The sequence below is a fragment of the Paramacrobiotus metropolitanus genome, unplaced genomic scaffold (genome assembly GCF_019649055.1).
Source record: "Paramacrobiotus metropolitanus isolate TYO unplaced genomic scaffold, Prichtersi_v1.0 Parri_scaffold0000110, whole genome shotgun sequence".
NCBI lineage: Eukaryota > Metazoa > Tardigrada > Eutardigrada > Parachela > Macrobiotidae > Paramacrobiotus > Paramacrobiotus metropolitanus.
In genome coordinates, this window is record NW_026570330.1 from 36,147 (window position 1) to 108,235 (window position 72,089).

Sequence of the window (72,089 nt, forward strand, 5' to 3'; positions counted from 1 at the left end):
GATAACGTGTTCTGGTTGCCTCATTCTCCACTCCAGCTGTGAAAGCTGCACACAGCTGATCATCCAGCTGCGCATCTGCATACTTGCACTTGCTGATTTGAACCCGCAGCTTATTCGCGAACTCACCAGTGTCTTGCTCGGCTGCTGCCTGAGAGCCATGAAACTCGCCCGTTCCGCCCGTACGTTCACCAGTTTGCTGTAAGCAGTCTCAAGTTTCTTAAACAGCTCCGTCACCGTGTACCTACTCGGTTCTTGCGGAAAACACATCGAAACTATCATCTCCCGCGCTGGTCCCGCTGCTGTGAGCTACTACCACTTTTGGTGGGCATCCTCACGCCACTTTGTCGTGTTTATACACTTCAATAAATAATATTACCTTTTCAGCTGCTCACAAACTCAACTGACGACCTTTCGCTCACAAGTCACAACTGCATACAAGACTAATATCGGTTGCTAAACACAATACAGTGATACAGTAAGACTTCACAGTATCTGTTCTGAAGACCGCACGCAGTTATACTGAAAACCCACAAACCATTGCGGGTCATCGAACTGATTTTTAAAGTAGATGGAATATTACCGTATACGTGCGCTTGGTGTTCAAATTTACACATGTTTATCATATCAGCTGAGGTTTTCCCTTTTTTTGTTGATTGGCTTGGTAACTCTGCAACAAGCGGACGTTTACTGGTATGATCAGTCATTTCAGCAGGCTGCACTTCTTCTTGTGGATCGTCAGGGTCGATGACGCCAATATCTAATTCACAATTTTTTATGGTCATTGCAGACGAACTTACATATGCCTGTAGAAATATGACTTGTTATATCCGGATTCGAAGGCCACCATGGTTGTACTCGATGGGGATGAGATCATGAATATCGACAGCATAACAAAACCAACTGAATATCGAGAGCATAACAACAATGCCATGCTGGACACAAAGGTCACAGAGGTCAGACAATCTCGTGGCATCGTCGCCACTGCACTACGCCACAGTAAGTAACAGCAGCAGCAGGCGAGACTACTAACCATGTGCGAGAACATGAAGGACATCTGTACAATACACCACACTCGCCCTTCACTTTTTCAGTTGGCAAAGTATAACAACAAACAATCAACAATCCAATAAAATAGTACTTTTCCTCTTGTTTGTTGTTTGTTTGTTTGTTTAATCAGCTTAACGTCTACAACAATCAGGTAAACGCCTGCACGAGGTTGCAGACAAACGTTCAAGATCAGCTGCCACAAAAAATGACAGCCCCTTTCAAAAATTCTTCCAGCTATCGTAATCACAATGCACAGTAAACAAAGTTATTTCAGTATGTAACATAAAACGAAGGATATCACAATAGTCAACAAGATCAATCAGTACACCCATTCTCGCACGAAAACGTTGGAGGGCCAAAGTTCAGGTCGTAGGATTTTATCAGCATCGTCTTTGAATATTCCAATCCGCGCAAACGTCGCAGTGCGCTTGTCTCCACGTGGGGAACAAAAACACTTACGAATCTGGTAGAAATTCCTTCGCTGTTCAGCTGATTGGCGATGAAATTGTTGTATGCTTTCACACTGGTGAAATTTGAATTTTCAAGGCGAGGAATACCTTTCACGCAAAAATCAGCATGTGGTTTTCGCTTACACTGCAGGGTCTTGCTCAATTCATTGCGAGGTTCCACGTCAGCACCGTTGTAGATCTGACATCCACGAATAGATTTTGGCAACCGCTTAGTAGCAACGACATGTGCATACGAAGCATGGGTTGGCGGAGATGACATAGGCGAAGGGTTCGATCGGGTTTCAATGCCAGCTGGCATAAACTCAGGACATTTCATCGCACCAAGCCGCGGCACTTCAACTTTTCGAGGTTTCCACAGTGCCCCTTTTTTCTCCATCGTCTTCCTCTTCTCATCCAGAAGTTCCCAATTTCCCGGAGCGTATCCGAAGTTTTCATCAACAACACGCGCAACAAGAGGGTCCGAGATCACATCATCACTGTCGTATCCCCGCGCAGGGGTCTCACCGCCAGTGGCGAGTCCACATTCTATCACGAAAACTCGTTCACATAGCTCTTGCACTCCGTTCTTTAATTCAGCGATATCATTAGACGACAAAAGGTTCTCCTTAGGAGGCTCCACGGCAAGACTTGGCAAGGTTGTGAAGGGAGTGAATTTCAGCTGGTTCTTGATGGCCACATTTTCGACAGTCAATTCTTCGATTTTCGATTCCAGGCACTTTACATGGTTAACAAATTTCTTAAGTTCGGGTATAAATTTTTCCCAATTAACTTTTGAGCCAGAAAAGTCAAAAGAAAAGTCGCAATCAGTCATGTTTCCAAAATATTCCAAAAAGTGCGAATTTCTGATAAGTTGGCAATGATATCTTGACATAGCGTCCGCTCTCTCAGTTCTTGACGGCACGCCCTTTAGTTTCGTTTCACTTTGGCGTTACAAAACGTCGTACGGTTCTTTTTCTACCGTAACGTATTTGTTCCTAGAGCTGTGTCACGTATTGCGAAATACGTATATTTATTTAACCAGCGCGAGAGAACTAACTGATCTGTCTGTCAGGAAGGTAAACATTCATATACTCGTTGCTAAGGGCTCCCTGACACTTCGTTGCTGGTTGCTAAGCACATGAAAGGTCATATACTAAAGCACTTGCCGTCACAAGTTGGAAAACTTCAGTTGGCTGTATGTAGGTGCTGATAGCACACTCCTGCAATGCGACAATATGCCCGCCACTTATCGCTCATAATCATTGTCCCTTCCAAAAGAGGAGCTTGTATAACTGACAGCAATGTTTCAGCACTCCTGTCATTAGCAAAAACAATAAACTCTTACTTGATTTCCCTGCATATAACTCCAACTGCCAACTGTTCGTTCTTTCGTTTGACAAAAGCATGATTGTATTTTTTTTAAATGAAAGACTCGTCAATCTCCACTGTTACTCCAATACCACCGACTTTTGCGACCCACAAATCCGTAACTATTTTAGCTTCGCATGCCCTTCGCGCCATAAATGGCCTTTTGGAAGACGGTATAGTATGTTCGCTGAAATTAATATGAAAACATAATTTCCTTTGATTAAAGATTTCATGAGCCCAGAAGCATATTAACCGAACAGCCTTGTGAAGTGGAAGATGTGAATCTTCGGAAAAAGTGCCCATCTTCATGGAATATCGGCTGTACCAGCTTGTCCGGTAATTCCATACGTAAAGATACAGAATGCATAATATGTTCAACGCGAAATTTGCCCTATGCCAGTTGCCCTATGCCAGTTGCAACAACACTACAGATACGTCGTGAATTTGTACTTATGTTTCACTGTATTGATTCGTAGGAATATACCGGACAAGCTTAATTGTACGCTGGCTAATTACGCCAAAATGTCCATGGGAACATAGCACGGTATTTTCTCCATGCAGTTCGCAATATTTCATTACTATGGCCAGGATATACTTTATTTAGGATATACTTTATTTTCGAAGCCAGTCCCGTTTTGGACCGCACTGAAGGTGATCAGGGTGTCTCCTTAGTAACGGTCTAGCACGGGAAGGATGCCACATATCGGCTAGTGTTAGAAAATGCCTTTATTCGAAAACGGCCTAAGATACACTAGGAAGAAAGACGTGGGTTATGTACTTTGATAGATTGGAAGAGATCACGGGTGATGGCAACAGCTCAGCCAATATGACTTCCATACGTTAGAAGAAAGTTACAAGTTTCAAGTTATAAAACTACGAGTACGTACTGTAAATAAAATCCCGTTAGTGAATAAAAACAATAAAGATAAACGCGATTTTGCCAGAAGTACATACCTTTATAAGATACCAAACATAATTTTACGTGGTCAACCATGTGACAAAAGCATTTAACGCGTAAAGTGTGTTGCGTAGCGGGCCGTGGTATGGAGCGTAGCGAAACCCAGAAATCCTGTATTTCTCGCTGTACCTTTACGCAAAAAATAAATCACCGGGACTGTACACTGTGAAAGACCCACCGGCATACCACATGTTACTGAAAGACACTACAGCGTAACAGGAAATAAAAAGTTTCTTTTACGGCGCTAACATCTGTGCCTCATTTTAAGAAACCGATTTCGGGTTGATGTATTAGCAATACATCCAACAACTGGAAAATATTCCACAGGATTGTCGCGTCCGGCGTCCTCAAAGGCAGAAACCGGGATAACCAGAAATCGGAGCAAGACATGAACCGCTGCAACAGTGACGCTTGAAAAGACAGCGGCTCCCAGCGCGCCGGCACTCCGTGCCGCTGGCGACCGTGCCGGGTGTAAACGTATGAACCATGCCGTTACTGTCGACGTAGACGCTCGTACCGGGCCCTCCGTATCCACTGCCGCCCTGCGCAATGTTGATCACGCTCCCGTCAGCGGAAACGAACGTTCCGGCTTGGCCTCCGGCAGCAGCGGCGCCTCCCGTTCGTCCAGCGGCCACGTGCGTCCACGATAGAGCACACACAAGAGCGCATACGTACGCCAGAGCAAGAATGTGTTTTCCTGTAGTGTACATGGTGGGTGAGTCCAGTCGATCTAGCTTTTGGTGACATCCGGTGCAATAACAATAATGGACAATTCCACAGACATATAAACGCAAATATGGTTCAGTTTTAATACTACATTGCTTATATTATACCGTGAGTGTTTAACACTGATATCCGGTCGTCATGATGTAAACTAAGAGATAACTGCTATCCGCGCAAGATCTTTAAACTGGTCATAGGCAAGCGACAGTCATTACGCTAATGTATACCTCTATCCGCCATAATCATGGATGTTTTCGGTTTAATCTTGATGTCGCACACATGCACAATTCTGACTGTACGGAGACGGATTTGACGGTAGCACCCTAAGCGGTAAGGGGCTTCCGTTATAGGAGGAAGAAAATTAAGTTGGTGTGTTGATGGAATCTTCCGATTAATACAGCATTTCAGACAAGTTTAACTAGGCAGTTCGCCGAAGCGTTGTAATCACAATGTACTGTGCATCGGCAGAAGCTTTACTGATTGTACCAGAAATCTCTTGTATGCGCACAAATGCAGCGGCAATCATAATCTTTAACACATTTGCTAGCTGGTCGAGCAAAAAATATTGGCTGAAAAGAAATCTCGACCACTACGTTGGACCGCTGATATCGCATATGTATTTTGTAAAGGACAACCATAACCTTCATTGCGAGGCCCAGTCCGTAAACCCGCAAATATCTCGTCGTGAAAGAACCCATGTTTTCTGAAAACAGACAACTATGTTTAGTATGTTACGTTATCGTAGTGTGCCGGCGGTGGTTCTCGGGCACCGTGCACTATGGGCAGCGTTTTCGTCCGCATGCAACGCGTCAATGTGAATGGATCAAATACGTAGATTTTCGGTAATTCTATCATTTGGAATCTAGCGACCGGAGTTTCTTAGTCATTCGACTACGCGCAAGATTCCAGTTGATAAGATGCAATCAGTATCTTGCTTGTCGATGCTTTTGACTATGGGTCCAGTGCAACACTACACAGCTGATCGCTGCTGGAAGTAAGATGGATATTTAATAATGTTGCACGTGTTTTAGCGAGTATCTTGAATCTCCACGCGCGTCGGCTGAGTAGCATATCTGCGTGACACACTTCATACTTCGTGGAACGATCGGTGAATTTTTCGTCATTTCCTTCACTGTTACGCTAAGGCAAATGACGACATCAAATTTACTGACTAACTAGACTGCTTTGTTCCTGATCTATAAAAGGCTGGCTTGAGTGATTGCTACTTCACTCAGTTATTTTTTTTTTGAAGCGTTTTTTGCTAAACTCAGCAGCCGTTTGCAAGTTACCCAGAAACTTGAGCATTTTCATCAGTATCCGCGGGAAGCAATAGCCCTTACCACGCTTTCACAGCTCCTGTATCCAAACTTTCGCAATGCATTTCTCGATATCTGTGGCAAGCACAATTTCCGTGGTGTATCTGTTGGTTTGCGGACATTTTCTAGTTTGTGATGCGTGGGGAACGGTTGCCGGTGGAGTGGGACTGGGCATCCTGACTGCGTTATCCGGGAGTGGCAGTGGAAACGGAGGCGGCGGAGGAGGATCCAACACCAACATCGCACATGGCGGCATCGGATTGGGCGGTCAAGGAGGCAGCGTCTACATCGACATGAGCGGTCGTTCTGCAGGTGGCAGCAGCGGCTTCGAGCGGCGCAGTCACGGCCGGAGGAAGCGTGCCGTTTTCGGCGTATGCCGGGCCTTGTACAGACCCTGTGCTATCAACTTTCAGTGCTGCAGTCGTCTCTGTACACGCGGGTTTTGCCGAATCTCTTAGCGGCGTTGTGGGATAAGAGGCTGATTTAAATTTATTCATTTAGCGCCGTTTGTTACCCACCGCGTTACTTGAAGGAGAAATTCTTGTGCGCCTCTGATATGCAGCTTTGTGTAAAAAATGTTTTGAGAAATGATAATAAACCGAGACAGAAATAAAAGACCTCGATATTACTGCATCGATCGTATGCTGCTGTAAAATATATGGATAACAGCACTATAAAGCAATGGTTAGGCGATCCCGCGTACGTCATTAATCTTCTGATTACATAGTAATAGTCTTCAGCGGATATAAATGTCAGAGCGTTGCGACAAGTCAGCCGTCCAATGGGGCAACGTCGTAAAAGCTTTCAACCAGAAGGACTGACGCTACGCCGTATTATCGCTAAAATTGTCTGTACGAAAGTAGCCGACAAAGTAACTGCAACCCTCTGCCCGCTGCAGTTAGGATTCAACGCACGTGGTGGTGCTGAGGCCATAGTCCATGGTACCAGAAGATACATCGAGTCAGATCCCGAGACCGTAAAAGCCGTATTGAAAGTCGACTTCAAGAACGCATTCAACACCGTGTCCAGAGAAGCTGTGTTGGACGCTGCGCGTACATACTTTCCGGAATACAGTGCGTTCCTGCAATCGGTTTACGGATATCATTCGTCTCTGTTTTTGGACGACCATATTTTAACATCGGAGTCTGGCGTACAGCAGGGAGATCCTTTGGGGCCACTGTTATTCTGTCTCGTTCTCCACATTCTGGTCATTACCTTAACCACCGAACTGAACGCCTGGTTTTTGGACGACGGGACATTAGGCGGTTCCCCTGCGAGCGTCCTCGACAATTTTGCTCGAATTGTTAAAGACGCGCATTCTATTGGGCTGGACATAAACATTGCGAAGTGCGAACTATTTGTTTGCGGAGGGACGGAGGACGCTCGACAAGACGTAATTGCTGACTTTATTGCCCGGTACCCTCAGCTCCGCGTCATGACCAGCTCTACCCTTACGCTGCTTGGAGCTCCTGTGTTAGACGATGCGATTGGCCCATCACTCACGGAGAAAGCTACAACACTGACTAAGGTTTGCGAGAGACTCCAGCTGCTGCCACGTCATCATGCGCTGTACCTTCTCAGACATTGCCTCGGCGCGCCGAAAGTTGTTTACATGCTGAGATGCCCTAACGCTTGGAGGTACCCACAGCAGCTCTACGAAATAGATGAGATGGTGCGTTCCTGTTTTCAGGTTCTGTGTAATGTCAGAACAACTCACGACGACTACCCATGCTGGCGACAGGCCAGTTTGCCCGTCAGCAGGGGCGGTATTGGCATACGCCGGTCGGAGGAATTAGCGCTTCCAGCCTTTCTGGCTTCGATTCACTCCGTATCGGATATGGTGTCTGCACTGCTCCCTGGCTTTGCGACTGTTGATCTGACAAATGCTTTCGAATTATGGAAGAAGAACGCCTGCCAACCCGATCTGCCTGAGCCGAATTTCCGAAAACAACAGAAAACCTGGGATATACCACTATGCAACGTATCTTTGTCCACCCTGCTGGAGGTTTACCGCGATGATGATGTTAACAAAGCGCGCCTTCTAGCACAGTCAAGACCGGAAGCCGGGATCTGGTTAAATGCGTTGCCTTCCGCCCACATTGGCAATCTCCATGATGATGACACTCTAAAAATCTCCGTTGGCCTCAGACTGGGTGTGGCCATATGCGAACCCCATGAATGCATGAAGTGCCAGAAGCACGTCGACAAATACGGACACCACGGTCTTTCCTGTGCATTCTCTGCCGGTAGACACCCACGACACGGAGCACTGAACAGCATTATGTGTCGATCTTGTGTTTCGGCTGGAATTCCGGCAAAACTGGAGCCTCGTGGCACTTCACATACTTCCGAGAGACGCCCAGACGGTTGCACAACCTTTGCCTGGCAGAGAAGAATGTGCCTAGCTTGGGACGTCACTTGTGTTGACACTGTTGCACCATCTCACATAAAGTCTACGGCAGCTAACGCAGGTGCAGCTGCTTCGGAAGCGGAAGAAAAGAAGTCGCGGCTCTATTTTTACCTAAATGGCCGGTACATTTTTGCACCGATAGCTTTCGAAACAATGGGCCCATGGGGACCGTCAGCTATAGCCATTGTTAAAGAGCTGGGCAAACGACTGAAACAACATACTGGCGAAAGCCGTTCCCATGAATTTTTGCGTCAGAGATTATCACTGGAGATACAACGGGGTAACGCAGCATCGGTTTTGGGAACAATGGAAGGAGCAGAAAAGTTTAATGAACTTTTGATGTTATAAAAAATCGTGCTGTTCTTTATTAATGTATATTACGTTATACCCAAGGTTAATAAAAAACATCCGCATCCGCGGCAACATAAAAAAAAAACCAGAAGGTGGTGATCTGTTCATTTGTCCGACTACTGGGGTGTGGTGAGAATTAATTTCAGCTGGATTGGTCTGTTTTCTCGGTTGTGTCCCCGTGTTACAACTGTTCCAGTTGTTTTTATGCTTCTTCAGTTAAACCGGGTTCAAAATCCACGCAGAAATGATAACCGAATCATAACCGAATCTGTACTAACTGTTCCGTTGAGAATTGAAAAGAGCAAATGAAAAAGACAACGACAACCTTTGCGAGACACGCCTATGTCACCGACTAAAGCGTTCGGACGACCATGACGTCACGGCGTCGGCTGGCGTCGCCTTGGGGAATTCGTGTACTTCGCGGAATTCGTGTACAGGCTTGTACATACGTACATACAACTGTCAATCAGCCCATTCAATGAATGAAGTACTCTGTACGTACAGTACATGTATAGAAATACCGCTCCTGCTATTGCGCTAGATCACTGGCACGCTGCGCCTCCGCCCTCTTCCGGTTCAATCGTACTTGTTACTGTTCTTAAAATGGTTTTCGATGTTCTTTTCTCAAAAACAGGAAATTTCCTGCAAGGTTAAAACTGAAATTTGCTTGGTATTCTCATTGTGACAGTTCTGACTGGAATTTGGAAAAATGTTAAAGTAATGGTCATTTGCGCACCCTGCCATGATTGTAAGCAGTCAGGTAAACTATGACACTGCTCCTTCGCCGTAAACATAAATAAATTTTTTGACGTAACGTACCAATGATTAATTATTCCTTATTTAAACATTTAATTTTCACCCAACTGTATACAAGATGTGTAGTTTTAAGCTGTAGGTAACCCTTGTGCAATGCTTTATTATGCCGAGTGTGCCTGGTTGTTATTGGACCCTCCCCCGCCTCCACTTCCGACGCCCTTGTTCCCCATTGTCGTCAAGGCCGAACCAATGCCCACCAATTTGCAAAATCGAAGGCACTGCTCATTTGCAAGCAAACGCATAAACACACTGCTAACATAGCCAGATGACTGAACCGCTGAAAATTCATTGTGGTCGGACAGTGACTCTTCTTAACTACAGAATTCGGTAAATACTGTGACAGAACAACATAAACCCCCAGTTGCTTGAAGTAGGAAAGAAAATATTCTGCGTCGTTGAATGGTAGGCTTGCTGCTTTTTCTGGGTTGGTTCCGGTTAAGCCATAGGTCCTTAATCAGTGTAACACGTTTGAGATTCAGCGCCTCATCCTGCCAGTGTCGCAAAGTCCCGGGAGGAAAACCGGGATGTAAAGGTGAAAGATGCAATTTCGGTTACGCCTGTGGATGGAAAAAATCATCTGAGAATTACTGTCAGTCACGAGGCTGTGGAGAAGGATGCGGAAGATGGGGAGATGTTGTACCCGGAAGCGTTCTCCACGTTCCGTCCGCCGGCACGCGACCAGCTACGGCAGCGGCTGAAGGGCGGACCGGCTTAGTAGTTCTGATTAATGGCGACTGCGCAGTTTACGAATGTGCAACGATTTACTGGGAATACAATAAATACATACGTTAGCGTAGTGTGCACACTGTATTGGCGTAGAATTACTAATACTGTAATGACACAGGTTTAAGGAACGCTCCAGGGGCCGGGCAGCGCACGCGAGTCGTCGGCCCGTTTCAGGATCAAAGAGACCGACGGTCCGGGTGCGCTGACCACGCCTCCCCTACGTTCCTTAAACCTGTGTCATTACAGTACCAGCAAAGGTAATGCGAACGAACGTCGCCGGTGTACAAACGGTTGCATAGGCGTTTGATCGGATTACCATCGCATTACGGCTGCGAAAACACTACCGCTTTGAGTAAGGTATTACGCAGTTCGCTTAAAGTTCCAGCAAAATTTGCACCCCCAAAGAATCTTAGCGTTTTCTACCGGGATGCAAGCACTTTATTTTAGTGAAAGGCTTTTCATTCTTTTTATAGCCTTATATCAAAAATAATTCGCAAAAAAGTGTTGAAGTTCAGCGCGGAAATGCCGCTTCTGTTTGGGGAACTGTTCGTTGTTCAAAAGATCTAGAAGAGCTTTTTCATTTATTCTAGCTGCTGGATATTTGAGTTTTAAGTTTAAATGGAATTTGCTTGTACAAGTTGTGAAATAAAGGTTCTATTATTTGTAGGAAAAAAATTCGCAAAAAATGGTTTGCTCTTGCTAGTTGACCTTTCCGGTTGATTATTTCCGGTATTGCAACTTCTCGACAAACCGACAAGGATAGGAGATCGAATGACCACCGAACTTCTGCTAGCGCATTTAACTAAACTGTTGCAAAATCTCTTGAAAGGATGGGTGTTGTTTACTAGTTATTAGTAGTAGGTAGACGTCGCTTCCGGTTGAAAAAATTTGTTGGCATAGCAATCTCCATGACAACGCCGTTGCGACCACGTGGTGCAAAAGTCGAATATCGCGAATTGCGATTACCCTGTTCAGTACGTATAACGTATTCACTGTAGCACTACATACTATGACACATTTCTTACCAGCGGTCATTATACTGCATCGAGCGCGATCAGCAGTCTGCATTTTCAATATTCGAAGTACCTCAGGAAAATATTGAGTCACTGAGCAGCAAAACGCGTTTTATTATTATTATGTATACAATCCCTACTCCACCGTTTGTTTTTTTTGTTTCTTAGCAGATTTCACAAAAAGAAAATAAAATTTTTTCGAAATAAGGGATCACTGGTATTTTTTTGGAATAAGGGATCACTGGTGTTAAGGTTGTTTGCTATACGCGACGAAGTAAGTGATTTCAGGGAAACTGTTTAGATAGTATTCGCACTGCAATAATGGTAGTAGATCATCCTGTTACGAGTCTGACAATACTTAATATTAGCAGATCAGTAATTCCATAATATTGATAATAATTAAAATATTTAAATTATAATATTGAAACCATAATCAAAAATCAATCTCGTTTTACCTAACCGAGGCCGGAGGCCTTGATTGGGCTTGTAAGAAGAATTTTAATTACGTTGTCATGGGCGGTGTGCCCTCGCGTCTGGATAATTTCGTCGTTATCCACGTTTGTAGCCATCTCACAAAATCCCAATCATTCATAGTAATCTCGAAAACATTCTTTACAATAAACACAAACGTGCTTTCGGTAAACTGGTTCATGGACCAGAGATAAATACGAATGGTAAGAAAGGGAATATTTTCCAGGAATAAATTCAGCATCTGATGAATCATTTTCCAAATTTTCCGCGGTCGATCATGCGCGAAATTCGTGCCGCTCAGCTGGAATAAACCAATTGTCGGCAGAAAGATCTGGATGGACACAAACAGCAGAATGGCATACTTGACCGCCGGCTGCATCTTTGGCTGTTCGGCGTGACCATCATCATACAGGAAATTCAGTAATTCCACGGAATCAATGATGTCCATCAGTACTCTGCCGGTCAGATAACTGATGACGGCTCGTTGCTGTTCCTGTCCGCGGGGAATCTGCTTGTGTCCCAACACCACGAAGGCAAATACACACGCTGTGCTGACGAACGCCAGCTCCAGCATGTTGGACTTGAAGAGCAGTTTCACGTCCAGCTGTTGGCCGTGCCGCAGCAGTATAACCAGCATTTTGCCGATCAGTATCGAGGAATAAATTGCCCAGCTGATGTAGGCCAGCGGCAGTGCTCCCAGATGGTATTTCGTCCGCAGTCTGCCCGCTTTGAGATGCTGCATCTTTTTATCATCGCGCGCTTTATTAAGCCGGTCCGATAAATCGATATTTTCGGCAACATTTCGATTATTGTGGGCATTACTGTCTTCTCCGATAACACGGCAAATATCTTCATGCTGCTCTTGGTGATATCCATCGTCCGCATCGTCAACGTTGTCGTTTGCCGTCAAATTCCGGTTATCTTCCTCTTGTTCATTGGCAACGGTTTTGTTGGTATCATCCGCGCTGATGGCTACTGCACGTAGAGGAACGGACACTGCATCTTTTTCGCATGATTGGCTTTTGAAGTATAGATCTGCATAAACATAAGATACCACAAACGTTGCGGCCACGATACAATCCGCCGCAATCCAGCCGTACGAAGCCTGGCTGCCGTAGTAAATTAAGTACCAATCCAGGATAACCGCTTGCAAGATAATGGTAACGAGACTAGCCGCGCGATGAAAACATTCCCCAATGGTCGGTAGCGGCAGACAAAAAATATGGTGCCGACTCATCACTACGAGTACCGTACATCAGACAGTGCAAATAGAGAAGTTCCATAATCCTGTAACAGTTCGATCTGAGGAGATATTTCCAAATTAATGGCATGGGTTAAATCTGGAATAACTGAACTGCAATAAACATTAAAATCGAACAATTACAATGTGAAATTTGACACGCTACGTACTGTTAGCACAATTTCAGCTGCATTACTCCATGTTTCAACTGCCTACAGCAGTTTTCCGCATGGAGTACCGTGATTCTCGATCTGGCGTAGCTTCACAAGGTGCTTCCAGCCTTCCATATAGATACATTAGCATGCCGAGATGCGTATGTCGATCGATAACTCCAAAGTTAACCATGTGGAAAAACTGGTTGTGCTTACCTTGGCAGGAATGTATTCTAAGTTATACTGATTGTGAGATACTCGTATGATCCTGCATATCGACCAAGAAGCCGGCTGGTCAAATGAACAGACAAGCACATGATACGATCATACGAGTATATAGACTTCTTTTCATGCATAGAACTACCTACGTACAAGCTTGTTCGGCAGTTTCTGTCCTAAAGGTACAACTAGCGCGAAATTTGCGCTTAAAAATATGATGGCGGCCACGTCACAACGCTTATCGGATTGCCTAAAGGCGCTCCGCAGATAGATTGTCTATTACTACACGGACCGTTTTCTAGCCACCTTCGGCCAGGCAGTTACTATTACTCCTTAAATAATTATCTGGCGTACACCCAGCCACCAGCCAGCCAGATGCATGTTAGTGTTCTTAGGTTTCCTTAGGTTTCTTAGGTTTTTAACCGGGTTCATGTGGGATACATATTGGAGATACGGAGGGATACTGCAACAATCGAACGGACGTCAAAAAATTGTAAGGATACATGAGGGATACGTAGAGGGTACCGTGGAATACGGCAGGATACTGTGGGTATAACCGTATAAGCAAAAAAACATGCCTCGAAAAATTTAGCGTGTACGAAGTCGTCCATATGACCATAATATCTAATTTAAATGCATCGAAAATCTAAAAGCCTCCTCCACAATATCAGCCTCCTCTGCTGTATAAGCCTCCCCCTAGGCACCTTTGAAAATTTAGACGCCCATGCACGCCTTCTAATTCGAAAAACACGGTAATCATTAACACGTATAGTGGCAGTCGTTAAATGCCGCATTTATGTAGGGGGAATTCAGTGCCGCACTCTACCTCTCCCCTGTACTGCTCCGGTCATCCGTATGGACGGCCACGTTATGGCTAAACAGGGGTTTCCAAAGCGCTGCATTTATCCCTGCACATTGATGCAAGTACTGTACATACGGCGCAATGATAATCAACCAAGTGCTGCAATCACTGCAGTGATACTGCAGAATATGCATTTTGTTGTGCGTCGCACAGGCAGAATCCTTACAGTGTGCTCGAATCTGGTTCAAAACGGCACATTTATCACTTAAAATGATTCCCGTAACTTATTCTTCATTTTGCAACCAAAGTTGCAAAGAAGAAACCACTTTTTCGCCCGAAAGTCGAAAATCAAAAGATTGGAAGATTGTGAAGGCCGATAGCTCCGCCTTCACGATTGGCCATTCGCCGTTGTGTTTCGCTGTTTCTGGGGATTTCCATCCCACACATTTCTGTGGTGTTTGACGGACCTACAGCACAGCTGCGCTGGCTGTAGGATCCGATCTCATTAGTCGGTGTTTGCTGCGCCACGGTGCGCACCTTAGATTTCGGCATTAAAGCCTCAATCCGGGTTCTCCGCTGTTTCGCCGTCGAAGGTACGTGGGCGCCCATAAGGCCCCACGTTACAAGATTTCGAAAACTCTCAAAACGTGAGCCAAATCACGGTACCATACCGGGCGGTGCCACCTGCGTCACGCGCCGGATATCCACAGAATTCGTTTTTCCAACAATAATGTTAATAATTGTTAAGAACTCAGTACAATTCGGATTTTGATTGATAACCTCAACTCAACAGTTTTGTTCGTTATTAATATTTCGATGGATATGCAATCCGCATTAATAAAACGAATAAATTAATAAAGTTTGCACGGTATATGTACCTGCATCAATGTGCAAGTATAAATGTGGCGCGTTTTAAAAGCCCTGTTCAGCCATGACGTAAAGTGCGTACGGAATGACTGGGGCAGTACAGGGAAGATGTAGAGTGCGACACTGTTTTCCCCCTATATGCTATAGGGAAACTCGCCAGTCCACTTCTGATTCCCTAGTATCAGCAGGCGGAGCGTTCGCTCTTATTGGACCATCAGTAATTCAACCGCAATCGACTTCGCTAAAATACTGGCCTGCTTGCACCCAAACGACTGCCAGACCTTCCACAGTGCCGAAACGACTTTGCCACTGTCATAGTGGGCGAATATGTGTACCTTGTTTGAATGATCTTGTATATCTGAAGTAGCAGGTACGCCCAAGGAACCGGTTCGTATGACTGCTAGCTGTGTGCGGCTGGACAGGCGACGTAGGATTTGAGAAATCGTGCCACCTTTATCTGAGCCGAGACTGGGGCATTGTGGATTCGCGTATGATAACAAAATTTTTGTCTATGGTGGCAGCCACGAAGGAGTATTCAACCTAACTATAGAGATGCACGAAGTTGACGGCAATAAACCATGGCAGATAGTCAAACTGAAACGAAGCGAGTGAAATGAGTATCACAGGAAACTGTCCATGTCAGCAGAGATAAACCGATACGAGCGTACTGAGGTTACGGGTATAGTTCCGGTATGCACGTGCTGATGTTTCTGCAACTGTTGAATCGGCGCAAAAGACTGTAAAGATCGGCTTTGCATGACAAGGTTAGGCAGTATTAAATGTGCTTTTGACAGAAAAATCTGAGAAGCAATCAAATGCGAAGCTGTACTTACCTCCACATCCGATTTATTAGTCTTCTGTAGCCGCCAAAACCATTATACGTGTAGTTTGTACTTTATGGCACTTACGTATGCCATCACTGACAATGTAATATCACCCACTAAAAATATTCTACCAGGTGCGGAATCTGTCGAATGGGAAGCAACTGCTGAATATCTCGGTGGTGGTAGCTGTTTGTTAGTTAAGCTTTGCTACAAGCCTACAGTTAAAATCCGGTTGACCGGTTTTGTCTTCCATGGACTTCTTCTCGGCTTCCCATTTCATTTCAAGCATTGGGCTCTTGTTTGAATGATCTTGCTCTTGTTTCTGTAATCAATCAAAACAATAAGACTGTACTGATATACTTCACTACTGCTTTGCAATTAGAAAGGCAGCAGTTTTCTGAAAAATAACGTAATAAAACTGTAGTTTATTCCTTTCCTACCCGTGGCGTCGACGAAAAAGGGTGAATGAGAAAGCAATTAAGTATTTAAGCACGTGATTGGTATTTCAAAAAATCAAACAAACGGTGGCATTATCACCTATTTTTGGTACGAGGAGAGAGCAAGCATCTTCGGTAGCGCGTTCGAAAAGTCAAGACCCTTTGAACACTGCGCCAATTGTGCGACAGCATGATTCACTTAACAGCCAACCGTGGAATGTTGCCCATCTGCGTACACCTCACCGTCAACCGTGGATGGGTGCCCTGATTGACAGTGGCCATAAAACGTGGACTGCCAGCCTTCCGCGGTTGACCGTTACGCCAGATTTGCAGCCACACGACTGACACGAGTGTGTTCAAAGTGTCTTGACTCTTGACTATTCGAACGCGCTTTTTTAAGAAGTGTTAAGGTGTAAAAGCGTGTAAGTTACAACATAGAGAGGTAATAACGCAAATTGCTTTGGCAGCTGCTCTTTTTCACACGAAATGAGACAAATTAATTTACAAGTGTTGGATTTTCATTAGTTTCGGATGTCTTATGTACGTAAGTAGGTGCGGGTCAAGTTCTGCCGATAAAATATAATAAATGTGTAATTATGTGTTTAATAACTCTGAACTAGCTTATAGGCATACTTACTCGTAATACCGTATTACCGAAACACGAATTTATGAACGCAATACCGAAATAACAATGTATCTTTGGCGCGTTAGTGGATAAATAATACAGATTAACGCGAATTTACCAAAAGCACCTATGTTTATACGATACCAACAAAAATTTTGACGTGTGTCAACTATGCCAAATGCATGTAACGCGCAAAGTGAGTGGCATGGCGGGCCGTGGTGTGGAGCGCAGCGCAGCCCAGAAATCTGTATTTCTCGCTGTACCTTTACGCAGAAACTACTGTAAATCACCGAGTTGTACACTGTGAAAGACCCACAGGCATGACACATGTTAATGAAAGACACTTCAGCGTAATAGGAAATAAACAGTTTCCTTTCCGGCGCTAGAATCTCTGCGTCATTTTAAAAATCTGGTGACGCAATTTTTGTCAGTGTATTAGTAACACATCAAACAGTTTGGAAAATATTCCACAGGACTGTCGCGTCCGGCGTCCTTAAAGGCAGAAACCGGGATAACCAGAAATCGGAGCAAGACATGAACCGCTGCAACAGTGACGCTTGAAAAGACAGCGGCGCCCAGCGCGCCGGCACTCCGCGCCGCTGGCGACCGTGTCGGGTGTAAACGTATGAACCAGTCCGTTGCTGTCGACGTAGACGCTCGTACCAGGCGCTCCGAATCCACTTCCTCCTTGTGCAATGTTGATCACGCTCCCGTCAGCGGAAATGAACGTTCCGGCTTGGCCCCCGGCAGCAGCAGCGCCGCCTGTCCGTCCAGCGGCCACGTGCGTCCAGGAATGAGCATACACAAGAGCGCATGTGTACGCCAGAGCAAGAATGTGCTTACGCGCAGTGTACATGGTGGGTAAGTCCACTCGATCTGGCTGTTGTTGATATCCGGTGCAATAACAGTACTGGACAATCCACAGACAAACGCGAATAAATATCGTTCCAGTTAGGATACTGTAATGCACTGCTTATATACCGTGCCTGTTCAACATGTATACCGTGCCTGTTCAACATGGTATCCGGTCACACTGATGTAAACTAAGAGATTACTGCTATCCGCGCAAAATCTTTGAACTGTTCATAGGCAAGTGACAGTCATTACGCTAATGTGTACCACTATCCTCCATAACCATGGATGTTTTCGGTTTAATCTTGATGTCGCACACATTCACACATTAGATTCTTATCGCCCCACAGAAGCGATATACGGTCCGGTGTACGATACGGTGGGACACCGTATCGTGCCATACCGTTGATAAGCTAGAGTGATCGCAGCGCGCAGACGGTAAACGATACGGTCCAATCCTGCCTCTGACGTGAAAACGCTGTGGTTCAAATAAGTTTTAAGGCTTTGGCAGATGGTAACAATCGTTCAGCTGAAATCTCGATGAAAACTAAAATTCTGAACTATTTTTTGATACCAAAACATCCGGATTTAACAGCCCATGAACCTTTCTACGAGCATTTGAATTTTAACACAGGCGCCTATGGAGTTTAAATGGCAGCTCGCGCAGAGTACTTCAACGGCTCCGTAAGCTTGGTATGCTAAATTCAGATGGCTGCAGAATCGTTCGTTTTCAGATAAACCTCCCTCGCTTGGTATCAAAAAACTCCTTAGAATTTTATCTTTCTTCTAATATCCTTTTCTAATGAATCAAGAAGAATTAAAATCTACCAGAACAATTTTAAAGTTGCATGATTTGGCAGCTGCACACGTTGTGCTTCATGCCACTGCCACTACGGGAGGTTGCTATATCGCAAATGTCAACGGTAGGCATTACGATATCTCAGCCTTCTACCGTCAATCCTACCGTCGAACGGTCCGGTAAGGGTACGCCGTGATGACGTAGAAGAGCCTACCGTATATCGTACCGTCTATCGTAGGTCCATTTTGTGTTGCGATAAGAATCTATTCATAAATTCTGACAGTACGGAGACGGAAGTGACGGTAGCAGAATGCGTGGTACGTGGCTTTCCTGCTAGGCGGAAGCAAAAGTCACCAAGTTGTTGTGTTGATGGGACCTTCCGATTAATACAGCATTTCAGAAAAGTAGGCGATCACAATCTGAAATACATCTACGCGCTGGTCGGCAAATACATCTACGCGCAAAAGTCGGCTGAAAAGAAATTTCGACCAGAAGTCCAGATACTCCAGATAAATGCTGTCGTATATTATGTATTTTCCATAGGACAACCACAACCTTCGTACGAAGGATAATTTATTGCGAAAGGAAATCAAGGGCGTGAAGAAACCCATGTCTTCTGAAAACAGACATGTTACACGTACTAGTACGTTAGTGCAGTGTGCGGGCGGTGGCTCTCGGGCGCTGCACCCTACGGGTAGCGTTCATATTCGCACAAAACTCATCAAATGTCAATGGAGCAAATAACTAGATTTTCGGTAATTCCATCACTTCGAACCTCGCGACCGGCGTTTCTTAGTCATTTGACTACGCGCGAGATTCTAGTTGATAAGATGCGATCAGTATCTATTTTCTTGATGCTTTGGACTACGACTCCTATGCAAGTTCCAACACTACACAGCCGATCGCTGCCGGAAGCATGATGGACATCTAATAATGCTGCACGTGTTTTAGCGACTATCTTTAATCTCCACATGCGTCGGCCGGGTAGCATATCTGCGTGAGACACTTCACACTTCATGGAACGATCGGTAACTTTTTTGTCATTTCCTGCACATCAAATTTGCTGACTAACCAGACTGCTACGTTTCTGATGCATAAAAGGCTGACTTGAGCGATTGCTACTTCACACAGTTAATTTTCTTTTACGTAGCGTTTTTGCCATAACTTAGCAGCAATTTGCAAGTCAGCCAGAAACTCGAGCATACCAAACAGTATCCGCGGCAAGCAATAGCTCCAGTATCCTAACTTTTGCAATCCATTTCTCGTTATCAATGACAAGCGTCGTGTCGGTGGTGTATTTGTTAGTTTGCGGGCATTTTCTGGTTTGTGACGCGTGGGGAACGGTTGCCGGTGGAGTGGGACTGGGAATCCTCACTGCATTATCCGGAAGCGGCAGTGGAAGCGGAGGCGGCGGAGGAGGATCCAATACCAACGTCGCACATGGCGGCATCGGCTTGGGAGGTCAAGGAGGCAGCGTCTACATCGACATGAGCGGTCGTTCTCCAGGTGCCAGGAGCGGCTTCGAGCGGCGCAGTCACGGCCGGAGGAAGCGTACCGTTTTTAGCGTATGCCGGACCTTGCACAGACCCTGTGCTATTAACTATCAGTGCTGTAGTCGTCTCTGTACGCGCGGGTTTTGCCGAATCTCTTAGCGGCGGTGTGGGATGAGAGGTTGATTTTAAATTTATTCATTTAGCGCCGTTTGTTACCCAGCGCGTTACTTGAAGGAGAAATTCTTGTGCGCCTTTGATATGCAGCTTTGTGTAAAAAATGTTTTGAGAGATGGTAATAAACCGAGACCGAAATAAAAGACCTCGATAATATTGTTTCGATCGTATGCTGCTGTAAATAATATGTATTATGGATTAACAGCACTTAAAAGCAATGGTTTATACAGTAAATATGGGTTAAGGCGGTCCCGCGTACGTCATTAATCTTCTTTTGATTACATAGTAATAGTCTGCAGCGGATATAAATGTTAAAACGATGTACGTACTTAATAAGTCAGCCGTTCAGTTGGGCAGTTTCGTAAAAAGCTTTTAACTAAAAGGTGTAGATCTATTACTGGGTGTGATGAATTAATTTTAGCTGGATTGGTCTGTTTTCTCTGCTGTGTCCCCGCGTTACAACTGTAACAGCTGTTTTTATGCCTTCTTCAGTTAAACCGGGTTCAAAATCCACGCTGAAATGATAACGAATCATAACCTTAACGAATGTGGACCAACTGTTTCGTTGAGAAATGGTAAAGAACAAATGAGAAATGAAAAAGACAACAACACCGTTTGCGAGACACGCCTAGGTCCCCGACCAATGCGTCCGGACGACCACGACGTCCGGCGTCGGCTGGCGTCGCCCGTCGGAATTCGTGTACATACACACATAGCCCACAAGTACATTCGTGTACATTTAGTGTCATTTAGCCCATTTAATGAATTGCATACATGTATAGAAATGCCGCTCCTGCTATTGCGCTGGATCACAGGCATTCTACGCCTCCGCCCACTTCCGGTTCAATCGTACTTGTTGCTGTTCTTAAAATGGTTTTCGCTGTTTTTTTTTCAAGTACAGGAAATTTCCTGCATTGCATTTGGCAAGGTTAAAACTTAATTCTGGTACTCTCATTTTGACAGTGCTGACTGGAGTTTAGAAAAACGTAAAAGTAACGGTCATTTGCGCATACTGCCATGATTGTAAGCAGTCAGGTTAACTATGACACTGTTCTTTCGCCGTATACATAAATAAAGTTTTTGACGTAGCATATTAATAATTAATTAATCATTAACTAAACATTTAATTTTGACCCAATTGTATATACAAGATGTGTAGTTGTAAGCTGTAGATAGCAGTTGTGTAATGCTTTATTACACCAAGCTATAGTACAGTATCTGTACAGCACACTTAATAGTTAACACTAAGTCAACATCATGTCCGACAATGACTCGCTAGCTTTAAACCCTGCACAGAAAAAAACAGTTTTCATGAACAATTATACTGCAAATAACCTTCACTGAGGAAGGTGATATTATAAGAAACTATATCATTGACAAATGAATATTATAGACAGACGCCGTGTTGGCCGACGACTTGGACGCGGCAGATGCCGTTGCAGCAGTGCTCGTCGGCGTGGCAGTAGTTGTTGATGTGCCGGCATTCCGCGCGTTTCCAGCGCCTTGCGCCGTTACTGCGCTGCTCGAAGCCGCCACCCGCAGCGGAACGGCCGCTCATGTCGATGAAGACGCTGCCTCCTTGTCCGCCCAATCCGATGCCGCCGTGTGCCTGGTTGTTGTTGGATCCTCCTCCGCCTCCACTTCCGCCGCCTTTGATAGCATTCCCCATCGTCGTCAACCCGGAACCGATGCCCGCCAACTTGGCGAAATCGAAGGCATTGCTCGTTTGCAAGCAAACGCATAAGCATACTGCTACCACTGCCAGATGACTGAACCGCGGAAAATCCATGCTTGTCGGACAGAGACTATTCTCAACTGCAGAACTCGGTAAATACTGTTAGGGAACAATTTAATCTACCACTTGATTGAAGTATGGAAAGAAAATATTCTGCTTCATTGAACATTAGACTTGCTGCTTTTATACTGATTGTGTTCCGGTAGTGTCAGAGACCCTTAGTTACTGAACTACGCGTGAGATTCCATTTGATAAGATGCGATCAGTGTACTGCTTGCACGGCATGCTGTAGTGTTCGATCAGCCAGCGCATCACTACACAGCTGATAGCAGCTGCATCGGAAGTGTGACACATCCAATAAATTTGCACGTGCATTTTTGGGTTACCTTTGCTCCTGACGTAGGCTGGTTGGCATTTCTGCGAGATATACTACAAATTTCCTCGAACGATCGGTGAAGTCCTTCCACTTTCCTTGTTTCTTCTGCTAGTCGAGTAATGTCAATGACGATTTCAAGTTCGCTGACTAACCAGATTTCCTGGTTGAGGACGAATAAAAAGCCGCTCTTAAGCGAAGCGGTGTTTATATCGCAACTGATGCTTGTCTAAGCGTTTGGCCAAGCTTAATTTTCTCAGTCAAGCAGCCAAGTTTTCTGCTTTTTTTTCCGCACCATTTATATTGTCTTGACGCGCCGAACTTTCACAATGAACTCCAGTATGCCAACGACAGGGGCCGTGTCCGTGTTGTATCTGTTATTTTGCGGGCATTTGCTGGTGTGTGACGCGTGGGGAACAGTTGCCGGGGGAGTGGGACTGGGCATCCTGACTGCGTTATCCGGAAGCGGCAGTGGAAACGGAGGCGGTGGAGGAGGATCCAACACCAACATCGCCCATGGCGGGTTCGGGCAGGGAGGTCAAGGAGGCAGCGTCTACATCGATATGAGCGGCCGCTCTTCAAGCGGCAGCAGCGGCTTTGACCGGCGCAGCCATGGCCGGAGGAAGCGTGCCGCATGCCGGGGCTTCCTCAGCCACTGTACCTCCAATGCGCAGTGCTGCAGCCGCCGCTGTGGGACCCTGTCAAACCGGAACAACCCGGTAGCCGACCTTCGCGTCGGTCGGTATTGCCGATGATTCTTTTCTCAGTGACAATTGACAAGTCGATCTTGTACTGCAAGTTGCTTTTCGCTAGGGTTACCTGAAGCAGTGCCGGCATTTTATTCTTGGAATTGATTTTTCACATGTTCTTCCGATTCACATATCTGTGATCTGGATAATAGCGTGCTAAACCGTTGTATCCGTACAAGTTCTCATTAAAAAGCCGCAAATGGTAATTTTTAACAGTTTTCCATATATTTCCTTCGGATAGATTGTTTGTTTGTTGTGCTCAATATCGGGATGGCATCTGCCTCCTTTAAACTGTAGACACACTATGCTAACTTATAATAAGCTCAAAACAAAGGTCACCGCTCCTTCGATGCCTTACGTTCGGTGTCTTTATTTGGCATCATCCGATGAACTTTGTAGTGTATGCAATACGTATACCGGCAAACAAGCGGTACTGGCATGTTTTTGCATCAAATTGCAGTTTTTGTTAGTCAGGTGTCTACTGTCCACTGCAAATCTCTTATTCTGAATATGATATGGTTCTACAGCCAGCGATCGTTCAGACAAATAAATCTGGTTGCTCAGAAAAGTTGCACTGAAACATTAAGATTTCTGCTTCAGTACATAGCTGCATAAAATAAAGTGTCTATTTTGAAAATATCGGTACAAGCGGAATGTTATTGTACTATTAAGAACGAGAATATTAAGTGGAATTTAGGCAGTAACAATTATTGTATAAACCGAATTAACCGATGACCGGCTTCTTTCTGTTTACGATTTTGATGCATACATTGGGTTTACTTTAAGTACAGCAAGGCTTAAAATAATAGGTTCACATACAGCCCCATACACCCATAATTTCAATTTCTGGAGGGGATGTCTGCTCCTCGTTTCTGTTATACATAACATCTGCGTTGTTAATTAGCACGCTGTTGCTTGTTAGTTCCATGCCCAAGAGTCCGACCCTACTCTATATTTCAGAGTCAGATCCTATTCTATATTTCTGCTTACATCGAGCTGCTGATAGATCAGGAGTTATTTTACGCTTCTGCATATAATCGCTCAAACAGATGTGCAAATTTGTTTCCTTAGATTGATCAAAATGATTGTAATGCGACAGTTGCAGCATTTCAAAACTCCATTTTCAAACGTTTATCGTCCACAAATACATATAAAACAGATAAACGATATTTTATTGTGCTACATGGTATAATATTACATAAATCAAGCATGCGTTATGCGGTAGAAATACAATCTTCGCAAGTACAGAGTGCAGCCTAAGAAGCAAGCACCGTGTTAATTGACGACGGTGATGTGACATATGTCGTTGAAGTCGGCGTAACAGTTGTTGATTGGTCGGCATTCCGTCTTCGCCGTCCGTGGCTGCGCCGCTCGAATCCGCTGTTGCCGCTGCTAGAACGGCCGCTCATGTCGATGTAGACGCTGCCTCCTTGTCCGCCCAATCCGGCGCCGCCGTGTGCCTCGTTGCGACTGGACACTCCTCCGCCGCTGTTGCCTGCTTTCTTGTAGTCTAAACTCAGGAAGTCAAAGATACCCGCCTCACAAGTCAAAAACTGTCCGCACAGTAGCAGACACGCTACGGACACGGCGCCCGCCATCCACATCCCGGAATGCATTGCCGAAGTTTGGAGTATGCGGATGATACAAGGCAACTACAGTAAAAGCAGTCAGCAATGCTTCTTGCCGCCACAAATCTTGATATTCCACTAACTTGTCCAACTGAGCTGGCGAATCGCTTCGAAAAGGAAAGGCGTTTGTGAAGAGGCAATCACTAACGCACAGCGTTTTATTTATCCCGAACCAGGAAGTTGGGTTGATCATTGCATTTGAAAGCGTCACATTGCTAGAAATGCGCAGGAAATGAGACAAGTTGAGAGACTTCAGCGACTGTTCGAAGAAATGTGTAACATCTCTCGCCGAATTGCTAACCAACTCTAGCAGAGTGGAAAGGTTATCGCTACAACACGTGCAGCCTAATCGGATGCGTTACACTTCCGGCAACGATCAGCAACGTAGTTATCGGGTTGATCTAACGCTTTAGCAGTCAAATCTTGATTAACCAGTGAATCAATCGTGATACCATCTTGCGGAATCGGCGATGACAAACACTGATAAACCTCGCCGACGCAATCAGCAGCCGCCAAAAAGGTACTCTGACTGATGCCTATGTCTTATGAAACTTGCCAATTTATTTATTGTATTGAAGCAATATTTATTAAAAACTCTACTTTGTACATGTACGAAAATGACACGCCTTTGTTGGCTCGACATTGCTGGTCCCACATTTGGTCGTGTTGGTAGTTGGATAGATCCGTGTTTGGTACGCCGTTTGTCAAAAAACTGAAAATGAGAGCAGTGCTCCCGTTGGTACTCAACATTACTGCATGCCATAATCAGGAAAACCGTTCAAGAGGGTAGAAAACAGAGCGCCTGAATATTGTTGCATGATGTCCTGCTGTATCACTACACAGGTGGATAATCAGCAGTGACTAGCGCGACCCCCCTCGACCTCGAGACATCTTTCTAGAGCGAATTTGACCTCGGGATAGTTTTTATCGCATTTTTCTGATACAAAAACCATTTTTCAAAATTTTTTTTGAAAGAAAAAATTTCTGACTGCCGGGGCCCCATCCGCCCCTCAGTCATCTTGGGCGGTTGCCATGGCGCCACTAACAAATCTTTTATTTTTGCATTTTAAAGACTTTTTCTAGGTAAGTCGATATCGCTGATTTTGAATGTAACCGATAATCTGATAATTAGGAATAAAAATGTTTTATTTTGTAATGCGCTGTAGTAGCAATAAGCTCCGCTGATTTTTTTAAATCCTCTGTTCTTTTTAAAGTGAGACAAATAAGACCGCCAAGATATTTGCGTTGGATGCACACATCGTCGTTGTAAAAGGCGTTACGCAGAGCAGATTAACATATACTTGATTTTGTGTATGTGATGTGAAAGAAACTCCAGTGTACTGTAAAATGTTTCATCAGAGAACAGTGCTAGGAGGCCGGTGCCACCGCCCAGGATAGTGGGGCTGCGTGGATTGCCGCACCGTCTCTCCGGTCTGTTTTTTGCCGATTCGGCCGTGTATTAAAATACACGGCCTTCACTTCTGATTTTCCGCATCTCCCAGCCAAGAATATCTTGACTGGTCGATTCTGTTCTCCTTTTGCTCCCATCTGGGATTTGATATCATCCTGCGGATGATTTTAGATTTGTCGGGCCTTGTTGCCTTTATTAAAATTTCATTTTAATAAACGATCTGTTTGGCAGCCGTCTTGTTCCGTCCACATTCCTGTGCGACGCGCACAGCGTGCTTTCATGGTGGAGATTGCGGTTTCGATCTCCGCATCCCTGTAGTCTGTGATTTTTTTTAATGAGCAAGCAGGCAATTAGCCCTGTGAGCTACAATTAGCCGATTGTCCGCACTTTGAACTGAGCGCATCGTCAACCGTGCGCAAAGCCGAATTTCTCTGTTTGGCTAACCGGATTCCACACGCAGCGTACAGCGACGGGGTGGATTGAGCCTTACGGAGTGCCTTCAGGAAATAGTTCAGCTACCTCCAGCCTACAGCGGAGTTCCTGAACGATTTCACCACACCACCGGATATCAGCAGCCTCATCCATACGTCGGGAACAAGCCCAGACATCAGGCATTCACCGGTGGATAAAGCCGAAGCGGAAAAGCGTCTGCGTCTCGGACAAGCATTCGGGAAGCAGCACCAACCGTCCCTCCATCGCTCACTGCAGTCCTGTCGCGTCAGCAGCAGGTAAGCCGTGTTTGCTGTGGCAAACAACCAGCCGAAAAATTCTAGAATAATTCTAGAAGGTTTGCCGATAATTCTAGAAGCTTTCTCTAGAGTTTTTACGATTTTGTCGTCGAACAACAGCTGTTAAAAGCTGTCGTACCGTATCGCCGTTTATCGTAGTCCTGTCTACGTTTTCCGATCAAATTAACGATGTTAATTTTGAGTCTCACTGCCGATCTAGATTACTGAAAGAATCTAGAATTTTTCTAGAGAATTGCCGTGTAATTCTAGATGCAATCGCTCTAGAAATTAATCGAATTTCGCCGCGTGCAGTAGCTCCGAAAGCTACTGTATTTTGCCGCCGTATTGCTATCGTTTTGTGGAGAATTTCTCGTGAATTCTACCACAATAATTCGATTCCCTTGAACGGATAGAGCCGAGAGTTTCTGAAGAAATTTTCAGAATATTACGCCGTATTATTCCGTGAATAATATCGCGGAAATTTCCGAATTATTGATCAATTACGGTAGCCGTTACAAGCTACCATATTGTAGTCAATGTCGTTGACTTTGCCGTGATAATAACGATGTTTTTATCGATTTTGCTCTCGAATTTAACTCTGCAATAGCAGAGAATTATCACCGTAAAATCCTGATATTTTCGAAGGATAAATTCGTTAGAATTTATCCACAATAACGAAACCTAGCCGTACACGAAAGCCGTCAACGTTTTGTATGTTATCGCTTTCGAAAACCGATTATAATAATTATGAGTATTTCTACAGAGCCGATGAAATACGGTCGCCGAAGCAATTGTATGTAGTACGCGATACTCCTGCATACTTTGCTGTACTTTTCGAATGGTCTATTTCCGATAAATTATTCGTATTTTATTGGAACAATCGCCGATAAATTGCCGATTATTATACGATATTTTGTCAAATAATCGCGGTGAAAATACCGCGATTCAACCGTCGTGAAATTCGAAAATTGCAAGGTCAAAATCCAAAGTCGACTGCAGATAATTGCAGTGGAACCTGCCGATCGTTATCACACGCGGAAGCTACTGCTACCGTGTTAGGCAGCAGCCGTACTGTTCCGTCCATCAACCTTGCAGCTATTGCAATACAAGCCGAAAATTCGATAAATTAGTGAAACTAATTAACGTCGTATGTTATATGATACAAAGTGTATCGTGTAACGTCTGATAAGTAACCGAATTAATTACGGTAGAATATTACTGTATTGCCGATAATTTTGTACTGAAATTATAAATCATAAAATTGCCGAAATTAATCGAAAATATTATTTTCACTTTGACCGAAAATCGTTTTGCAATTTAGTGGATTTTTCGCTGACCCATTCGTGGGAAGTTGAGAGCGAACTACCATTAAATTTGCCATACCATTCATTAGAATACAACCGTAATAATTACCGGTTATATTTTGATAAAATCGCCGATATGGAGCGAACACCAGTGAATAAAGCGAAACAGTTCGCTAATAATCTTTTACGAACAGCCGATCGATTAATTCGAAATCAGCCGAAAGATACAGAAACTAATGATAACGCAGCCCGCAATGTTACCCGCGGGAAAGCAAAACAAATAGTAGCCGGTGGCGAGGAAGTAGTACATCAAGTACTACAAACCAATAAGAGAAAGCCGAAAAGAGCACCATTAGCCGATCTACCAGTACCTGAAGCGGTAGAACAGCCGGCTTCGCCAATGGTCCCTAAGGATCTGAACGAGACCATGATCGAAGTAGAGACACAGCCGAGTGTAGACAGAGCCGATAGCGCAACAGAGTCGATTACATCGACGCTGTCATCAGTGTCGCTAATTAATACTAGCGATCCCGAATCAAATAAGCCGCCCGAGTCGTCGGAGGATGAGGAGGATGAGCCGACAACGGTAGTACCGTTGAGACCGAAGGCGCATTCCAGTCCGAGCCTTATCGACAAGGCTTTGAGCAAGGATTTGACCCCGATCTTAAAAATCCCGCCGATTCAGCCGTTACAGCCGACAGGAGAGAAAGGGCCCCGGTTCAGCCTGTTAATGCAAGCTACCGATACAGTGGTAGAATTGCAGAACCAAGTGTCGGACTTTAGAGTCCGATACGAAAAAGCCGAACAAGATATCGCAAAACGCAATAAGACGATTTGCGAAATAAAAGCCGAATTGGATGACCTAAAGGAGCAGCTACGAACGGCTAAAGGCTCCCACAATAAGGCAAGCGAAGCCGCCGTCGGGCTCGCTGCCCAAGTTAGACAACGGGATAATAGGATCGATCAACTAAAAGCCGAACTACAAAAAGCACAAGCCGAACTAAAAACCGAAAAGGATTCGTCGACCAACTTCCGTAATCAGTATCTCGAGGCTATACAAGAGAACGGGAAGTTGAGTACAGAGTCGAACGACCGACTCGCTTCGATCTCTATGCTGCAAGAGTCGAGTGAGAGATACCGGTCGGAATTTAATATATTAGCCGAAAAGTACAACCGCCTGTTGGCAACGCACCAGCAGATGATAGCTGCCGCCGAAAACCAAATCGATTATGAAGAACGGCCGCCTACGCGAATGCGCGCTGACCAGCCCGAAACCATGCACTCCCGCATGGAGCCGGCCCCGACAGTAGAACATATCAGCCGACAGCAGGTTTCCCATAAGGAGGCAGAGGCAATTTGTGAAGCTCTGCGGGAAAAACTGCGTAAGCTAAGTAAACGAACAAGTCGAACCAATAGTCCGCTAAGGAAAGCCGACTTAGCCGACGCCATACGACAGCCGGTTCCTAGGCCGTCGTACAACGGCAACAAAGAAGATATTGATACTTTTCTTATTAAGTTTGAGCAAGCCGCAAAAGAAAACCGATGGGTAAGCGATGAGCGTAAGATAGCCGAACTGGCCTACTGCCTGAAGGATGAGGCGGTTATCTGGTACAACGGCCTGCTCACGTCCCCAAACAAGCCGACTACGTACCGGGAGTGGCGTAACCAATTGGTTGCGCGGTTCGGAGATACCAGACGCTCTGTAAATGCGTTGTCTGAACTTACGAATCGAACGTACCGACCAGGTCAGGAATCGCTTGAAAGTTTCTTTCAAGCGATGATGACGCTGAGAGACAAGGCCGGTTATGCCGGTACGCCGGATCAATTCGTGACCTTTCTAATGAAGGGTATAAAGTCGCATGCAACTTTGCATGACAAAATCGAGGGCATGGATCCTCGTACGCCGGAAGAATTCTTGGAGAAGATTCGCTACTTGACGGCGAGCAATCCCGAAAAGTACGTGATTCCGGTCGGTAGTAAACGTAAGAACCAAGATGCCGACTCTGTGACCGTTCGTACGGTACAGACCCAGCCGAAGCCGGTGAGCTATGCGGCAGCAGCTGCTAGCCCGCCGCGCCCCAATAATAATGGGAACAATCGCCGACCGTACCGAGCAGCTAATAATGGTAATGGAAATGGTAATGGTAATGTTAGGCCAACAGGTAACGCCAATAATAATGGCAATGTGAGGCCAGCCGGCAATAACAATAATAATCAACAGTCGAACCGTTCCCAGCTGTGGGCCGAGAACGCCGGACGTATTCCCGAGAATACTGACCGGACCCCACGGTTGGAGAAGCCGATGAGAAACGGCCGAGTCGTTGAGTATTGCCAGCAGTGCGATGTCTGCGGGCACTACTTTGAGGCATGTCAGTTTAAAGACGTGCCTCGAGCCGAAAACCCAATCTATTTGTCGTATCATGATCCGGTAACTGGGAATCGCCGGTACGCCCGGGATTTCCGGAGCCGAAGCCAAGCCAGTAGTGGAACGGGCACGCCTAATAGCGGCCGTTCCCGAAACAATTCACAGTCGCGTGGCCAAGGCCAGGGCCAGTCGAATGGTCCACGGCCGACGTCAACTTCACCGCCGCCACGGCAAAATGAATATGCCGTCTCCGCCAGTAGCCAGGAAAACGACAACGGGGAGTAACTTCCGGCAGTACTCCCCGGTTTCCTGGTGAAATGCCGGATACTACTGAAATAATAACTATAAGTGGTATCCGAATCACCGAACCGATCGATCTAAACGAGCCGATTATAAATGAAATCAATATTGATAATTCTAATGTCGATTCAACTACAGAGCCGAAGCGAGCGCCACCGTTAATGGTGTGGGCACGCATTGTAGGCACAACCGTTATGGTTATGATCGATACTGGAGCCGAGACATCACTCATCTCGAGTGAGTTCGTCGACGAATTAAAACTAGAAAAACTACCGTTAGTTAAGCCGCTAAACATTAGAGGAATCGGTGGTATGTGTGGATTTTTAGTAACCCACTACTGCACGGTACCTGCAAAAGTACTTGGTGAACTAATTAACCATTCTTTCTACATTAAGCCGACTGTCGACGACACTAAAGTGCTATTAGGTCAGGACTTCTTGGCCGGTGCTAATGGCCGGTGCTAACTTCTTGGCCGGTGCTTGGCCTCGGGCACATTTTCACCCAATGGCGTCCGTAATGGAGTTCAGTAAAGATGAGCCGACTACAGAATGTAGATTACAGTCGCAACCGAATGATGATGTCGCATGTAATAATGCGAATGTCGAATCAAAGGAGCCGAATCATGCCGATACTGTAGCTAATGATGTACCAGACCTAAACGAAACCCTATCCAGTATACAATCATTTGATGCATCAAATCTAATCATTGCGAATGTAGAGCCGGTAGTTCATACTGAATCTACGCCGATTAATAGGGAATCAGTTGAACCTGATCAGTCAGCTGACCCCACAGCTATTGATAAGACTTGGGAATTTTCTGAGTCGCCTACTATTGAATCTACTTCTCGTAGCCCACGCCTCCAATCGATTAAGGTGTTCGCTACCGACAAAATTCTAATCAATCCTGGTATAAATATGGCTGCAGTAGTAGCACGATTCGATCCAACCGAAGAATTTTCTACCGATAAGTTTATGTTCTTGCCGAGCCCACATGTTTACATGGAGAGGCATATCAAGCCGATTGAAGGTGTCGTAAGACCCGCTAATGGGAAATTTGAACTGGGATTGTTCAATTTCCATAATAGCCGAAAGTCGATAAAGAAAGGTCAATTCATCGGCTATCTCGAGCCGTATGAAGAGATAGAAGATGATGAGATCTGTATTAATTCCGTTAAACTAGCCGAACGAACGCCGGAAGAACAACAAGAAATCCGAGAAGCCGTCGATATGTTTAAAATTAACTCTAAGCTGACAGCCGAACAAATAGCGAAGATCAAGGAAGTATTCCTTGAATACCCGGATCTTTTTGCTACTAAACGCCGACCTTTTGGTGACGTTACAATTGTAAAGCACCATATCGATACGGGTGACTGCCCGCCGATTAAATGTAAGCCGCACCGTACCTCTTGGCGAGGTCGGGAGATAATCGAAGAGCATGTTAAAGAATTGCTCGAAAAAGGTATTATTCGCCGATCAAATAGCAACTGGTGTTTCCCAGTTGTGCTGGCTTCTAAGAAGAATCCAGACGGTACTATCGGCACGCGTTTCTGCGTCAACTATATAAAGTTGAACGACGCAACGAAAAAGAATAACTACCCTTTGCCGTCACCAGATGAATTGCTTCAATCCGTAGCCGATAATGAATATTATGTAGGCGTCGATTGTAATGCCGGGTTCTGGCAGATACAAATGGCCGAAGACTCAATTGAAAAGACTGCGTTCATCACGCAGGACGGTCTTTTCGAATTTTTACGCATGCCCTTCGGCGTGTGTAATGGGCCGGCAACATTTCAAGAGACTATGAATAAGGCTCTTGTCGGAGTACGCAATGAGAATATCTTTGCGTACTTAGATGATATCATTGTAGCCGGAAAGGATTTTGACGATTTGATTCGTAAAATCCGACTAATGTGCGAATGCCTCGTAAAGGTCGGCTTCACGCTTAAGCCGAGCAAGTGCCATGTCGGTGAAACCGAGTTGCACTTCCTTGGACACATAGTGTCTAAAGCCGGAATCAAAACCGATCCGGAGAAAATCTCCGCGATTCAACAATATCCGAAGCCGCAAACTGAGAAAGATCTTCCATCTTTCCTTGGTTTATGCAACTATTACCGTAAGTTCGTTAAGGACTTTGCTAGCCGAACCCGAGCCATGTATGGCTTACTAAAGGGTGAGATCGACGTTAAGAACAAATGGACAGCCGAACATGATGCCGAGTTTGTCGATTTGAAAAACGCATTGATAAATGCGCCGGTTTCGGTCAAATTTGACCCGAATAAGCCGACAGTTATCGAGTGCGATGCTAGTACGATAGGGATAGGAGCTATCCTACACCAGGATGGTCACCCGATTGTATATGCTAGCAAACTCCTAACCGAAGCCGAACGCAAATATCCGATTACCGAATTGGAATGTATTGCTGTAGTATTTGCATGCCGTAAGTTCCGACACTTTATCGAGTATTCACATTTCTATGTGCAAACCGATCATCAGGCGTTAACAAATTTGTTACGCTCTGTGTCGAGAAAGGAAGGCCTGAACGGGCGCCTTACCCGTTGGGCACTTCAGTTGAGTAGCCACAAGATGACTATTCAATATCGGCCGGGCAAACAATGCGACAATGCCGATGCTTTAAGCCGTCATCCAGTCGGACCACCGGTCGAGACCGCCGACGACGATGACTGGGACGAAATGAAAGATCGGAAGTTTAGTACTCCGACCATTCGAGTCGTCACTATCACCGACCCAGCCGAACACGATGAAGACGAAGATAATTTCATGTATTATCGAGCCGAACAGGATAAGGATCCTGTAATCGAAAAGCGTATTCATGCCCTTGAGGGCCGAGCCGAAAGTACTCATTTGATCAAACGCGATCCATACTTTGAGTTATGGAACGGCGTTTTATATCGATTAACCGAAAAGGACGGCCGCCTTGATCGACGGTTCGTCGTGCCGAAGCATATGCGTGTCGATATAATGCATGCTATGCACGATACACCGGCTAGTGGACATTTGGGTCCACTAAAGACGTATCAGGCAATTGCGCTTCGTTACTATTGGGACGGCATGGTTGCCGACATCGATAAGTACGTACGCAATTGTTATTTGTGCCAACACCATAAAACCGAACGGAAGGCACCGCCGGGCAAGCTACAACAGATAGCTATCGGAGCCCCGTGGTTCCGAGTACAAGTCGATTTAAAAGGACCTTTGCCGATTACCCCAAGAGGTAATACATATATAGCCGTCGCTATTGACGAATTAACTAAGTTCGTAATAGCTAAGCCGATTCCTAATGCGAAAAAGGAAACTGTTGCTAGTTTCCTTATTCACGACGTATTTCTGCCCTATGGCACGCCGCATATTTTGAATACCGATCGTGGAACTCATTTCCACAACAAGCTTCTTGAAGCGATTAACCACCGCTTAAAGATTCAGCATCATTTTGGTGCTGCCTACCATCCAATTGGTAGAGGCTTAGTCGAACGTCAGATGCAAACTATTGCCGACTCGTTGGCAATGTACGCCGCAGACGGACGGGAAAAGAATTGGGATACCATTCTCCCGTTCGTTATAGCCGCTAAAAACCGAGTACAAAACGCAACTACTCACATGTCGCCGTATTATATGTTGTACGGGCGTGAACAAGTTATTCCAGCCGATACGGTCACTAAGACCAATATACCAGCCGAACATGCGTCGATAGCTGAATATATGGACGAATTTCGCCATAATTTAGCGCGAGCGCATGAGCTAGCCGAAATCTACATGAGAGAGGAATTTATTAAAACGGCCGAACGTTTTAATAAGAAACGTCGAGAAGACGATTATCAGATCGGTGAACTGGTTCTTCTAAAGCGAGAGAAGAAGAAGGGTGAAACCGAATCTTTCCGAGATAAATTCGGGGGTAGATGGGAAGTTACTGGCTTCCCGTATACCAATGCCGTTGAAATCGAAAATAAAGATAAGCCGGGAGAAACTCGCATCGTTAATTGCGAGCGTCTCAAGCGTTATAACACTACCGAAGAGGATCGTAAAGGAATAACTAGTACGATCTCCCTGCCGAAACCTACCGAAACTGGGTTGAATGTGAACGCTGAGCCGTTCATTCCAGCTGATACCGTAGAAGCCGTTGAAGCTACAAATAACACCGTCGAAGATAATGCTGAAGTCGTCAATGACGATGATCAGTGGGAACCCGAAAACGAGGTTGCCGAAGATCACAGCCGTAAAAATATTAAGAAGAAGCCGATAAAATTGTAATTACATGTACGCCGTAATAAAAACGGATACGTACATGTACGATAATTGCCGATTAAATCCCCACTATCATGAGGTCCATACCTCTCGCCGAATTAAATCCCCACTAATTGTGTGGTCCATACCTCTTGCCGAAATTCTATTAGTCGCTTCGACTTAGAGATTTCTCACTATTAATCTAGAATTAATTAGTGAATAGCCGATTTAGATCTCGATTAAATTGCCGAATAATTACTGAATTAATTTTCGAATTATTCATTAATTAATGTAGCCGATTAGCGATAGTAATTAATTAGTTACTATTGAGCGGTATAATAATTACCGAATAATAGGTAGAATTAATTATTAGCCGTTGTTATTCCCCGATCAATCGTGGTCTGTGCCTCTCGCACAATCACAAGCAAGCCGAATAAATTTAAAAATAAATATCTGATAGAAGCAAGCCGAAAATTAACTATTAGATAAAATAGTTAAATATTTCAAAGCCGCTATTATGTCCCCACTAAATTGTGGTTCGTACCTAGTTGCTCTCCAATTAGTTGCCGATTAATCGCATAAAATAGTGTTAAATGGCCGATTAATTTAGCGTTGAATAATCACGGTAAATTATCCAGTATAATTATTGTAGATACAATGGAGCCGACGCAGTGTTATCGCTGCCGTTATAACACTAATCGCCGAAAGTGCGCCGATTGTCTCTTCGGAGATAAGCTGTACAGCGAACAGGATAAGGATACCGTCGCGAGCCGATTGGTTAATGAAGTCCTGAACTGCAACCTGGATGCGTATGTCACACTTGGTGAGACGCATTTTGAGCCGGTATTCCAAGCCAAACCTTGGCTGCGTATCAGGATGAACGACGCAGCCCGGAAACTCATAGCCGCTCGTGAACCGCAGTGGTGTGATATGCCATTGCCTGCCGATTTGCCACAACAGCCGAATTATGTTGCGCCGATGCAGCTGCCGATCAGCTATCTTGCACAAGTGCAGATGCCGACGAATCAGGTGAATAATTCTGATTCTGAGACCGATACTTTTTCTTTAAGTGATTGGGAATGTATCCCACTAAATCGTGATATTCCCAGCCAGTGGGAAATAGATGTATTACAATTAACCGGTAATATGCCGCAGGGATATGCTATGAATCCCATGTCGCCGCCGCAGCAGATGCAGTACTATCAGCAGTACTAGCAGCCGGCGCAATATGCGCAGTACCAGCAGCAAACCGATGTGGCTTTCAACCAGCCACAATACCAGTATTATCGACAGCAGAACGAACAGGTAAATAGCCTAATAATTCCTGCTTGTCGATTATGTATAACACAGCCGTTTAATACACTGCTTTTACAGCAGGCGCCGAGTAGTGCTAGCAGTGCATGGACTTCCGATCCTTGGCTGCATGAGCGCGGGTACCGAGGAAATACTGCACAACAGCAGTATCTCAGCCGAGCTGCATCACAGCAGCGTAAAGCCGAACCGCAACCCAGCACGTCGCATGTCCAGCCAGACGCGCGTGTCGGACTGTCGCGCGTGTCGGACTGTCGAAACAAGTAGGTGGTCTGTCTATCGACGATTCTAATACGTCGATTAAAGAGCCGTCTTCTACGGATAGTAGCCGATCAGTATTTGGTGCTCGTCACCGACATCGTATTGAATTTACATTAGAGCCGTCACCAAATCACTCCCATTCTGGGAAAAATATTGTAGTCGAAGGGAAAGATATGTCGAAATATATTTCTGATTCTTCCGCTGCTTTGCAGAAACGTGGCAGACAGCGCGGAAACCAGCCGAATATCCGATCTGCTGACTACCAGCAGCGTAATGAGCCGAATAAACCACAGAATGTTAATCAGCCGGCTGAATCTCAGCAACCGCCGACGCGTGAGAGTAATTCTCGCGATAATCGTGGTGTTCGACGACCACGCCAACCGACCATCGATCCTAATAGGATTCTGCGCGATGTAACTCAGTATACCAGCGATCTTGGTATTTATGTACATAAGCTGGCTACTGTCGCCGATATCGCGAAGACGAACGGCCCGGAAATGTTGCATCTGAAGAATATGATTCAGAATGCCGCGGCATTTTTGGGGAAGATAGGATTAAGAGATCGAATGATGGAGTTCGATTATTCTACCGTCGATTTATCGCGTTCGTTGGAAATAATTACGTACGCGTCCAGCCGCCGTAATAATCTTCGTACAGTGCTCGATAAGAAGCACTTGTACACGCCGATCACCGCCGTTGATATTGAGATTATTTCTCAATTTAAGATTTACGGAGATCCAGTAACTGAGAAATTCCTTATGCAGTATGTACTGCCACAAGCCGACCCTGCAAAATTCTTTTTCTTCTGCAAAGTCGCTCACTACGGTGACACTACCTGAATCAGGAATTAAATGAGCGCAATATCGATTGGACGCCGATTCCCTACAATACGGGACTGAAATTTGCCGCTATGAGTATCGCTGTCGCATTACTTGGTAGTCATAGCGCCCACAAGGCGATCTACCAAAGTAAAGAACGAGCCAAATATGCCTTGTTAAAGGATTTAATCGAAATGCTAGGGAAGCCGCTGACTGAACAGCAAGAAGCAGAGCTGTTGAAAGACACTCTAGCTGCCGCCGGTCATGTCGAGATGGACACTGACGAAGTCGATCGTTTTTACGATGACATTAATACCCGTATGAAACGATACGGCGACCGTAAGACGCAGTTTGACAAGGGCCAGCTATATAAAAAGCGCCCTTTGCCCGATTCACCAGACGCTCCTACGGGAAGCAAAACTGTACAGCCGGAGCCGAAGTTCCGAAATATTCGGAAAAATCAGTCGGGGGATCCCGCAACGCCGCAGTTGGGAGTGATGGGCGGGAAACAGCCTGTCAAGCTTCCTCCCATTACACAGCCGATTATTATTCCCGTGGTGAAACCGAATGTGCCGTTGTCAAAATTCGGATCCGCTCCGTCGTTGTTGGACACGACTACGGTTAAGTCCACAGGTACGAGTACCGAGCCGAATAAGAATAAGAATATTTTAAAACCGTCGAGTAATAATGGCAACAATAAAGCCGCTAATAAAACGGGTGTTGCAGGCAAATCACAGCAGTTGCCAGCTGTGCCCGCACCTGTACCGCCGATCTCAACCGTTCCGGTTGAGCAGCAACAACTTGATGTTGCACCGCCGATTGTTGCGACTTCGCAACCCGCAATTGTTGCACAGCCGATTCCCGCTGATATGCAGCCTGTGAATGCTGCACCGCCGAAACGAAAAGTCAACAGACCTAAATCTGTTAGTACAGAGCCGAAGAGGAAGGACATCTTCGTTGAACATTATCTGGTGAAATTACCGATTTCCCGCATGTCCGACGCCGAGTTTGAGTTTTATAAGACTACAAAGTCTTATGAAAATGAAGCCGAACCGAATTCCGAAGAATACAAACGGAATACGATGGCGTATTTACGTAAAATGGATGAGTCGAAAATGAGTAAGGACCAACGTGCGTTCTTTCATCGATACCGTTATGAATATCTAGATGAGTATCTAGATGACGCCGGTAATACCGAGCAGCCGTTTATTCGTTTGCCGCCACCGCAAGGTGAAGAAGAAACCGACGTATTCCACGACACAGTGGAAAATGTGTTGGCTCAATTTGAGCCACCTGTGTTGCCGATGTCAGAGGTACTTGGCGAAGCTTTAAATGCTGTCGCCGCAGCCGAGACTGTTCATGCAGTCACCGCAGCCGATTCTATTTCCGACCCTGCTGCCGTCGACGCTGACACCGACATGCTGAATGATGCGTGAGCGTGGGCGACGATGCTGAAATGCTGCTCTGGAGGACGACTATTCTCCAGACTGAGACGCCTCATCAATGGAATGGATCTCATCAAATTCGCCATTTTTTGTGATTTTTTAATCTAGTATATGCGCCGCAGATTGTATTCGGTCGCATTTTGTTCGTTATTTTCTGTTTTGTCTTTTTTCGATTTGGTGTGTCCTCGCGGGAGCTTCGGAGTTCCACCCGTGGCATGCTAGGAGGCCGGTGCCACCGCCCAGGATAGTGGGGCTGCGTGGATTGCCGCACCGTCTCTCCGGTCTGTTTTTTGCCGATTCGGCCGTGTATTAAAATACACGGCCTTTACTTCTGATTTTCCGCATCTCCCAGCCAAGAATATCTTGACTGGTCGATTCTGTTCTCCTTTTGCTCCCATCTGGGATTTGATATCATCCTGCGGATGATTTCAGATTTGTCGGGCCTTGTTGCCTTTATTAAAATTTCATTTTAATAAACGATCTGTTTGGCAGCCGTCTTGTTCCGTCCACATTCCTGTGCGACGCGCACAGCGTGCTTTCAACAGTTTCGATAACACAACGTACATATTACTATTGTGCCTGTTTATATACTAACACCAGTCAGCTGAAAATAAACGCGCAATGCAGTCGCGCTTATATTGGGCGGCCAACGCCAAACATCAAAGCCTTTAGAATAAACAGCAAAATAAATAGTTTATTCTGCAATCATGAAAGCATGGAAAGAACACGCTTACCGGCGGGAAGGCATGACATAATGCAGCTGACATCACAACAGAACACTTTCTTATGTCATTCTACTTTGCGTAAATCTTATAGAGCCAAATGCCGAATGTATTGCATAAAATACTTATGGCCGAAATTTACATATGTCATCCACGTTGCAAGTACGGTTGCCTACTCCGTGTTACGTCCGAATTTAAGACCAGGAAATTTGCAGTGCAGTTGTACGCCGTGACATACTGAATTTGAGTCGTTTTTCCTGTTACAGCGAGACACTGCGCAACTGTTTCGAACAGATTTATTTCCAGCGTGATGCTTGCACAGTTTGGTGTTTCGATATAAAGCACTTTCTATACAATCCGCAGAAAGTTTAAAAAACACGACACTATAGCCGACGAGACATGGAAGCATTTTACAGACAGACGCCGTGTTGGCCGACGACCTGGACGCGGCAGATGCCGTTGCAGCAGTGCTCGTCGGCGTAGCAGTAGTTGTTGATGTGCCGGCATTCTGCACGCTTCCGCCGTCCGTGACTGCGCTGCTCGAAGCCGCCGCCCGCAGAGCGGCCACTCATGTCGATGTAGACGCTGCCTCCTTGTCCGCCCAATCCAATGCCGCCGTGTGCCTGGTTGTTGTTGGATCCTCCTCCGCCTCCACTTCCACCGCCCTTGATAGCGTTCCCCATCGTTGTCAATCCGGAACCGATACCGACCACTTTGGAAAAGTCGAAAGCATTGCTTGTGTGGAAATAGAAACACAAACACACTGCTGCAACCGTCAGATAATTAAACCGTTTCTGATCCATGCTTCCCGGGCAAAGACTACGCTTAAATATAGGATTCAGTAAATGCTGCTAAAGAACAAATTAAAGAGACCAATTGATTAAAGGAGGGAATGAAGGTATTGTGCTTCGGTGTGTGCAAGCGTGCTGCTTTTATACTCGCTTAGTTCCGGTAGTGCCAGGGTTCATTAGTCACTGACCAACGCGTGAGATTCCACTTGATAAGATGCGATCAATGTATTGCTTGAACGGCTTGCTGTTGCGTGTGATTAAGCAGTTAAGCAGTTGATCGCTGCCGGAAGTATGGTGCATCTGATAATCCTGCACGTGTTTTAGCAATCACCTTTGATTTTTGCAAAGGTTAGTCTGCATTTCTGCGTGAAGTGTTACACATTTCTTCGAAGGAAGTCGCTAAATTGCTTCATATCCTGTTCTCTATTCCACTTATATCAGTGACGTCTTCAAGCTTGCTAGCCAACCAGGCTTCCGGTATTGGGACGAATAAAAAGCCTTTCTTAACCGAACGGTTGTCACTTCACGAATTGAATTTTTGCAAGCGTTTGAACTCGTAACGATTATTCAAGTATCTTTAATAAAATATCTTTAGCATTCCCAGACAAACAGCTACACTTCCTGCATTTTCTTTCGTACGATTATATTGTCTGAACGTGCTGACTTTTCACAGTGAATTCCGAGATGTCAGTGACAGCCGTCGTGTCCATGGTGTATCTGTTGGTTTGCGGGCATTTGCTGGTGTGTGACGCGTGGGGAACGGTTGCCGGTGGAGTGGGACTGGGAATCCTGACTGCACTATCCGGAAGCGGCAGTGGGAACGGAGGTGGAAGTGGAGGAGGATCCAACACCAACATCGCCCATGGCGGTTTCGGGCAAGGAGGTCAAGGAGGCAGCGTCTTCATCGACATGAGCGGCCGCTCTTCGGGCGGCAGCAGCGGATTCGACCGGCGCAGTCACGGACGGAGGAAGCGTGCTCCATGCCGGACCTTGTACAGCTCCTGCTCCGGCAACGAGCAGTGCTGCAGTCGTCTCTGCAGGGTCCCCATTGTCGGTCAACCTGGGTATTGCCGAAGCTTTTAAGGCAGCGTGGGAGAACTTTTTCATTTTGATTGTATTCATTAAGCGACGTTGTTTGCCAAGAGCATTGACTTTTGGAGAGCTCCATGTCGACCTTAATATGCAACTACAGACTTGTGTATCACATTTTGGCTACACTTTCCCGCTGTTAGAAAATAAAGTGTGCCGATATTGTTACATCACGTCGTATGTTGCTGTAGTTAGGGACAATCTGGACTAAAAAGCAAATTTGTTTAGAAATGCTGGTTAAGTTCATTCTGCGTACGGCATACTTATCTGCTTTGGATTTATAAGACTTTGTCGTGAATAATTTTTTTTGAATAAATTATTTTTAGGCAGTTTATTGGCTAAAGCATTCCGTAGAGAAAAAGCTGTGATAACAGATAAGCCATACAGCATCCGACTGCTGAAATACGGGTGAAATAAAATTCGATAACGTTTAACTGATGTACAGCGATTCTAGTATTCTACAACCGCAATAACGAAATCCTTCTCAGGAAAAGAACTGCTGTAAAGCTTCTACAGCTTAAAGGTTATGCGGTGAAACGCTCCAGAACGATTTATCATTTATTTATAAGAAACCTTCCCTTCCAAGTGTCCAACCACAAAATACGTGTCTACAGTACTTATAAGCTATATATCAATGTCATAACCCAGTTCCCACATATTTTAGCGTTCCACTGATCTTGTTGATCTAATTTTTTGCTTGACAAATGACAAGTCGACATTGTAGCCTGCTTTTTGATATGATGACGTGACAAATGTCGGCATTTTATATCTGGATTTTCTTTTGCACTGTGTTCTTCGGATTACAGATCTTGGATAGGAGCACGCTCAAAGCATTGTACTCCTATCAGTACATGTTTTCATTTAAGGGAAATGGCCCGGTACAAGGTGTCAAAAATTTGTTGTTGCCGTGTTGTCTTGGTGTACGCGGTACACTACCGAGTACAGATAGAATAGTTACACAAAGTAATTATTGATACATCTGTATTTTCCCATTTTTTTGCGCGGATAAACGTTTTGCGGCAGCCAAAAATTGCACAGATAGTCTCAACAGCATGTAAACCCTTACACATAATGCACAGATTTATATATCAGGGTTAACAAAAACAATAAACTAAACCGCTTTGTCGCGAATACAGATGATATACGCCTAACTGACAGTTAGTAACTGTCAGCTGTTGAGGTTGACAAAACTTGCAGAATGGGATCAACATGTGATGCACCAAGGGTTCAAGCATAGCGATTTATTTGCACTCAACCAGGAAGTCTGGTTGGTCAGTCTGGTTGGAAAGCGTCAAATTTCCGTCAAATTACCGTAGCGCAGGAAATGACAAAAATTGCTGGAGTTCACCAATCGTTCACAGAAATGCTGGGTATTTCTCGCAGAAATGCTGATTAGCTTTCGCGGAAATCAAAGGTGATTGTTTAGGCACGTGCAAGATTAGTATATGGATCATACTTCCGGCAGCGATCAGCTGTGCAGTTATCGCTGGTTTATCAAGCGCAACAGTATGCTGCTCAAGCAATACACTGATGGAATCTTATCACACGCGTCGTTCCCTGAGTTAAGAACTCTGGTGCTGCCGGAACCAAATGGGAATAAAAGAAGCAAGCTTACAACTTACAAGCATTTAATCATAGTACTTTCGTTTCCTTTTTCAACTAACTGGTCGCCTAACCTCTTCTCTAGTAGAATTTACCGATTTCTGTGATTAACCGTAGTCTTTTCCCGAGAAGCATGCATTTCCAGCCGTTCCATTATCTGGCTATTGCAGCAGTGTATTTGTGTTTTTACTGGCAAATGAGCGATGCTTTCAAATTTTCCAAAACGATCGACATCGGTTCCGGATTGACAAACATGGGAACCGCCATAAAGGGCGTGGAGGTAGCGGTGGAGGATCCAATACCAACACTGCGCGTGGCGGAGTCGGACTGGGAGGACCGGGCGGCAGCGTCTTCATCAGTGGGCGCAGCCACGAAGGGTGGAAGCGCGCGGAATGCCGGCACATCAACAACTACTGCTACGTCGACGAGCACTGCTGCAACGGTGTCTGCTTCGTCCCCGTCACCGGCCAACACGGCGTCTGCCTCTAAAATGCCTCAGGCTTCCTTGTGTGCTCTGTTCCTTAAAGATTTACGCTTTCCGTTTTGTTTGTGATATTTAAACTCTTGCAAACGCTTTTTTGTATGATAATAAAAACCTATGCACTCTCACGGTGGCCGGAAATAGAGGGTGATTTGCTTTGATAAGAATAACGCGCAGATACGTTCTAACTGTACTTGTACTGCGAATCCACTGTCTTAAATCATGTAGTAGCAGAAAGCAGGCAACCAACCGAAAGTAGTTACAGCAAGTATATGCTAATCCTTTGCGTAATGTTGTTGTAGCTGCGTAATGTAGTTATATACGTACAACAAAACACGAATAATATTGCGGTTTTATTATGTCGACAGAAGACTTGAAAAAAATAAGGGGAATATACAATACAATGATACAACTCATTTACAAGAGGATGACTTTTAATACTGATCATCCATCTGAGTAAACATACCGGGAACACAACAACAATAACAACAACAACATCCAGATGCTCCAATTTCTACCCATCATTCTACCATCCATCCATTTCTACCCATCATTATTTCTACCCAAGAGCTAGTGGCATTGCTATTGGCTACTGATATTGCCTACTGGCATAAGTAAAAAAAGACATAACGTCAACACAATCACAGCAAGCGAAACTCATGATGATGTCATTTTCATGCACGGACAAAACTGTATAATTTATAGTAATGCCACGCCTAAAAAATAAATAACTAAGCTAGTTGTGCGCAAAGAGGCACCGGTCAGGCTGTTTAATACCGTTGTACAGATGCTCAGTTACAAATATGGCCGTAAGATAAACGTCTGCCGTATTACTTGCTATATTACAGTTCTACTTGTACAGTTTTCTAATCCCACAATAGGGCACCTAATAATATCAATTTTTTATGCCTGCTTAAGGTCAGTGGCACATTTTTTTGTGCCGCTACGGAAAATATACAGCCTTGTAACTGCCAAAACGTAGTGCGGCAGAGTCTACAAAGCGCGAAATATATGAAATTGTACCGTGGTAAGTATACTTCACTGACCTGACTATGTACTGCCATCCATACTCCTATTAGTCGTCATGCTCAGCAATAGCGGTGAATTACCGCAAAAAGCGTCCCAGCAAGGAACCGATTGCTGTCTTTGCTTTCTCGTTTTTAATTGCTTTAGGGTGTCAACAACAAAGTTTTCCCGAAAGGTCACCGGGCAGCAGCCGGCACTGGCTTTTATTGTTCATATATCTACTGCTCTTCCACGTTTCGCTGTCCGGACGCCCAACAATAATATTTACAACTGCTGGGGCAAGTGCCACAGTTGTTGTGGTATCTGCCACATTTAATTATTATTATCGTTATCGTTATTATTTTACCGGCTGTTGAGGGTGGTAAGGATGCAAGGCCCCGAATCGCTGTAATTACTATTACTAAAACCGAGAAATACCAGATTACGGTGCGGCCAGATCGCAGGCCTACTTTATACACAATGTCTCAAACGAACGAAAACCAAAACGAAATTCAGGTTTAGAAGCAGAATGAGCAGCTTCCCGACAAATGAGCCATGTCTGGTAATGTGTCTACGTTCAAGGTACGCTGGTCAGAACAAACAGCCACAAACATAGTAAACCGCTTAGACAACATCCGTCCGTTTTAATACACAGCAAAACAGAAACCGCCTTTACAGACAGACGCCATGTTGACCGACCACCGCGACGTAGCAGATCCCGTTGCAGCAGTGCTCGTCGGCGTAGCAGTAGTTGTTGATGTGCCGACACTCCGCGCGCTTCCGCCGTCCGTGACTGCGCCGCTCGAAGCCCGCGCTGCCGCCCGCGGAAGGATGGCCGCTCATGTCAAGATAGACGCTGCCGCCTTGTCCTCCGTAACCGATTCCGCCATGTGCAACGTTGTTATTGGATCCTCCTCCGCCTCTACCTCCGCTGCCTTTGAATGCGTTTCCCATATTCGTCAATCCAGCGCCAATACCGACCATTTTAGAAAAATCAAAAGCGCTGCTATTTTGCGGTGAAAAAGAAAGAAGACACACCGCCGAAAAAGTCACAGCAAGTAACACAGAGGATCTCATTTTATTAATACACGAAGTCTCTGGTTGGTACGATATCAACAGACTACTGTAATAATATTTCCAGAAAACAAAGTATTATGGGAAAACGTAAGAGCAGTATTTTGATGGAGAAGAATATCAGCCGCGGCGCTTAAATACCGCTTTGACGGTTGGTTAATGCGTGTGCGATGTTTATCGCCGCTTGTCAGCCGAGTCAGTTCCGTGTGATGGCATCGCTGCCTGTTAAACGTCGTATCAAGATTTCCGGTTGTTCAAGTCTTGAACTTCAAGGCAGCTGACGCGATGAGCAGCGGCTGGTGACGGATTCTTTCTAGTTAATCGAAAGGAGATGACGTAAAGTTTGCTGAACCCAGAAACGACTATGTTCCTTTATAAAATGACAGCCTGCTTTTTGACAGGATATTTGCAAAAGGTTCACCAGCTTCGTTCTCGAACTAAACACATCTGAATCCGTCAAAGTTGGTTGTCGGTTCAGCTGCCTTCTTCTGAAAACGATTTATAATATTAAATTATAAAGATTTATAAGTCAATGATGCCGCAACGCTGCGTGATGTTTGTCTGTTTAGCTATTTGGGCGACGACGGTGTTCGTAGTCTGCAGCAGGGCCACTACTCTACCCGATGGCTCGAGCACCACGCTTCCGGACACGCCGCACCCAGGCGTCCTCAATGTTGCCCATCATGGTCACTCATCTCCCGGTCGTGACGGATCCGCGCGCGTCTTCACCGGGCCCGATGCATCTCCTGAAATGGCTCAGTTTCGAAAGGATTTTTTGAACGCATTCCCCATAAGACTGCCGGGCCAGTGATGTCTGTTCCACGACTTTACAGCAATATATCGATCTTATCGGGAACTAAAAGTGGATGCCTCGTTTTCAGTTTGCCAGTTCGCAAATTTAAGTATCTGTTAGAGTTACATGACCTTTGCGTTAACCCATGTCTGATATATCTTAAATTCCATTTTATGTGCGGGGAATTCTTGAGCGCTGATGTTGGTATGTTGTTGGTTTTATTACGACCTTTTAGAAGTTCACTAAACAAAGTAAACTTAAGTTTGTACTCGTATGTCTGATTCTGTTAACGTGTGATAAATCCCACGGTCCGTGCCACATTGCAACAGTTTTGCATAACGACCAAACATACTGGATTCTGGTGGGCAGTTAGGCTCCAGTTTACCAAGAAGACTGTGTTACCAAATAAAATTAATACTAATACAATCTCACACTTCAACTAGAGTAGTCCTCAAACCGTACACACAGACGATGAAACAGTCTGGTTCAACATAAGACACTGAGCAAGCAATTTAACCTCGCAGTAATAATGTTTCGAACGAATATAATATTGTTTCGAATATAATAGTTTCAAACGATCTGCGCTATAATAATTTTGAAAGCGCGTTAATGCTGGGCTATAACATCCAATAATTCTGCACACTTTTTACGTTCGTACGAAGAGGTAAGGTTTTACTTGTTGCTCTTAACTCTTATTGCGTGAATAAAAAAGTAAAACCAACTGCGAAGTATTGTATTATGTATGGTTTAATGTTACGTTAAATTTTATTACTTACTTGTTGTTAACCCTAGGCAGCCAGTATTTGTACTGACTGCTACGTATACTTAAGTACGTGGTAACAGAACATATTGGTAACCAAGACTTGGTTACCGAATTGAGAGCAACAAGTATAACCTTATCTCTTCGTAAAACCTTAAACGATACCTCTTACCTTAAGTCACGAATAAGAAAAGTTATAATAGAGGAATACACGCGACCGGGAAGTCGTTCATATACACACCAATAGAGCTAAACGCTTTCACGCACGAATACATAACGTCCTCGTTTTATTCATATTTCTCTTCACTGGTTACTGAACATCAGGTGCGTACAAGTCTGTTAAAGCATCATCATGGATTCACGGCCGACATATTATACAAAATCTAAATACAGACGCCATGTTGACCGACCACTGCCACGTAGCAGATGCCGTTGCAGCAGTGCTCGTCGGCGTAGCAGTAGTTGTTGATGTGCAAGCACTCCGCGCGCTTCCGCCGCCCGTGACTGCGCCGCTCGAAGCCAGCGCTGCCGCCCGCGGAGGGACGCCCGCTAATATCGATGTACACACTGCCTCCTTGACCTCCGTAACCGATTCCGCCATTGGCGACGTTGTGGTTGGATCCTCCTCCGCCGCCTCCGTTTCCACTGCCACTACCGGACAAAGCCGTCAGGATGCCCAGTCCTACTCCCCCAGCAACCGTTCCCCACGCGTCACACACCAACAGATGCCCGCAAATCAACAGATACAGCACCGACACGGCGCCAGCCATCGACATTCCGGAATGCATAGTGAATGAAAACTGAGAATTGTGCAGGAGAAGAAAATTAGCTGTAAATCGCTCCACACCCACTCGACGCCACGAATAGTGTTGCTATAAATTTTGGAAGTAGTTTAATATATTTTTGTAAATCGTTCTTCAAAGTGCGAGTCAGTGTTGCTAAGAAGTGGCTTTTTATCTGGAGAAAACCAGGACCTGGGCGTGAGCACGAAAACCAGGACCTGGGCGTGAATCACCGCGTGAATAATTCAAATAAACGCATTTCAGCTTACCTGTATATCACGCGATAATTTCGCACGCGTTCCCAGAGATTTCAGATAACCGTGAGAAATGTGCAACATTGCTAGCGTACTTGTAGACAGCTCGTACTTCCGGTAATAACCAGCTGTATTTCGAATGATACCGCTGATTACGGAGCATTGCTCATTGCACTGATACAGCGTAGAGTCGTAGACCGGTAAGTGGTCGCATCTAATTGATTAACGATCGCGTGACGTACTAGCGCATGTGCCTACAGATAAAATCATTTTTCCACGGAAGTGACGCAAAACAGGAGAATGAGGGAGTACGGGTAACGGTGTATTTAAACAACTGCCCGATTAGCCGCTTCAGTTACTTGGCAGTTTTAATAGTCATTTCTTTTGAGCAGCATTTACGACTATTAAAGTCCGTAATCAATCCAGCACTGTTTAGTCTGCTTTTAAAGATGGATTTGCGATTGCTCAATCTACAGATAGTCGGTATTGCGACGCTATGTTTATGCTCTTTTTATATTGACCAAAGTAGTGCTTTCGATTTTTCCAAAATGGTTGGGATCGGCTCCGGATTGACGACCATCGGGAACGCCTTCAAGGGCAACGGAGGAGGCGGAGGGGGAGGGGGTTCCAATAGCAACGTGGCACACGGCGGTTCCGGATACGGAGGAGGCGGAGGCAGTGTGTACATCGACATGAGCGGGCGTCCCTCCGCGGGCGGCAGCGCAGGCTTCGAGCGGCGCAGTCACGGACGGCGGAAGCGCGCGGAATGCCGGCACATCAACAACTACTGCTACGCCGACGAGCACTGCTGCAACGGCATCTGCTACGTCCCCGTCGTCGGCCAACACGGCGTTTGCATTTAGGCATTTAGACAAACTTGTTCATTTAATAAAGTTTAATACAGACATTTATGTATCAATGTACCATAATGGAATCAGCAAATACAAAGTTTGTGGATATTAACCATTGACTGCTCAGTGTGGTTGTCTTTGGTCGCATCATAATAAAAGCAGCAAGAAGAAAACAGCAAGCAGCGTTTTACGGTTTCGGTTCATATTTTTATGGGTTCTTAAGCGCGTACTATTACTACGCTTTCGAACAGTACATTTTGTCTATTAAAGCTGTCCTCCCTGTTGCGATTACTTGCTCTGACTGACCACCATACATGGAGTTCCTGGCTCTAAAGGATGGAAGGTGACCTCATGGGTCTTCTTCCATCCTACATAGAGTAACTCTTTGGAAGCGCTGCAAAGCTAATTAGAGTCAAGATGCTTCACCATTTCGTCCACAAATTATGTACGTGCATCGAGTTCTCGACCACTCGAGTAGGGATGCGAGGAGCTTCGGCTGCGCTTTCAGGTCGTGTGCGGTATCCGCTTTCATATCATTTACCCTCCCGTTCGCAGTGTCCCTGCTTGCCGCAGTTCTTGCAGGCGAGCTCCTTCACCCATTCCGTCCTGGTCTGCTGGGTGAAGCCGCAACCGTCGCATACGCTTCCGGTGCCTCCACCCGCAAGGGCCGCCTATCGGGGCCGGCGCCGCGCCACGCCTGTCGGCCACGTCCGCTGCCACGGTTTCTGCTTCGCGCGCCACCACCACGGCGCCCGTTGTCCACGCGAGCCACATGAAGCGCCATATTGCCTTTCCTGCTGCTCTTCCGGAGTTCGCCCTCCTTGCAGATCTATGGAGCCTTCGCCATTGTTTTGTAGGCTTGCGATTGTAGGTAATGGCGCGTAGCGTCGCTGGCGATTCCGTTCAGGAAATTGCGCACATTTTCTCCTTGAGCACGACAGGGAAGTCGTCCGGATTGCCCGGAAGACGGGGAATAACGTCTTTCCAGCACTGACGCCGAGTTAGTCCAGTAAGAGGCACTTCTGCTCCTCAGTGCCATTGACCTTGCAGAGCCTAACGTAGTTGCTGAACTGAAAATGCCAACACCGCCAGGTCGTCTTGGACAGTTCAGACTCAATCAGGACAGATTTAGCATTCTCGCTGAATGTCATAGGGCTTGCTGTCGGCGTCGGGTCAGGTATTGCGATAAAAAGGTGGACCGCGTGAGGTCGTAAGACTTCATGCCAGTTTGTCACGACGTGGAGAAATAATTGAGTCTTTACTGAAACACGTAGGGTGGTTAGTAATATGTTCAGCGAGCCAAAAAATACAGCTGAACGCGGTTCCTGTGTGAAAGGCCACATGCGCATCTGACACTTTACTATTCTGCTTTATTTATTTGAAAAAATGACCTACGCAAAAGCACGGAATCAGAAGTGTAGTTAAGAGGTACATAGAGCATCAAACACTGAGTAAACTGATACAATGCTTAACTGGAAAATGTGAATACCTTATTGCAAAGCACAGAATGCAACAGTAGCGATACAGAGACCACTAAGAAATCAGAAGACTTTTAGATGCAGACGCCGTCTTGGCCGACGATGGGAGCGTAGCAGATGCCGTTGCAGCAGTGTTCGTCGACGTAGCAGTAGTTGTTGATGTGCCGGCATTCCGCGCGCTTCCGCCGTCCGTGACTGCGCCGCTCGAAGCCAGCGCTGCCGCCCGCGGAAGGACGCCCACTCATGTCGATGTAAACGCTGCCACCTTGACCTCCATAGCCAATGCCGCCGTGTGCGACGTTGCGGTTGGATCCGCCTCCGCCGCCTCCGTTTCCGCTGCCACTCCCGGATAACGCAGTCAGGATACCCAGTCCCACTCCCCCCCCGGCCACCGTCCTTAACGCATCATAAACCAGGAAGTGTCCGCAAACTAACAGATACACCACCGATCGGACGCCCGCCATTGATATCCGGAATGCATTGTGGAATTTGAGAGGTGAAGTACAGTAACTGTTGTACGAGTGATGGATATAAAATAGCTTATCTAGCTAGTAAAATATAATAGCTTATCCAGTGATGGATAAGCTATTATCCATCGCTGGATTATCCATCCTGCTACCAGTACCGTTGTAAAATTAATTAATAGTTAACCGTGTTTCTATAGTGCTGAGGTCGAGAAAGTGGAACGGGTTTATGAACAGAAAGTTTTTATATAGAGCAAACCAGGAACTGGGTGTGGGCAGAAAATGCAAGCTATCAAATGCGTCATGATTCAAACAAACGGATATTAATGGGTGTCACGCCGCCCACGTAACCACGTTCAAAGAGATCCGAGATAACTTCGAGAAACCGTGCAACATTACAGATTTCGCTGTACTTGCGATAGTGATTATTTCTTCCGGTGATTAGATCAGCCCGGTATTTGAGCCGTTAACTGATCGCATCTGATTCGATTAAGATACGCATCTCGAACAAGTTAGTGACTACCGATAATACCAGGCCACTGTTTCAACGGAAATGATGCAAAGACTTGAGTCAGCACCGCAAGAAAAGAACGTATTTAAACGAATTTCAAGCCAAGTGCAGCACAAACTTGAATTATTTGGTTTTCCTGCGTTTCTTCCTCTTTAGCGGCGTATATCCGTATTACAGTTCGCAATCAGAAGAAGGCGAAGCGCTATTGCGATGATGGAGTTTCAAATGCGCAACAACGCCGTGGTTTTGGTGCTATGCATCTTAGGTTTCTCCTCCTTAACTGCTGCGGTTTGGAGTCCTCCTCCCTTCTCACTTAACCCCTTCCCCGGACACCACTGGGTGCCGGTACCAGCGGGAGCGTCGCCCAGCGCTGCCGGCCATTCCAACTCCGCGGGCGGTGGCAGTGGCTACGGAGGTCATGGAGGCCGTGTCTACCTCGACATGAGCGGCCGCTCTGCGGGCGGCGGCTTCGAGCGGCGCAGTCACGGACGGCGGAAGCGCGCGGAATGCCGGCACATAAACAACTACTGCTACGCCGACGAGCACTGCTGCAACGGCGTCTGCTACGTCGCCGTCGTCGGCCAACACGGCGTCTGCATATAGAAGCGTTCTTCTGATTTTCTAGCGATCGTTTTTCTATGCAGTCCTTTTTTACATTTAGACGTTGTGTTTTATTTGATGTTTTTTGTGTAATTTTCATGTAGTGCTTTTGCGAAGGCTTTCTCTAAAAACAAGCAGGTGTTGCTAAATAAAAAGGAAACGACCGTGTGTAGATTTTTGGTCTAGTTGGGACTTGTGCGACATGGCAGCTCATTGAGCTGCCGTAAAACCGATAATCAGGAATTTACAATTAGGAATTATGATGAAGGTTTATAATCGTACAGAGAGGGTTTACGATTTCGTATATTACTCCGATTTCAATACTGCAGTTAAATTTTGAACAAATGCTAACGGATGTTATGTCAAATACCGCGTTTCGAAAAAACTTGGCGCTGCGCGGACTGAAAAGTCTATCATGGAGTCACCAGCGCATTCCCGTGATAAGCGGGGTTACAGAACTTCCGAAATACAGTATTCTATTGCTCAGCTGTCTATTGTAAGGGTAAGGAAGCGGCAAGAGTGCATGATCCGACAGCGCAGCCGTAGCTCTTCGGATTTCTACTCGTAACAAGAACAAGAACTATCAAAAACTCATAACTCCCCACTCCTGACCCACATAATATTATATAATTATTGAACGAAATGGTGAAGCATATCAACGCTGGTTTTGCAGCGCTTCGAGGGAGTTTCTAGGTGTGTAGGACAGTAGAATGGAAAAAAGACCTTGTGGTAAGCCAGTCAGAACAGGTAATCACAACAGCGTGAACATCTTAGACAAAATATATACTGTATACTGCTCGAAAGCGCAGTGATGGTAACAGTATCAAAAGATAATTCCTTTAAACGCTGTTTGATTTTCCTTGCTGTTCTTATTACAGAGCGACCAATGACAACCACACTCAGCCTCGAAAAAAAAGGAATAAAGAGTTTATACTGGGTAACATTAAGAAAAAGATTTCGTACAACAAGTCAACGTCGCTTCAACACAGAGCACACTTCGGCAAGCTTCTGCCCAATGCAGAGCGTTAAATAAATATCCATAAACATCGCTGGATGATTAGCATTATGGTACATGGATACTCGCAACACGAATATCTCTCAACAAGTCGTCATCATAGAACGCAAAGGCCTAAATACACACTCCGTGTTGACCTGTGACGGGGACGTAGCAGATGCCGTTGCAGCAGTGTTCGTCGGCGTAGCAGTAGTTGTTGATGTGCCGGCATTCCGCGCGCTTCCGCCGTCCGTGACTGCGTCGCTCGAAGCCCGCGCTGCCGCCCGCGGAGGGACGCCCACTCATGTCGATGTACACACTGCCTCCTTGTCCTCCGTATCCGGAACCGCCGTGTGCCACGTTGCTATTGGATCCTCCTCCGCCTCCGCCTCCTCCGTTGCCCTTGAAAGCGTTCCCGATGGTCGTCAATCCGGAGCCGATGCCCACCATTTTGGAAAAATCTAAAGCACTACTGGTGTGAATATAAAAAGCGCACAGCATTGCAACACCAACTACACTGAGCAATCGCAAATCCATTTTTAAAACAGTATTTGCTTATTAATACGGTCACGAATACTCGTAAATGCCGCTAAAGAAGTAAAACTGTGAACAACCTTAGTAATTGATAACTGAAGCGTGTACAGCAGCTTAAGGGTGTGTAAAACTTAAATACACCCTTACACATACTCCCTCATTCTCCTTTTTTGCGCCATTTCCGTTGAAAAAAGAGTTTTTTCATGTAAGCACATGCGCTAATGCGTGATGTGCACGTTAATCGATCAGATGCGATCAGTTGACGGTCTACGCTCCGTAATGAGTGGTATTGATCATAGTACAGCTGGTTGTTACCCAAAGCACGATTTGTATACCGGTACTTGTGCGGTGGTTCTGTTGCACATTTCTCACGGTTATCATAAATCTGTGTGAACTTGAGTGACGTTATCGCGTAACATAAGCTAACATGCGCTTATTTGAAGTACTGACGCACTGGATCACTCAGATTTTTCGCCATTTTGGAGACACTTCCTAATTGGTGTTCACGCCCAGTTCCTGGTGTTCTCCAAATAAAAAGGCGCATTTGGCGACACAGTTTCGCACTTTGAGGAACGGTTTTCAAGACATTAACTGCCTACAAAATTTCTAGAAGCAGTATTTGTGGCATCCAGCACGGGTTAAGACCGTTAATCGATTTACGGCTGATTTTATCCTCAGCAAAATTCCATAATGCAGTTCGGGATGTCGTTGGCAAGCACCGTATCCGTGGTGTATTTGTTGGTTTGCGGGCATCTGCTGGTGTGTGACGCATGGGGAACAGTTGCTGGAGGAGTGGGATTGGGCATCCTGACTGCGTTATCCGGAAGCGGCAGTGGAAACGGAGGCGGAGGATCCAACCACAACGTCGCCCATGGCGGAATCGGTTACGGAGGACAGGGAGGCAACGTCTACATCGATATGAGCGGCCGATCACCCGCGGGCGGCAGCGCTGGCTTCGAGCGGCGCAGTCACGGACGGCGGAAGCGAGCGGAGTGCCGGCACATCAACAACTACTGCTACGCCGACGAGCACTGCTGCAACGGCGTCTGCTACGTCCCCGTCGTCGGACAGCACGGCGTCTGTATTTAGATTTGTGTATTAAAGCGGATGATTGTTTTACCTGTTCTGACCAGCTTACCGTCAGCGTAGCATGACTGCGCACATTAATCGGAAGCTGGCCATTCTATTTCTAGACCTGATTTTAATTTTCGTTCTGCTTCCGTGCGTTCGAGACGTTCTAATAAAATTAGCCCGGCAATTTGGCCGTATACGTAGTGAACTGGTGTTTCTCGATTCTGGTAATCGTAATTATAGCTCATTCGTTGCCTTACATCCTTTTCCAGCCTGAACAGTCACTTATTCCGTAGAAGCACTGTATAAGCAATCCCAGCTGAGATGCTTTAAGAGCATCGTTTAAGTATGGTCTCCATGATGAGGCTTTGAGTTAGGCTGATGCACACATTATGAGGAGTATCCAACGAAAAGCAGTACGAATAAAACAGTGAGACTGTGAATATTATTACCAAAAAGAGCCGGCTACCGATCACTTCGGCCGTTTTCATTTCGGCCGCGCTCATTTCGGCCAAAGTTTTTCGGCCGCCATTCACTTCGGCAGTGATTCACTTCGTCCGTCATTCATTTCGGCCGCCGATCACTTCAGCCACAGTACCTTTCGGCCGACGCTCAGTTTGGTTTGATTTACAAGAAAACGATACTTTCGATATAAGTTTGTCGGAAACTTAAAACCGTTTAATCAAAAAAGTGATAGCAAATGGCCGCGTTCATATCATTTTGCACGCACAATTTGAGTGAGCAATTCTTCCAGTGTTACGGTCACCATCATGTCTCCCTTTGATGACCCGAAGTCACGACGCCTACAGGAAAAGTACTGAAAGCTAACCGTAAGACACCAAGAAACATAAAAAATAAAAAGAAGTCTCCATATTATCATGAATCATCTAAGGATAACCTGAGAATACCGATGACAACAAAAATAATCGAAGAAAACCTAAGAAACCTAAGGAAACCTAAGAAACCTAAGAAACCTAAGAAACCTAAGAAACCTAAGAAACCTAAGAAACCTAATAAACCTAATAAACCTAAAAACCTTAGAAAAACCAAAAACCAATGAATTATGAAACCATTTTAAACCTAAAAATCTTAGATAACCCAAAAAACGTGGGAAATCCAGGAAAACCTAAGATGGCCGAAATGTTCAGTTGCCGAAATGAGCATTGGCCGAATTCAGTGTTGGCCGAAGTGAGCCACGGCCGAAATGAACGTTGGCCGAAGTGAACCTGTGCGGCCGAAACGTAACGCGGCCGAAGTGATCGGACGCGAAAAGGGCCGTATTAGCAACCATGAGTTCCTATTTTCAACTGGATCAGAGATGAATAGAGTAACAGAGCAGCAAGACAAGAACTGCCGCTTCACAGTAACATAAACGCCTTCAGATTCATAATTCGATGATACTTCCCACTATTTTCGCGCTTGCAAAATTAATAATTTGCACCGGCTGCAATAAGTCTTTGTCAAGAGCATAAAATTCGTCTGACGCCACGAAGAGCGTACGTCACGCTTTTCCAATTCGACAATCCCAATACCATTTCCCAGTAAATTCCACAATTCCACAATATCCCAATACCATTCTGCGTAAACTGCGGAAGCCATGTGGAAACAAACGGCCATCACGGGCTTTCTTGTTCCAGCAGCAGAGGCAGATGGTCTAGACATACCCAACTAAACGCTGAAACAAAGCGGGCTTTGGAGCACGCGGGGTAGCCATGCCAAAGCGAGCCACTCGGACTGTCAGGCAAGGATAACACGCGGCCAGACGGCATGACTCTCGTGCCGGTGCGGGATGGTAAGGCGCTGGTATGGGACGCTACATGCTGGGACACGGTAGCCGCATCGCATGTCCGGGCAAGTGCGAGTGCATCCGGTAGTGTTGCGCATATGGCCGAAGACGTTAAACGCCGGAAATACCCCTACGTGGAAAGGATGGGTTACCTGCTTTACGCCCTGGCAGTCGAAACTTTTGGCACATTCGGTTCGGATTTTATGGAGCTCATTCGTTTCGCTGGCAGAAAGATTCGCGACGTGACAGGGGAAACCTCGTTCTACTGCGTTTTTGAAGCAGAGATTAAGTCTAGCACTCTAGACTCTAGCTGTAGTGCACGCCGCTGCTGTGTTGGGCACTATGAATATGCGTCCTAGAATGTATGATGGCGATAACGATTTTGGTTGTTTCTTTAACGTTTAAATTTGGATCATTTTAAGTAGTATTACGCGAATGCATATTTTGTCATATTGATGGCCTTTGCCAAATAAAATCATTTCCCAGTGGTAGTGGCGCTCGCGCTCGCAACCACCGCTAGTATAGTAAGTACTGTGAAGTGTGATGTGTATCTTGTGTACGTACTTGTCGTACGTACACTCGTACAATCGTCGTCACAAGTACAGATGATTCGGAACTGTTGTGAAATACACATTATTAGTCCATTACATCAAGACACCTTCCCACTTGTTACCGAATCACTTGTAAAGATCAAAGTCCATCGAAAGCAAGTGACGCATAAAAAAACAGCCATTAGCGTGATAACAGATCCCAGCTGTTGCGCTTATCTCAATGGACTTTGATCTTTACAAGTGAATCGGTAACAAGTGGGAAGGTGTCTTGATGTAATGGACTATTATTGTGAAATTTGTGAGCACAGTGAAAATTATGGCCGCAATTCGGGGAACACGCTGTACTGTATGTTCGCCTTGCAAATTAGCTGGAGTAGTACAGTGGATTTTACAAATATTAATTTTACTTGATAACGTAATCTTTTTGGCAGACTGCAGCCAAAAAAATCCATCGAACCCAAATGCAACTGAAGTGCATCAGTACGCTGCAGGTGTTGTTACTGGATACATCAGTATACAGTAACATTCCCGCCAAAACGTTTTTGAATTGAATCATTATTGGTCAAATCATACTCGTTGTACAAAGTAAGGAAAGAAACACGAAAACTACAACAAGAAAATCTCATTCAATTTATCCAGCCCTTCCATTGTGCCCAACACTGACCCCCTCCCCCCCCACCGTTGAATTTCTATCGACAAGCGCTGCCTTAAAAACTAATGCGAGCGTGCTTCGCCGGTGTGTTGCTGAAGTCTTTTCCCCAGTTCTTTGATAATTGCGATTACTGACGGTTCCACGGGCCCATAGTTTCAACGGCGATTGGAACAAATAGGTAGCGGCCATTCAGGTAAACGTAAAACCTGGATTTCTTATCCTCAGCTTGCACGGCGGTTGCTACCGCTGTGATCGAGGTGGCTTTGACGTGTGACGGCGCAACCGTGTCTACACAAGTCACGTCCCATGCGAGATACAGTCCTCGTTTCCAGGCGAATGTCGTGCAGCCATCTGGACGGCGTTCCGTGGTGTGAGAGGTACCTCGCGGCTCCAGTTTTGCGGGCACACCGGCAGATACACATCCCCGACAAATGATGCTGTTTAAACCGCCATGGCGCGGGTGCTTTCCAGCGGGAAAAGCGCACGACAGCCCGTGGTGCCCGTAACCATCCACGGGTTTGAGACATTTGACGCAGTCATGAGGTTCACAGATTGTGGCGCCAAGGCGGAGACCAATACTTACTAATCTTTAGTTCGTCGTCTTCCAGCAGGTTGCCAATGTAAGCGGATGGCAGAGCATTCAGCCAGATGCCGGCTTCTGGCCTGGACTGGGCAATCCTAGATTTTTGAATCAGTTCTGCAAGCATTTTTGCGCATTGTAACCAGCTGACTGTGCTTCTGTGCAATGCAAACACCGAACGGTAGTAAAACTGAATCACATTACAATATATCATATACATTACATTTCAGAAGATATAGCTTTGCCTGCGTTTCTGTCTTCGTGTTACGCTACAGATTCTCTAGTCAATGAGATTTTACCTGACTCAGATCAAAACTCTCGAGAGGATGCGGTCAAGGTTTATCAAGAAAAAATTGGAGAAGACCCACCGCCTCTGCAGAGCCGCCGTTTGCAGTCAGCTTGGACCGGTTTGATGTACGACAAGATGCACCGTCTCTTAGTGGAAAATGCCGACGTTATTGCTAAAGCTCGCTTGTTGGCCTTGTCTACGAAAGAGTCATCTGCATGGTTGTCGGCGCTGCCTGTGTCCAGCTTGGGAAATCTCCTGGATGACGTGAGTTTACGAGTGGCTGTGGCTTTGCGTTTGGGTGCTTTTATTTGTAATGAGCACAAATGCCGCTGTGGTGAAATGGTGGATAGATACGGTCATCATGGTCTTTCCTGTAAGAAAAGTGCAGGACGGCTGCGGCGCCACAGCGCGCTTAACAATATAATTCAGCGGGCTTTCGGATCAGCTAAAATATCCGCCATCTTGGAACCTCCTGGTCTTGATAGGAAACTGGAAAGCGGCCGGATGGCATGACTTTGTATCCTTGGCAATATGGAAAATCTTTAGTGTGGGATGTCACTGTAGCTGACACGCTTGCGGCAACCTATATCGGTCAAACTTCTGATCACCCTGGCGCAGCCGCGGAAGCCGCTGAGATTCGAAAACTGGGAAAGTATGAGAAGTTGAGAGATCGGTACATTGTCCAGCCTTTGGCTTTCGAAACTTTTGGAGGTTGTGGCCCGAGTACTCAAGGTTTTATTTCGGACCTGGCCAAACGTATCCGGGAGCAGACTGGAGAAATCCGTGCGAAACAGTTTTTATTGCAGCGTTGCAGTTTAGAAATTCAGCGGGGCAATGCTGCCTGTGTTCTTGGTACAGTTGAGTATAGTCGCTCCCTTGATGAACTGTTTTTGGTTTTCTAGATGATGTATTATAAAAGTTTAATTAAGGACTCAGAGATAGATGTCAAAATGTATAACCCGCACTCCGTTTCGGTCAAAGTGCCAGGCTGTTGCACCTTGTTGATTATGTTGTGCATTACCTCTTCGATGCGCTTTGCGTTGTCTGCCAAGGATGCGGCGAGGTTCCTAAAATGTAAATGACCTTTTGGCTTTTGGCTGCACTAACTACTGTTGTTTTTCTGGTACGGTTGCAACAAAAGCGACAGTTGTAATATATCATATGTACAGATAGGTAGGGTTTCCAATTCACAGTGTTCAGTTTGAGGAAGTGTTTCCCATCAAATTTCCGGTATGTACCGACCACCTAGTTGTGCTCCGTCTACCACGTTCGGTCTGTAATGCAGCAGGTTTGATCGTTATGCATTAAACCGTCTCGATGTGACATGTACTTGCCGGATTTTAACAAAATCAGACACGAAATCAAATCTACTTTGTTTTGTGAGCTTTCGAATCGTCGCAGAAAATCAAAACAGATCAACATCAACGCGCAAGAGGAGCAATTTTGCAAGCGACAAGGTTAACAGAAGTAAACACAGAGGTCAACTCAAACTCGAGTTAACTCGAGATTTGGACGCTGGCAAACTGAAGACCATACGTTTATCTCCAGTAAAGTTGCTGTAAATAATAGCAGACGTCGCCATCACTGGCCCGGCAGTCTTATAGGGAATGCATTCAAGAAATCCTTTCGGAACTGAGCCATTTCAGGAGACGCATCAGGCCCAGTGAAGACGCGCACGGAGCCGTCACGACCGGGCGAGGAGAGACCATGGTGAGCGACGTTGAGGGCGCCTGGGTGTGGCGTATCCGGAAACGCGTTTCCCCAGCTTGGGGGTGAAGATGCGGCGCGACCACTGACTACAAGCACAGTCGCCGCCCAAACCGCCAAGCAGGTCACAGAAACCATGAAAAGCTGCGGCATTATTACTGGCCGTTTCCTAGGAGGACAGCATAAGCAAAATAATTTTTTTCTTGCAGATCCGAACGCTTTTATAGCTTGAGAGCGAACCAGGTCAATTTACTTGCTATCTTATATAGATGCAGTTGAAAAGCAGGTAGTCGCTTTTTGCAGCAACACGCTGTTTCCGGGTCCCGCGAACTTTATGTCACATTCTTGCGACTAACGAGAAAGGATATGTCACTAACCGCGGTATATCGCGGTCAGCGTTTGCCTTGAACAGCCGGAAATCTTGATATGACGATGGATCGACAGCGATGCCATCTTACGGAACTGACTAACGCCGATGAATATCACAGACGCACTGCGCAGCCGGCAAAGCGGTATTAAAGCAGTGAGTGTATTTTTATCCAGCAGAATTTTCCCAGTACTTTATTTTCTAAATCATTCTAAAAATTTGTCCGTGTACCAAAATGGCAACCTCTGTTTCCCTTCTTGCGATTCTGTCAGCGCTGTGCCTGCTTTCGTTATTTCCATCAAATAGCAGTGCATTTGATTTCTCCAAAATGGTGGGCATCGGCTCCGGACTGACTACCATCGGGAACGCGTTCAAGGGCAACGGAGGTGGAGGCGGAGGGGGTTCCAATAGCAATGTTGCACACGGCGGTTCCGGATACGGAGGACAAGGAGGCAGCGTCTACATCGATATGAGCGGACGTCCTTCCGCGGGCGGCAGTGCGGGTTTCGAGCGGCGCAGTCATCGACGGCGGAAGCGCGCGAAGTGCCGGCACAGTAACAACTACTGCTACGCCGACGAGCACTGTGGCAACGGCATCTGCTACGTCACCGTCGTCGGTCAACATGGCGTTTGTTTTTAAATGTGGTTTATGTTTCGCTGCGTAGCAATTTTTCCAGGGGCGCTCCAGTTGTTTCGCCGTTTACTATGTAAATTTTAGCCCTGGTCAGCGATCTGTTGTGTAATATAAATACGGTAACGATATTTGGGAAATAAAAGAACTCGAATTGCGCCAATGTGGATAATTAAAGGTTCACAGTTTATAAAACTCAGTGACTTGCACATGTTTCCAACTAGCATGTAGTCTGCGCCTCTGTGGTAAATGGTAACCGTCCTTGCAAAATAACTCGCGGATGGCCTAAAAATAACTTGGGAATAGCCCAAGTATAATACAGTAAAACCTGTCTTTTACATACACCGGTAAATACATACACCTGGAAATTACCTACGCGGAAAGTTTAACCGGCGTTTCCCATAGACTGTAATATAACTCTGTGTAATACATACACCTGGATAATACATACGGTTTTGCTTTAACCGAAGGTGTATTTAGTAAACAGGTTTCACTGTAGCTAGAAATAACTTAGGAATAGCCCAAGAATAACCTAAGAAACATAAGAAACCTAAGAATACCTCCCAAGAAACCCGGAAAACCTGCGAAAATTAAGCGTTTTCCAGTTCTTTTGCGGCGACGTGTGCGCGACCAGACGTCTTGCGTCAAATGTCTCAATGTAAATTATCCCAAACCGAAGCGTCCCAGCGTTAAAATGTCCTGCGGTGAAATGGCTTCGCGGCGAAAGTCGTGCGTCGAATTCAACTGCGGCAAAATGTCACACTCCCCCAGTTCTCCGGGTGTCGCTTTGCGCCTACATAAGCCTCGTGGCTTGTAGTACGCTCGATAAGTTCTGTTAGTTATTCTGAGGTTGACAATATCACAATTTAGAATGGTTACATTACTGCCGGAGGTGTAGATTCTCGTTCGCGTCGATTCATCAACTTAGCTATGCCACATCGAGATTCTTAGCTCATACAAGCTGTACTTTGTCGGTGAATAAGGTCGGTATGCTAGATTTATTACGGAAATTGTTCCTATCGTGCTGGGCTCTCCGTCAGGTGTACTTCCGACAGCGGTGAGTAATGTAGTAATGTAGTGTGTAGTGATGCGCTGGCTTACTTTAACACATCACCGAGTCACACAGCAAAACAATCTGATGACATCTAATCAATTAATCTCGCGCGTAGCGCCCTGACTCAGACTAAAAATATGACACCAAGGGATGACGTTTGCTTTAGCGATTACAACGAAAGAATTCCGGTTGCCAAGAAATCAAGACGGTATAAAGAAAGCAAAGCGTAAACGCGTTATTACTACAGTTGTCTATTCGGCCTTCGTCCTGGTCTTTAATTAGCAGCGCATGATCAGATCATGTTAATCAACCGAAGCGTTTTCCCGGGGAGCATGGATTTTCTACGATTTATTACGCTGGCTGTTGTGACACTATGGCTACGTTTGTGCGTAATTCCAACGAGCCACGCCAATCTAGCTTTGTATCCCAGATGGCCGCCTTTGGCCATATCGTCGGCACAATATCCAGATGGAAGCAGTAGCATTTCCAGCTCCGGAGGCGGTGGCGTCGGGATGAGCGGCCGACCGGCAGCGGGCAGCAGCAGCTTCCAACGACGCAGTCAGGGGCGGCGGAAGCGCGCGGAGTGCCGGCACATCAACAACTACTGCTACGCCGACGAGCACTGCTGCAACGGCGTCTGCCACGTCGCCGTCGTCGGCCAACACGGCGTCTGCATTTAAAGAAGCTCCTTACGCGACAAAATTGCTTTTCATATCTGTTAATGTGCCGGTGTGCATAAACGCTTACTCTGGCGTAAATTCGTAGTACATACGGTTGTACTGAGTAATATAACCTTTACATTACAGTTTTGAATTTCTGGATTAGTGCCAGCTTTTTTGATTTGTCAGTGTGAGTTAAAATACTTGCCGGAACTGGAATACTCGTATGCAGATCTGCGAATCTGATTCAGGACACCGATGTCACAAAATAAGAAATCTCGAACAAAGTCTGAATCCTAAATCTGTTAATATCTGTACGAGGAGGGGGTAAAATTATGAGCTCGATGCACCCAAGCAAGGGGTAACAGAGCTCGTTATCTGTGCCCGTGACTGTGCAACACGGCCAGCCACCAAGAGACGGCAGCCCGTGCTATCACGCAGAACACATGAAGCAGTCATTGAGCCCGATAGTTTTTTGTCTCCATAGACTTGTATGCTAAACTGAATCACTTCTGTTTTGCACATTTGAGAACGAAACCAAGAAAATAACATTCCAAAAGAATCATAAAAAATTCACGAGATTTTGATACTAAACAAGTTATGATTCATGGTGCCTGACACAAGTTATAGCCATTTGCGTTTCTCGTAGACATAGCATAGAATTCGAATCGACGGTTGGGTTCCACGCACAAACTCTATAGTCTATACTGTGTCTATGAGAAACATAAATGGCCATAACTTGTGTCCTGCACCATGAATCATAACTTGTTTACATGTAGTATCAAAAATCTCGTGAATTTTTTCTGATTCTTTTGGAATGTTATTTGCTTGGTTTCGTTCCCAAATGTGCAAAACAGAAGTGATTCAGTTTAGCATACAAGTCTATGGAGAGTCATTGGAGACAAAAAACTATCGGGCTCATTGACTGCTTCATGTGTTCTGCGTGATAGCACGGGCTGCCGTCTCTTGGTGGCTGGCCGTGTTGCACAGTCACGGGCACAGATAACGAGCTCTGTTACCCCTTGCTCGGGTGCACCGAGCTCATTTACCCCCTCCTCGTATCACATTATACGATTATATCCGAGTGAAACACAGATTATTTTATTATTAAACATCATAGTTTCTTATAATAATTGTTATCAGCACACACAAAAATCACGACATACTATCTTTTATAACTAATTTTATCTTCTAATATTTGTACAAATTGCAGACTCTGTCAAAGTAGGAAATTGACATGCTCCATTTCGTTTACTGTAACTCTGTCGGAGTGATAGGGATGGTAAAAGGAAAAGGCATAAAAAGGGCTCCCATGGTCGTCAATTTTGAGCTGATGCCGGAAAATTTAACCAAAATTGTAAATGCTGCTTATTCGTTAGCAAGGAAACGATCACACTCACAACAACCAGCGTACTGATTTCGTAGTCAGCCGGCTACGCGGGATATCACAGTAGATGAGATGCGATCAGTGGGTAGTGTGTACTGCTTAAGTGGCCAGCTGTTGCGTTAAATTCTGCCAGTGTGAGCACTGCCGGAAGTAAAGATGCATCTAATAATGATGCACGTGTCTTTTGGTCGTTACCTTTGATCCTTGCGAAGGCCGCTCAGCATTTTTACGTAATATGCTGCACATTTCTATGAATGATCGTTGAGTGCCTCAAATTGCCTCACTTCCTGTTCAACTGCAGTGACCAATCAAACTTCCTGTTCGGGGCAAATAAAAAGCGGTTCCAGAATGTTGTTATTTCACACACTGATTTCCTTTTCGAAGCGTTGCGCCGGCTCAGTACTAGTTGATAAGTCAGTAAAAAATTAATATCAGAGTTAAGTACGGCAAGCAGCATCGGGTTCTGTTTTCTTCACGGCCGTTAGAATTATTTGCACACTTTGCACTGTCCATAATGCACGTCAGAGTCGGCGCTGTGTCCGTGGTGTGTCTGTTACTGTGCAGCCATTTTCTGCCGTGTGACGCTTTTGTCAACATCCTGACTGATTTATTCGGCGGTGGCAATAATGGCGGTGGTAATAGAGGAGGCGGAGGAGTATCTAACCGCAACGAGGCACACGGTGGCATCGGATTGGGCGGACAGGGAGGCAGCGTCTACATCGACATGAGCGGTCGTTCTGGCAGCGGAAACAGCGGATTCGAACGGCGCAGTCACGGACGGCGGAAGCGGAATGCCGACGCGGTAACAACTACAGCCATACCGACGAGCAGCGATGCTACGGTGTTTGCATCTTAATTAAAAGACCGCGCTTTGTACTTGCTAGAATATTTTGTGTACTGTTTTTTTACGCTTATATCTCTCTCAGTTAATGTGACTAGCACACTAAATAGTCTGTTTGTATACTGTATTATTGTCTATAAATTGTATTGCTGAGTTAAATAATGTACAATGACTACAATCCTCTGAACAATATTAAGAAGATTCGCATATTATACGAATGCAGCCTGTCTGAGTTATCATTGACAGATCGACAAATCCTAACGACCGCTGTAAAAAACACATCATATCCAGAATAAGATAGGAATAAGGAACTGCACTGTATATTAGCACTCTGTTAAAGATGGGTTTTGCAGAAAACGCTTTCAACGAAAAGGATAGTTTCCCATTGCTCACGGCTTCACGCACTCTAAGACACAGTTGACACGGTCACTCCAGGTCGTATTCGAAGTCGGCGCGCAGTCCACCGGTTCACTCCCACTGGCCAACTCAGCAAATACCATTAAGGTGCCGGCCAGGGCGGCGCCTACCTGAAGTTAACAAACGTATTGTTACGCGAATACCCACGGTCAAAAAATGCTCTGCAAGTACATTTGGCAACAAAACGGTGGCTCGTTCGTTCCGAGTTTATCGGGTACGAACCGTATGGTTATAACGGCCCACCATGGGTCGTCAATTCAGATAAGTACCGTACCGCACCTGCACGGCACTTTCCCGGCTGACGACAATACCGGCCAAGGTGAAGTATGACGTGCATCTTTTATGGTCCCGGCTACGGAGATACAGCGAAGTCCATTCGGTCTGCTGCCACTGCCGTTTTCCCAGACGGAGGCACAGTTCAGTGGTGTCCGCCATTTGTTCACCCTGCCAGCAAAACGTCAACGACCATCATCAAGCAGAAAACATCGTTACATAGGAATTTTTTTGGCTGTGCGAGGTTATGCTTGCAAGGTAAGGCATATTGCGCCAAAAAAAGCGTTTCCCGTCGTGTATCGATTACTCAGGACAATTGACTGCCGTTGCATATAATAACATCTAAAAAACGAAATGACGAAAAAAGAAATGACTACGCGCGAGAGCATCTCACGCTATGAGTTTTGGCTACGCGCGAGAGTTTTCGGGCGGAACGAAATAGTATCTTTACACTGGTACAGATAGTTTATAATATCTCTTATGTCATGACGACCCGTAAATGCTCACCTTTGTACATGAAAGTAAGTATCATAATACATGTACTGTATTTACACAAGTTTAAGAGCCACAAAAAAGTCCGGGTGCGCGCAGAATATCCGACGGCTTTTTTGAACTTCAAAGAAGCCGCGCGCTATTGTTTACGGCTTCCGCCATTTTGGTGGCTCTTAAACTTGTGTAAATACAGTAATAACTAAGATAGGCGACAGATTTGAAACCTACGCTGCGGCTTTGCGCGCTATCGAGGAAAGAAACGCGCTCACTATTAGGTCTTGATTAATCCCAGTGGCAATGCGAAGACGTCCAAAACGCATCCGTTGCATAACACTGTCCCATAGAGTTCAGTGAAATTGGTATTTGAGAAAGCAGGCGTATTGTGTCCCCATTGGCGAGGTCACGGTCACAGCGTCAGCGAAACGAAAACAATACCAACAAATCAATCAAATAAAAAAGTGCTAGTGCTAAAATTATTTCGAAATATATTGCTTATTACCACAAATAGCGGCGCCGCCGAAAAACTCTCGCGCGTAGCCAAAACTCATAACACGGGGAGTACTCTCGCGCTTAGACATGCATGACGATAAAAAATACTGGTCAGTCGCTTTGCGGGTCAAAAATTGAATGATGAAACCGTGGAGTGGGCAGCAAGGCATATCCACTAAGTATAAATCGCCGGCCGGCACTGAGTTCGAACAAGGAAACCGTTGTTTGTGCATTACGCATCAAAACGAGACATTTACATTTATGGGCCGAGTTACTGGGCAGAGTTGTCAGGGTGGTACCGACTGTAATGCCAGCGATGGAACACGAATTAAGAACCAGCACATAAATACTTCGGCGTTTTTGGCATTCCGGACATTTTCACAATATGGACTGGCGTTCCGAAGGTACCGGGCACCAGACACACACATTGTATTTTGTGCGCAGTGCCACATGCCATACACTTTTCAACAAATGGTCAAGCGATAATACTGTCTTGCACTAGCCTGCACACGAGATAAAAAAAAACTATCAAGTTTAACGCCGAAAATACCCTGTGTCCGGTACGCGAATTCTTGTAATAACAGTGTCCGGAATGGGATAAAAGCCGAAAGTACAGGCAGTCAACGTTTTCCGGTCGTCTTAGGAAAACATTGACTGCAAGCAGAATACACCTTGTGCATGACATAACTTTGTGCATGACGTAGCTTTGTGCCCGTATTAGCTACAGCATTTCTGTGCCGTGTTGCTTCTGTATTGTACGTATTACCGAGTACTGTTGTTGAACGGAGTGTGGAGACTTGCCTAGCCTAGCATATATTTTGATGTTCATCGCGAGTAAGGATATGTGATAGTGCCTGTTGACAGGCTTGGCTACTCAATAAACCATCAATCAATCGTACCTGTTCAGCTGAATACACGCACACAACGTTCAACAGCCCGAACGACAGGACATACGTCACCAGGGCGATAACTAAGTCGGTTGATGGCTGTTGGCCGGCCGGCAGCCAACTATCATCGAATGTCTTCCCAATAATTCCCGCTACCGCCGCAAAGCAGCGCACCCCGGCAACAGTCGACAGACACTCCGCCAAATCGCGCACAATGCCGGCCAGCTGTGATTGGCGAACATAATCGTCAACAGCCACCAATCCCGCGCTGACCACTTGCTGACGCAGATGCACCGTCGCCCGCTGCACAATAACGCTGGTGCTGATGATGACAAACACGAGAAACCCAAGCAACAGGTCCCGGCCGAGATATGTCACATCGATCATGGCCAGGGAGATGTGTGCCCACCAGCCAATCAGCCAGGGCGGGGCTTTCAGGAAGAAATAAGTGACAGTCGACATCACCGTCTGCCGGTGGAAGAAGAAATAGGCGCTCTTACCGAAAGGCGAAAGCTATGGCTATGAAAGCCCAAGTGCCTGCAACGTACAGCCGCAGGTCGTGGCGCGTTATTAGCGAGCCGTAATGCTGATCGAGATTTTTGATCAGTTCAACGATTCTCTGGCTGGATCTCTGCATAAGAACGATGCACACTAAGTTAGGCAGGAGCTCCGATATGTCGACCAGCTGGATAACGACGGACGTGAACCAGCTGCGGAATTGTCCGGAAGAGAACATGTAGATGTCCAGATAAGCCGAGTAACCGTACGAACCCAGAATGATTGTCAGGTAGGTATACATGGTAGAGCCCTGCACGAGCCGAGCAGCTCGGCTCGGCTCACGAGCGCTCGCCGCTCGCGAGCGCTTCGAGCGAGCAGACGCCGTTTTGCGTTTTTGCGAACGAGCTGAGCATCAGGAAAAAATTAGCGAGCGAGCCGAACGAGCAGGACAGTCGGATGCGAGCGATCCCGAGCTGACCGCCTCATATTGTGCGATCCGAAGAAACTTCTACAAGAAATTGCGTAAAAGAGCTCCAAAGCCTTAATCCACCGCCAGCTTCGCTTCGCGCGAGCACGTTTTCACTGTGGACTGTGGTTTTGTTAACACGATGCTAGCGACAGTTCGGTAGCTAACATAAGAGTACAGAGACAACCTTAAGAATCTTTCTGTGGTATCATTCAAAGTGCTTGTTACACAAGGGTCAGAGATGAAATTTGATTTCGAAACCAGGAAATTCTGTTGGTAAAAAACGAAACCACCATAAAAAAAAGTGCCTGGGTGGAGGTTAAGTAGAAAAACCATAGACCAGCCACCAAAGTGCTCCTAGCAAAAATCAAATTTAGTAAAAGCTAGTCGCCTACAACAAATTTTTTAAATTTTGGTCTATGTGAAATTTTTTTGTCGAGCTTACGAGCGAGCCGATTTTTGACCATAACAAAATACGAGCGAGTTGAACGAGCTGGAACAAAGAAAAATTGAAAAACGAGCGAGTTGAGCGAGCAGAGGTTTGAGCGCGAGCGAGCTGAGCGAGCAGGAAATTGTGAAAAACTCAAATGAGCGAGTCGAGCAGCACTTTTGCTGCTCGTGCAGGGCTCTAATACATGGTGTAGCGCAGGAGGCGTGCCGACTTGTTTTCGCAAGGATAAGCGAAATACCCACACGTCTGCAGTAAAATGGCCCACGTGCGAGTAATATTCCAAATACTGATCTGCATATTGGTTTTTTTTCAGTAGGTGCGGTACGCGTATATTAAAGTATTCGATTGATGCTAACAATGTGTGGAGGTTGCTGGTCAGGATAAATAAAGTGGCTCGCTAACATGGGTGTTTATTTCGCTTCCGTGTGTATGTTTGCAAGCGGATAAATTTTCGCCTACAATTTGCACAACTGTCTGTCGGCATTTATTCCGGCGATCCGTCGGCATTTATTCCGGCGATCCGATACAAGCCCGTCAACCTACCTCAAAGAAACATGTGGTTTGATGCGCAAGACAGGCTAGTACTACAGTTCCACTTGCAAGTTAAGGGAAACGTGATGGTGCACAGCACATGATTAGTGTACGTATCGGTACATAATTTTTTTTAAAATTCGAATTTTGAAGCTTCTGAAATTCTGTTTGAATTTCTTAAGAAAAGATGTAGAAACGTGGCTCGGTGGAAAGAACGATCTTGATATTTACGTGTGTTTACGTGCAAATTCGAAGAGAAGATCCCATAATGAGACTTTTGGTGCATCTGTTTGCGTTTAATCATGCATAGTCTCCCACAATTATTACAGAATCACTACCAAAACATTAGCAGTAGAGCCCTGCACGAGCAGCAAAAGTGCTGCTCGACTCGCTCATTTGAGTTTTTCACAATTTCCTGCTCGCTCAGCTCGCTCGCGCTCAAACCTCTGCTCGCTCAACTCGCTCGTTTTTCAATTTTTCTTTGTTCCAGCTCGTTCAACTCGCTCGTATTTGTTATGGTCAAAAATCGGCTCGCTCGTAAGCTCGACAAAAAAATTTCACATAGACCAAAATTTAAAAAATTTGTTGTAGGCGACTAGCTTTTACTAAATTTGATTTTTGCTAGGAGCACTTTGGTGGCTGGTCTATGGTTTTTCTACTTAACCTCCACCCAGGCACTTTTTTTTATGGTGGTTTCGTTTTTTACCAACAGAATTTCCTGGTTTCGAAATCAAATTTCATCTCTGACCCTTGTGTAACAAGCACTTTGAATGATACCACAGAAAGATTCTTAAGGTTGTCTCTGTACTCTTATGTTAGCTACCGAACTGTCGCTAGCATCGTGTTAACAAAAACCACAGTCCACAGTGAAAACGTGCTCGCGCGAAGCGCGAAGCTGGCGGTGGATTAAGGCTTTTGGAGCTCTTTTTACGCAATTTCTTGTAGAAGTTTCTTCGGATCGCACAATATGAGGCGGTCAGCTCGGGATCGCTCGCATCCGACTGTCCTGCTCGTTCGGCTCGCTCGCTAATTTTTTCCTGATGCTCAGCTCGTTCGCAAAAACGCAAAACGGCGTCTGCTCGCTCGAAGCGCTCGCGAGCGGCGAGCGCTCGTGAGCCGAGCCGAGCTGCTCGGCTCGTGCAGGGCTCTAATTAGCAGGAAAATTGTCAAGGAAGATCTTTCGGAAAGACAGCGAGCAGCAAAACAAAGGCTGATTTTACAGACAGACGCCGTGTTGGCCGGTGACGGGGACGTAGCAGATGCCGTTGCAGCAGTGCTCGTCGGCATAGCAGTAGTTGTTGATGTGCCGGCATTCCGCGCGCTTCCGCCGCCCCTGACTGCCCCCATTGATGTAGACGCTGCCGCCCTGTCCTCCAAAACCAACACCGCCGTGTGCTATGGTGGTGTTGCATCCACCGCTTCCACCTGAAGATCCTCCGGGCGGATTCATCCCGTTCCGTATGGTCGTCAATCCGGAGCCGATGCTGACTAACTTCGCAAAATCGAAGGCGCTGCTATGGGATGGATATAACGAAAGAAGACACAGTATCGACAGAGCAACGGCAATAGAAACTGGCAGTGCCATTTTCATACGTTGAGAAACGAGTTTGTCTAGAAAATAAATTGAGATAATGGGGTAATTTCAACCGTAATTGGGAAAAGTATTAGTAGAGAAGTCTGTCGCGTGGCTTAAGTACCGCTTTGGCGGCTGACTAAATGCGTCGGCGATGTTTATCGGCATTTGTCAGCCGACTCAGTTCCGTAAGATGGCATCGCTACATCAAGATTTCAGCGTAATCAGTCCTACACCGATACTATGTACAGCGGTTGGTGACACGTCCTTTCCGGTGCTATTCGCAGGAATGCTACGTGGTCAGTTGGTTCAACCCGGAAGCGCCGTCTTCCTGAACTAAACGACCGCAAATTCTTCTAACGCATTTGCAAACGTACAAATTCATCTGTTTCGCTATCGATTCCAGCTTATGCGGATCCCTCAGCAGAAGCCAGATTTCGGTTGTCTTATGCTTTTTTTAAAAAAAGGTCACGCCGTTTATAATTAGCTGTTCGAGTGGCCCAGTGTCGCATGATGTTTGCAGCGTGCTTTGTGATACTGGCGGCAACGGGGTTCAGTATCTGCCCCGCCCGTCCCTCTGACGATTGGATCGGGCTGGATTCGGACAATCACCGCATGTCCAGCGCCGACGTTGTCAACATCGCTTACCAGTCTTGGCCAGGTGGAGACGGGTCTGTGCGCGTCTTCACCGGATCCGATGCGGCACCTGAATTGGCTCGGTTTCGAAATGAGTTTTTGAAGGCATTCCCCATAAGACTGCCCGGCTTGTGATGCCGCTGTCGTCTCCAACAACATTATATATCGTCCAACTCACTGCTCGAAGGCGCATGGATCGGTTTTCGTGTGGCGTGGC

The 72,089-nt window shown here is 45.8% G+C and overlaps 3 protein-coding genes, 1 long non-coding RNA gene and 1 pseudogene across 5 annotated transcripts; 4 read left to right on the plus strand and 1 right to left on the minus strand.

Moving 5' to 3' along the window:
- Positions 1–11,638: 11,638 nt before the first annotated feature.
- On the minus strand, positions 11,639–13,262 carry LOC129597854 (uncharacterized). The gene is made up of 2 exons (XM_055495544.1): positions 13,059–13,262; positions 11,639–12,988 (listed from the first exon to the last, which is right to left on the minus strand). The coding sequence occupies exon 2, from the start codon at positions 12,883–12,885 to the stop codon at positions 11,680–11,682; it is 1,206 nt and encodes a 401-aa protein (XP_055351519.1). The 5' UTR covers positions 12,886–12,988; positions 13,059–13,262; the 3' UTR covers positions 11,639–11,679.
- Positions 13,263–13,585: 323 nt separating this feature from the next.
- Positions 13,586–20,270, plus strand: LOC129597852 (uncharacterized). Its single transcript, XR_008691621.1, has 3 exons — positions 13,586–13,752; positions 17,288–17,675; positions 19,771–20,270. It is a non-coding gene; the product is annotated as an uncharacterized LOC129597852 (long non-coding RNA).
- A 2,173-nt stretch (positions 20,271–22,443) lies between these two features.
- On the plus strand, positions 22,444–23,146 carry LOC129597870 (uncharacterized). Its single transcript, XM_055495567.1, has 2 exons — positions 22,444–22,982; positions 23,054–23,146. Exons 1-2 carry the CDS (start codon positions 22,570–22,572, stop codon positions 23,061–23,063), a joined length of 423 nt encoding a protein of 140 aa, XP_055351542.1. The 5' UTR covers positions 22,444–22,569; the 3' UTR covers positions 23,064–23,146.
- Positions 23,147–25,991: 2,845 nt separating this feature from the next.
- Positions 25,992–39,237, plus strand: LOC129597849 (cadherin-related family member 5-like). Of its 2 annotated transcripts, XM_055495539.1 has the most exons (6): positions 25,992–26,756; positions 35,617–35,993; positions 36,120–36,269; positions 36,339–36,538; positions 36,749–37,987; positions 38,081–39,237. In XM_055495539.1, exons 5-6 carry the CDS (start codon positions 37,447–37,449, stop codon positions 38,788–38,790), a joined length of 1,251 nt encoding a protein of 416 aa, XP_055351514.1. In that variant the 5' UTR covers positions 25,992–26,756; positions 35,617–35,993; positions 36,120–36,269; positions 36,339–36,538; positions 36,749–37,446; the 3' UTR covers positions 38,791–39,237. The 2 variants fall into 2 exon arrangements, with proteins under 2 accessions (XP_055351514.1, XP_055351512.1); XM_055495537.1 differs by having other exon boundaries at positions 36,749–39,237.
- Positions 39,238–58,531: 19,294 nt separating this feature from the next.
- On the plus strand, positions 58,532–59,422 carry LOC129597869 (uncharacterized; annotated as a pseudogene).
- Positions 59,423–72,089: the final 12,667 nt, after the last annotated feature.

What these genes read in the sequence shown, in the direction of transcription:
- LOC129597854 (XM_055495544.1), bottom strand. Translation starts at nt 12,885, where the DNA reads ATGAGTCGGCACCATATTTTTTGTCTGCCGCTACCGACCATTGGGGAA.
- LOC129597870 (XM_055495567.1), top strand. Translation starts at nt 22,570, where the DNA reads ATGAACTCCAGTATGCCAACGACAGGGGCCGTGTCCGTGTTGTATCTG.
- LOC129597849 (XM_055495537.1), top strand. Translation starts at nt 37,447, where the DNA reads ATGAGTATCGCTGTCGCATTACTTGGTAGTCATAGCGCCCACAAGGCG.